The sequence below is a fragment of the Hemitrygon akajei genome, chromosome 16 (assembly GCF_048418815.1).
Source record: "Hemitrygon akajei chromosome 16, sHemAka1.3, whole genome shotgun sequence".
NCBI classification, from domain to species: Eukaryota; Metazoa; Chordata; class Chondrichthyes; order Myliobatiformes; family Dasyatidae; genus Hemitrygon; species Hemitrygon akajei.
Genome location: NC_133139.1, coordinates 46188693 through 46260781, shown reverse-complemented (window position 1 = coordinate 46260781; position 72089 = coordinate 46188693). Strand labels below are relative to the sequence as shown.

Below are 72089 nucleotides of genomic sequence, written 5' to 3'. Positions count from 1 at the left end.
TGGGCAGGTGAAACACTTCAGCTCATTGACATTAGGTGCCAGGAGGGAGATGAGTGAGGAGGAACGATTAGATAAGGGAATCACAGAGCAATCCCCATGAAAAGTAGAGTTGTCGGGGTGGGGGGAGGATGTGGAGGAGGGGGGAGTTAAAGATGTTTTTGATAGTAGAAAGTTGAAGATGGTGGAAGTTGTGGACAATGATGTGCTGAATGTGGACGCTTGTGGGTTGGTAGGTAGAGACAAGGAACACTAATTCCTGTTTAGACGGGAAGATGGGATGAGGAGGAATGTCAGGGAAATGGAAGAGATGCAGGTGAGGGCAGCATCAATGGTGGGGAAAGGGCAACCTTCTGTTTTGACGAAGGAGAACATCTCTGTTCTGGAAAGGAAAGCTTCATTCTTATAACAGGTGTGACAGGAAAAAATGGAACTAAGAAAAGGGAATGGCACTTTTACAGGTGACAGGGTGGGAAGAAGTATAGTTAAGGTAGTTGAGAGAGTCAGTAGGTTTATAAAAGATGTCAGTAGACAGTTTGGCTCCAGAGATGGAGACAGCGAGATTGAGAAAGAGGAGAATGAAGTAGAGAAAGAGATGGTCATTGATTTCATGAAGGGTGCATGCATATTTTCCTATCTGTATCAGCAACGTCTGGAGGGTTGAGAACATTAAGTTCCTGGGAGCGAACATCAGCAAAAACAAGCTCTGGTCCAACCACATAGATGGCACATTGGTGAAGGCACTTTCAATAAGCACTAGAGATTCTGCAGATGCTGGAAATCCAGAGAAACACATACAAGTGATGGAGAAACTCCAGCATCTATCCCACTGCTGAATGGTCCACTTGTACAATGAGACGGTCCTTTGACCTCACAATCTACCCCTTTATGTCTTGCCCATGGTTGCTTGCCTGCATTGCTCTTTCTCTAGAAATGCTGTATAACACTTCATTTTGCATTCAGTTTTTGTCTTTCTGTTGTGCTACCTCAATGTGATGAATTGACCCATACTGACAGCATGCAAAACAAAGATTTTCACTCTAACTTGGTAATGTGACAATAATAAACCAATTTACTAAATTTACCATGCTGTAAGTTGCCCTAACTCTATAGAAATCACAACTGATCCAAAAGAAACCTCTTCAGAAGACCTTGCTGTAGGCAGGAGACCCAGTAATATGAGATACTGACAGTGACTCAGTGAAAAAGTAGATGTAGAGTCAAGCAATGCTAATCGATTTAACATAATCTAGGTATATCAACAAGCATTATAATGACAACTGAAATAATGTTTGCTTTTAACTCAACCATGAGATAAATTATTATGGATGTTATGACTTATGGTGAAACAGTTTAAATTTGCATTCACCAGAACATCTCAGGAAGGCTAAAGAAGCCAAGCTGTTAAGTAAGTGAGGAAAAATGTGTAAAACTAACAGAGTAATGAAACTGATGGAGAGTGTGACGAGTTGCCAGAAAGCCATGCGTGCCATTATTGGCAGAAGCAAGCTGACACACTGAAGCAGCAATCTTCAAAGCAAAGAACAATAACAGGCCTATCCCCATTGCAAATGAGAGCTGAACCCAATGTATTGCAACTGAATGCAGATGACGCGAAGTGAGGAACAAGCTGTAAAATATGAAATCAGATCACCATGACTGATGTGACATTGAACAGCTATACAGAAAGGCTGCTGATTATACTTTAGTCCTTTGTTTACTCTGGAATGTTTCTCAGTCAGAGTCATACAGCAGGAAATAGATTCTTCAGCACAAGTATCTATCTAACTTACTCCCAATAGCCTTGGTTTGGCCCATATCCCTTCAAACTTTTCCTCTTCATGTACTTATCCAAGTTGCTTTTAAATGCTGTTAATGTGCCTGCCTCAACAACGTACACTGGCAGCTCTTTCTATATAGTGACTACCTTCCGGGTGAAAAATTTGCCTTTCACCTTAACCTATGTCCCCTAGTTTTTGAATCCCTGACCCTATTGTGCACTGACACTCTCTATGTTCCTTATGATTGCATACATCTCTGTAAGATCAATCCCTCATTCTCCTACATTCCAATGAAACTATCCCAGCCTGCTCAACCTCCCTCCAGTCCCAGCAACATCCACATGAATTTCTGTATTCTTTCCAGCTTAATGACATCTTTCCTCTAGTAGGATTCAAGAATCAAGTTTCATATTTATTTATCATGTGTACATTGAAACGTACAGTGAAATATGTTGCTTGCATTAACAACTAACCCACCAAAGGGTGTGCTGGGGGCAGCCTACAAGTGTTGCCACACATTCTGACTCCAACATGAACACAGAACACAACAAGCAATAAACTAACACCAGCAAGCCTTCTGGGGTAACTGAAGGCCCAATGTCTGCATGTCCGAGAATGAATCCGAGCCCTCAGGAGGCTGTAGGTCGAAGTAGGCAGCCTGTCTTGAGGTTACAGAACTGTGTATATTTGTAGGTGGAAGGGAAGAATGGAACTTATTTTGCTGTTGCTGATACTGTCATAGCAGCTTTCTTTTAAAATTCCCTAGACTTGGAAAGGTCCCTGCAGACTGTAGTACATTATTCAAGAAAGGAAGAGAGTAAAGGCAGAGAGCTGTAGCCCAAAATAAACCCAAGTAACCATTGGAAGTAAATAATCCTGCACCCAATGTATTGATACAATCATGAAGGCGGCACACCAGTGACTCTGCTCTGTTAGGAGTTTGAAATTTCTACAGGTGCACTGTGGAGCATTTTGACCAGTTGCATCACAGCCCGGTATGCAGCCTCCATTACACAGGATTGTAGGAGGCTGCAGACTGCGAGTTCTTTCACATGCAGAACCCTCCCTACCATTAAGGACATCTCCATGAAGCATTGCCTCAAGAAGTGGGCATTTGCCTTTAATGACCCTCACTTTCCAGGACATGCCATCTTCACTTTACTACCATTGGGGAGTAGGTACAGGAGCCTGAAGACCCACACTCAACATCTTAAGAATTGCACCTTCCCCATTGCCATCAGCTTTCTGAACGACCTATGAACCCATGATACTACTTCATTATTCATCTTTTGCACTATTTATTTTTGTAACAGAACTTACACCATAACTCAGTGATAATAAACCTGATTCTGGTCAGATAGAATTAAATTGTTTTATGAAAGGAAGGTTGTGACAAATTAATGAGTGTTTTAGACCTCTATGGATATAATGAGGTGGAACAAATGGAAGAAAACTTAGAGTACATTTTTAGCAGAGAGGATGATGGAGAAGTAACGGATGTAGTCCGTTTGGACTTCCATAAGATACGTATTAAAAAGCCACATATAAAGTTAATGTGCAAAATAAGGTCTGGCAATAAAGTGATATTGTATCATGGATGGAGATTTGGTTAAATGATAGAAAAGGGATAATTGGGTAAGTTTGAGACTGGAACGCTATAGTTAGTGTTACGTACCCGTGGGTATCTTGTACTTGTCACGTGACAGTGGTGTTGAAGCTATACTGGACTTAAGGTAATGGTCTTGTGATGGTGGAGTGACGTCATTTTCCAGCCAGTAGAGGTCATGTGACAGGTTTTTTTCACAGGGTATAAAAGGAGGACCCCCTCCCTGTGAGGAGGGGCAGTTCGTGGCTGGATTTGCCATTTTGACTCCATGCCACTGCGTGGTCCAATATTATGATGCAGTTTGGTTGAAAGGTGGAGTTTTATCTAATGCCTAAAGTTCAAAAGGTCATTGCCGGCAGTTTCTTTATAATACTGCCAGTTAACAATCGGTGGAGAGTGAAGATCGGAGTTCGGGAGTGAAAAGATCGAGGAAAGTCGATTTCGATGGTGAAACAGGTTTGACCTTGTTTGATCCTCATTCGGTAGGAATTCGTTGGCTGTGCCCATGTTAACCCCTGCGAATAATAGCAGAAAGGGTTGGGTACAGTTTTGTCAAGGAAAGGTTTAAGCCGTTTCATTTTCATCTTCATAAATTTTCCGAGAAAAGTATAGTTTGACTGGGAACTGCAGCATCACGACGTGAAAGAGAATTTAAATAGTCTAAAAAGTCTCTCCTTTAATGGACTGTAAGCATTTTGAACTTTTGCAGTACTACTTTGAAGAGCTGTTTTTGCAAAATCGCCTTAAGAACTGTTTTCGCTTTATTCCTTTAAGAACTGATTAAGCTTTATCGCTTTAAGAACTGTTTAAGCTGCCGCACAGCAGCTGATTTCCAGTTGCGTTAGTGGTTTGTTTACTTTTGGGGGGTTTGTTTTTCAGTGTTTAATAAATGTTTTATTTGTTATAAGAAACCCTGCCTCACTCATATATTTATTGTTGCTGAATCGGTAACATTAGTAAGGAGTTGCCGATCTCACTGTGGGGCCCCCATATATTCACTATTTAAAGTTCAGTAAAATTTATTATCAGAGTACATAGATCTCACCACATACAACCCTGAGATTCTTTTTCTGTGGGCATACTCAGCAAATCTATTAAACAGTAACTGTAAACAGGATTAATGAATAACAAACTGTGCAACTGCAAATATAAATAAATAGCAATAAATAATGATAATGAAATAACAAGATAAATAATTCTTAAAGTGAGATCATTGATTGTCAGAACACCAGCAATAGAATGAGAGTAGCTATCTCCTTTTGTTCAAGAGCCTGATGGCTCAGGGTTAATGACTGTTCTTGAACTTAGTGATGTGAGTCCTGAAGCACTTATACCTTCTAACTGATGACAGCAGCAAGAAAAGAGCATGGCCTGGGTGGTGAGGATCTTGATGATGGATGGTGTTTTTCTATGGCAATGTTTCATGTTGATGTGCTCAATGGTTGGGAGGGCTTTACCTTTTAGGTACTGGGTCGAATCCACTACCTTTTGTAGGATTTTCCATTCAAAGTTATTGGTGTTCCCATACCAGACTATAATGCAGCCAGTCAATACACTTCCCACTACACATCTACAGAAATTCATCAAGGTTTTTGATTACATGCTGAATCTTTGCAGACTACTGAGGAAGCAGAGGTGTTGTGCTTTCTTTGCAATTACATTTGTATTGTTACGATATGCAACAGTGAATATAGAATTGAGACAGGTTTTTTATAACAAATAAAACATTTATTAAACACTGCTGAAGGAATACCCAAAAGTAAACAAACGACTAACTTAACCAGAAGTGGACTGCTATACGGCAGCTCGAACAGTTCTTAAAACGAGAAATGCGAACTCAGTTCTTTAAAACAGTAGATGCAAAAGTCCAAATGATTTACGCAGTTAGGAGAGACTTTCCTTGAAGTAATAAATTCTCTTATGTGGTGTTACTGCTGATCCTAGCTGAAGTATGCCTTGCCCGAAGGATTTACGATGAAGGAAATAAAACGGCTTAAAGGCACTGACCTTTCCTTGGTAAAACCTTGCTCCAGTCCTTTCTGCTCTTTTAACAACGCAGGAGCTATCTTGGATTGCAGGTTACTAATTCCTTCTGAAAGAGGATCAAATAAGGTCGAACCTGTTTCACCGCCGACAACACCAACTTTTCTCAATGTTTCGAGTTTTCCAAACTTCGATAATTCTTCACTCTCCGACTGGACTTTAACTGGCAGTGATTTTCAGAATTGCTGGCACAATGATTCTTACAGTAGAAATTCAAACTCCGCTTTTAAAACGAAACTGTGTCATAATATCAAATATGCAGCAGAACGGAGTCACTGACGATTTAAACCATGAACTGACCTGCGTCACAGGGAGGGGTTCTCCTTTTATACCCTGTTGAAAAAACCATCACATGACCTCTCACTGGCGGGAAAATTACATCACTCCACCATCACAAGACCATTACATCATGCCCAGCAGAGCCTCAATTACATCATGGTCATGTGACAGTGACAAGATAGCCACGGGGTATGTAACCGTATGATGTGTCCACAACAGGTCCTCTGAGATAGTGACACCCAGGAATTTAAAGTTACTGATTCCCCCACTTCTAATCCCCCAGTGAGTACTGGCTCATGCTTTGGTTTCCCTCTCCTGAAGCCTACGATCAGTTCCTTTGTCTTGCTGACATTGAAGAAGAGGTTGTTGTTATGAAACCACTCAGTCAAATTTTCAATCTACCTCCTGTATGCTGATTCATCACCACCTTTGATACGGCCCACTAGTGGTGTCATCAGCAAACTTGTAAATGATGTTGGAGCTGTACAGAGCCACACAGTCATAGGTGTAAAGCGAAGAGAGCAGAGGGCTAAGTACATATCCCTGTGGTGCTCCTGTGCTGATGCAGATTGTGGAGGAGATGTTCTGGCCAATCTGAACTGACTGGGGTCTACAAGTGAGGAAATCCAGGATCCAATTGCACAAGGAGGTATCGAGGCCCTGGTCTTGGAGTTTACTGATTAGTTTAAGTAAATGGTGGGAAATTTGCAAACAGTTTAACTCTGCTGTTTTTCATTTCACTACTTACTCCTTTAACATTGATCAACAGTTTGTGTTATTTTTGTTAAGGAGCTGCATTAAATAAAAGGGTTAACATGGTTGGTAAAGTTGTAACACAAAGACTCTTACTCTGAAGAAAGTCTAGTCCTTGCAGTTACAGAGAAGCTTCCATTTCCTTTGTTGCAATCCTTTGTATCACAAGTGATGTTTCTCTTTGTTTTGGAAAGCCCTTTTCTTAGACAAGGGGTCCAAAACTGCTTACAATACTCCAAGTGCGGTGTGATCGGTGTCTTAAGAAGATTGTAGCTATGTCTCAGCATAGCAGCCTTGCTTTTATATTCTAGTCCCCTTGAAGTGAGTGATAACATTGCATTTGCCTTCCTTATCAGTGACTCAATCTGCAAGTTAACCTTAATGGAATCCTGCACAAGGAATCCCAAGTCCTTTTGCACCTCTGATTTCTGAATTTGCTCCCTATTTAGAAAATAGTCTACGCCTTTATTCCTTTTACCAACGTTTATGACCAGATACTCCTCTACACTGTAATCCATCTGCCACATCTTTGCACATTCTTCTGCAGACTCCCTGCTTCCTTAACGTTACCTGCCCCTCCACTTATCATTGTATCATCCACAAACTTGGCCACAAAGCCATCAATTCCATCATCTAAATCATTGACATACAACATGAAAAGAAGTGGATCCAAAACTGACCCCTGCGGAACACCTCTAGTTATCGGCAGCCAACTAGAAAATGCTCCCTTTAGTCCCAACCTTTGCCTCCTGCCAGTCAACCAATCTTCTGTTCATGTTTCCTGTAATACTACAGGCTACAGTCTTGTTTAGCAGCCTCGTGTGTGGTACATTGTCAAGGTTTTATGAAAATCTACATAAACACCACCCTTTGTCTATCCTGCTTGTTAATTCCTCAAAGAACTCCAACAGATTTGAAAGGCAAGATTTCCCCTTAAGAAAATGGCTATCTTCTGCCTGATTTATCAGGTGTTTCCAAGTACCTGGAAACCTCATCCTCTTCTGCATCTTCCCAATCACTGAAGCCAGGCTAACTGACTTTTAATTTGCTCCTTCTCTTTTTAAAGAGTGGGGTGACATTTGCAATTTTCCAGTCCTCTAGAACCATTCCAGAACCTAGTGACTCTTGAAAGATCATTACTAGTGCCCCCACAATCTCTTCAACTATCCCTTTCATAATTCTATGGTATAGCCCATCTGCACCCGGTGACTTATCAACCCTCAGGCCTTTCGGCTTCCCAAGCATCTTTTCCTTAGTAATAGCATCAACACTCACTTCTGCCCCTTGACACTTTTTAAAAAATCACTCATTTTTAATGCAACACCAACAAATTATATTCAATACAACCAGTTGCCAATTAGATTTTGACTGTTTAACCCAGCTACCCCCAACCCTCATCCCCACCCCCCTCTCCACCCCTCTCCCCCCACCCCTCTCCCCCCCACCCCTCTCCGCTCCACCAACCAACTGAATAGTAGTGCATACACAGACAGAGCATTCCTATTTTAACAGAAGATCTTTTAAGTTAGATATCAAATTCATCCACATTAAGATTGTGTTTGGTCGTGCATCATTTACTCTTGCTGGTGATAATTCTAGGGAAGAAATGTCCAAAAAGCTCTGAAGCCAGTGAGTACTTGAAATATCATGAGGAAGTTTCCAACGCTGGGCTACAATTGTCTTGGCTGCAGTCAGGCCTGCCAGCCAGATTTTGTGTGTTCTTTTCCGTAAGGGAAAGGTGGGAGTCATCATTTAGAAGATGTACAGTGGGGTCCATTGGTAATTGTACCCCTGTTAGTTCTGTAAGAGTACTGATAACCTTCTCCCACAAACTAAAACCCCTGGATATTCCCATACAACATGTATAAAAGGGGCAACGATTCCATGGGGGGCTAAAATGAGCAATATGGGTCAGGAACCAGTCCCATTTGATGTCTAATTCTCAGTGTTAGATATGCTCTATGACAAAATTTCAAGTGTATATACAAATGATCCGGGTTTTTCGAAGCACCGGCAGCATCATCCCAAATCACATCCCAGTCTAAGTCTTGTCCCAATTCAGATATGACCCTGTCCCAGGCTTTCATTCCTGATGTGGGCATATATTTCTGGGAGATTAATTTATCATAGATATATGATACTATCTGTCTTGGAGCACTCTGTATCCAGCTTAAAATGGGATGTTCCTTTAAATCAGATGCCCAGGGAACCCCGTAGGCTTTCCAAGTTGATCTTACTCTAAATTAGGAGAAAGCAGAGTGTCTATCAATATTATATCGAGATACCAGTTCTTGAAAGCTAAGGATAGTATTTGCCCCATTAATATCTTGAAGAGTAGTAATACCTTTATCCTCCCAAGTTCTGATAGTGAATGATTTCCCCCCAGATTGCCCCCTGACACTCTTGAATTTCCAGCAAACCGATGGTGTCTTCCACAGTGAAGAACACCACAGAATACTCATTAAGTTCACCTGCCATTTCTTTGTCCCCCATTACTACATCTCCAGCATCATTTACCAATGGTCCAATATCCACTCTCGACTCTCTTTTACTCTTTATATATCTGAAGAAACCTTTGGTATCCTCTTTTATACTACTTGCAAGCTTACCTTCACATTTCATCTTTTCTCTCCTTATTGCTTTTTCAGTTTCCTTCTGTTATGCCTCCTAATCCGCTGCCTTCCACTAATTATTGCATACTATATGCACAGTCTTCTGCTTTTATGCTGTCTTTGACTTCCCTTTGTAGTCACGATCGCCTCATCCTTGCTTTAGAATACTTCTTCTTTGGGATGTATCTATTTTGTGTCTTCTGAATTGCTTCCAGAAACCCTAGCCATTGCTGTTCTGCCATCATCCCTGTTTGTGTCCCCTTCCAATCAATTTTGGCCAGCTACTCTCTCATGCCTCTGTAATTCCCCTCACTCCACTGTAATACTGATGCATCTTATTTTAACCATATAACCATATAACAATTACAGCACGGAAACAGGCCATCTCAGCCCTTCTAGTCCCTGCTGAACGCTTACTCTCACCTAGTCCCACTGGCCCGCACTCAGCCCATAACCCTCCATTCCTTTCCTGTCCATATACCTATCCAATTTTACTTTAAATGACAATACCGAACTTGCCTCTACCACTTCTACTGGAAGCTCGTTCCACACAGCTACCACTCTCTGAGTAAAGAAGTTCCCCTCGTGTTACCCCTAAACTTTTGCCCCTTAACTCTCAACTCATGTCCTCTTCTTTGAATCTCCCCTACTCTAATGGAAAAGACCTATCCATGTCAACTCTATCTATCCCCTCATAATTTTAAATACCTCTATCAAGTACCCCCTCAACCTTCTACGCTCCAAAGAATAAAGACCTAACTTGTTCAACCTCTCCCTGTAACTTAGGTGCTGAAACCCAGGTAACCTTCTAGTAAATCTTCTCTGTACTCTCTCTGTTTTGTTGACATCTTTCCTATAATTCAGTGACAAGAACTGTACACAATACTCCAAATTCGGCCTTAGCAATGCCTTGTACAATTTTAACATTACATCCCAACTCCTATACTCAATGCTCTGATTTATAAAGGCCAGCATACCAAAAGCTTTCTTCACCACCCTATCTACATGAGATTCCACCTTCAGGGAACTATGCACCATTATTCCTAGATCACTTATCCTTCTCAAACTGCAGGGTGATTTCTATCACATTATGATCACTGTATCCTATTGGTTCCTTTACCTTAAGCTCCCTAATCAAATCTAGGTCATTACATAAAACCCGATCCAGAATTGCCATTCCCCTAATGGGCTCAAGCACAAGCTGCTCTAAAAAACCAATGCATAGGCATTCTATAAATTCCCTCTCTTTTGATAGAGATCAACATGACTTTCCCAATCTTCCTGCATGTTGAAATCCCCAATGACTACTGTAACATTGCCTTTACAGCATGCCTTATCTATCTCTCGTAATTTCTGTACTATAGCTCAAAGATTTCAAAGGTACATTTACGTTTGTAATATCAGAGAAGCGTTTACAATGTACATCCTGAAATGCTTTTTCTTCACAAACATCCACGAAAACAGAGGAGTGCCCCCGAAAAAATTAATGACAATTAAATGTTAGAATCCCAAAGTTCTTCGTACAACCAGGCGAAGATCATTTCATTAACCTAACAACACTGGGACATTGGAACTACAAAGGACAAAGCTGCAGAGTCTTTTAATGATATTTGAGAGCATGTGTAATTAGTATTTAAAAGTCCAATAACAGAAGGATGTATTAATTTTAGGGATTAAACCTTGAAATAGAAAAGCTGTAGAATCTACTTTGGAGGCAGTGAATATCATTTAATTATATTATTATAGAAAAGGCAGTGACACAGTGGGGTAAACGTTTTCAAACTGGGTGTGGCCAACATTACCGGGGTTGAGATTTGACTCACAGAAGTAGGCTGGAAGTAGCTACTTGAAGGAAAATCAACCTCCAAGCGAAGGCAGGCAGGCAAGGAGGAGAAGACACTATGTTCATCCAAATATATTCATATTTAAAGAAGAGAAGGTTTTCCATCTGAACTCCCTCCATTTTTGTGAACTGGTACACTTCCATTGATACCTCCATATTGTTGTCCATTCTTCCTCAGATATAATTATCCCTCCTTCCTTCTCCCATTTTGTTTTAATGTATGAAGTTGAAAGTGTTTTAAGATTTGACAAACCCTTATACTGGCTTGAAATGATTCTACTACCATTATCTGAATTATATGCTTCTCTAAATAGCTCTATCAACCATATACTTGCCTTGGTTACATTTTCAACTGTCCTATTAACATATTGTTGCATCTGTAAATACCAATAAAAGTTTTGTTTTTCTAATGTGTTTCTCTTCAAGCATTTCAAAACTGAACAGTGTTCCTACTTTCATTATATTGCAAAGAACTGTTATTCCTTTAGCTGTCCAGTCCTTAAATCTAGCATCTAGTTTATTTGGTGTAAAATCCACACACACAGACGCTACCTTTATCCTAAATGCATGGATGGAAATGACAATGGACATTTACAAAATGGAGAAGATATCAGCATCTGTTAATCATAAGGGAGCAATTTGATTCATACTGGGAAAACTGGTTTAACTACATAACACCTCATAGGCCTGATTTTCTTCTCACAAATCAATGAATATGTTGTAAAAAGAAGATTACTCCCTACTTGTACATAGATTTCTCCTTTTGCTTGTTCTTTCTTTCCTCTCTTTTCTATAAGTATATACCTCAGATAAATATTATGTGGAGATTTGTGGCATATATGAATATATGATATTTATGTACAATATCTGAAATACATCTTATGGAAATGTTTGTTTGATGATGAACTTCAATAAAAAGTAAATTACAAAAAAAAGAAGAGAAGGATCCTTGATTTTACAATGACATGTTGAAGAATATATCTGACTGGACAAGGAAATAAGGGAAGTTTATGACATGCATTAATCTTATTGCTGCAAAAGGTCTAGCAGAGTATTAAAGGGCAGAAGTAAAAATAAGATCAAAATTAAGAGGCTGCTTAAATGAAAATATCAACTAACTACCTGGGTGTGGAAAACCTACCTCTTATGTCCTTGCTAAATCTTCCCTCTCTCGCCTTAAGCTTATGGCCTCGATGTTGCTTATCCGCAGGCCAAGATCAAAGATGGAGTAGTATCATTAAACGTTTTTACTGAGTCATGTTAATATTGGTACAGACTATGCATCTTACCATTTGGGAGCTAGGAACTGGGCCCGCTGTGATGAAGACATGCACACTTGAAAAGCCCGCTCCTAAAAGAGGATGTAGGAGGCCCAATCGATTCACTGCGTGATCGATCGGTCGCATACACACTCTCCACCTTCTCACAATTAGTCTGATATGGTATACTCGAGTTTTAGACTTCCCTACCTTGCAAAAAGAAAATGTGACCATCCACAATATATGTGCTTTGGTGTCAGATTTCCTCTTTACTGTTATTGCTGCACTCAGAAAGTGAAATGTAGGCTGCTGTTTTCTTGTGCTTTATAAAAGAGAGACAGATTTTGGGATGTCCTGGGGTAAGTTGCTTTCTTACCTAGTCTTGCAGCCAAAGCAGTTGAACCAGTAGAGTTTCTAGAAAATGGTGGTTTCCTAGATGGGGCTGGTGATGTGATTGAAAATCAAGGGGGAGTGGTGGAATTGCTGTTGATGGCCATTTGCTTGCTATTTATCAACCTATGCTTGAATGTAGCCTAGGTTTAGTCACATCTTCATGGGATTGTGAAATAAAATGAATATCTTATAATCATCAGTAAACATCCTCACCTCTGAACTTATGATGGAATGATAGTCATTGCTGAAGAAAATGGTTGAGCCTAGGACTCTGCCTTAGTCCCGGGGTGGGATGAGTGACTCAACTACAGTAAGGTAAGATCACAACCATGGCCTGTATTCTCAGTGATGTTGCTTTTACTAAGGCTCTTTGGTGCCACACTTGGCAAACATTGCCTTGATGTCCTCTCAACTCATCTCTCGAATTCAGCACTTTGATTGATGTTGCCATGCTGGAACTGCTTTAGAACTGCTTGGACAGAGAGGAAAGTAGTTCTGGAACACAGCTCTTCAGCACTAATTTTTTCATGTTGACTGGTCCCTTGGACTTTAGTGTCCTTTGAGACTGGTGCTCTCAGCTGTTCCTTCATATCAGGAGCCAATCTAATCAGCTTTTACGGCAGTGGGGATCATAGGAGGAAGTTGATAAATACCTGGCACTTCTGAATGAACGCTTCCAAATCCTTTAGCTTTTCGTTTAGCATTCACCAGCTACCTTCACCATCGTTGTGGGTGAAGATGTCCTCTTCCTCCCAAATTGTCTACCACCACTGATGGTACAACTGAAGGCTTGCCATTTCAGAGTTAGCCTCATTTGTGGGTCTGGAGGCCAACATAGGCCAGACTGAGTACCTTTTCCTCTGACAGGTATTAGTGGAGCAGATGGCCTCTTACAATATAATCCAATAGCTTTTCAGTCTTAATTACTACTAACGATTTGTTACTATTTAAAGAATTTGCATAAATACGAACTGGTGTATGGATGCATCCCATTGTTCACCAATAATTGAGTTCATTTTTTTGATGTGCTGACTGTTTTAGATACTGAGGAAGTTCACTATAATAGTGTTGGAGGCTGTGTATAACCCCCCCCAATGGCAGTGAGGTACCATGAGAGCTCTACAGAACCATCAGTAACTTTCATATAGCATGCAATTTTCACCATGCAAACCTAAAAACAGTCCTGCCTTACATGCACCAGCATGTTGATTTTGCTACCAGAGGTGAAAATAAACTTGACTTGGTTTATACTAATATACGACTTGCTTACAAAGCAGTCTCTCGACCCACATTGGCCTGTAATATCACTTATCTGTAATGTTAATACCAGCATATAAATCTGTGATCAAGTGGGTCAGACCCGTTGGAAAGGTGGTGAAAACCTGGCCTGAGGGTGCAATCTGTGCACTGTAGGACTGCTTCAATAATACCAACTGGAGAGCGTTCAGGGAACTAAACAGAAAATCTGCAGATTCTGGAAACACGAGCAACACACACAAAATGCTGCAGGAACTCATCAGGCCAGGCAGCATCTATGGAAAAAAGTAGTCGACGTTAACGCCAAAACCCTTCAGCAGGGCTGTCCTTACCTAAGACAACCACGTTAACATCGAGGAGTATGTGGATTCTGAGAAACCTACTGAGGATGTTCCCATCATGAAACACATCCAGGTGACGGCAAATCAGAAGCCATGGTGTACTGCAGAGGTCCGTGCACAGCTGAGGGATTGGGATGTTGCAACAGCTCTCAGGAAAGCAAGAACTGTGCTTTCCTGCTCCATCAGGGAGACGAAACGGGAGGATTCTCAGAATCTTCTGCAATATCAGGGACATGATGTGCATGTGGCAGGGAATTCAGAGGATTACAGACTACAAGTCTACCCTGCACATCAGTGACCAGGATGCCTCACTCCCCGACAAGCTAAATGTCTTCAATGCCTGGTTTGGTGCACAGAACAAAATGCTGGCAAGGAAGGCATCCCTACCCCCAGGGGAGCAGACAGTCCATCTGCCTAAATCTGAAGTGACTTTAGGTAGACTTTAGGTAGAATCACCCACACAAAGCTGCGGGGCCCAATAATATACCAGATTGGGTTTTGAAAAACTTTGCAGCCCAGCTGTCAGAGGTGCTGACGGATATATTCAACATCTCTCTGGAGAAGTCCATTGTCCCCTCGGTTTTCAAAGTGGCAACCATCATTCCAGTGCTAAAGAGGGCGACAGTAACCTGCCTATCTTCTGCTGGCATTAACATCACCCATTATGAAATCATGAGCTGCTGGTCATGGAGCACATTAAAGCCTTTCTCCCGGCTACACCGGACCCTTTCCAGTTCGCTTATTGCTCAAATTGATCCACTGAAGATGCTTTTGTCCTGTACCATCTGGAAAATGGGGTCTCATATGCTAGACAGCTGTTTACAGACTTCAGTTTGGTGGCTAACACCATCATGCCCCAGAAACTACTGGGGAAACTGTCCTCACTGGGTCTCAACACCTCCCTCTGCAACTGGATCCTGGACTTGTTAAGAGAAAGGCCACAGTCAGTCGATGAGGGTAGCAACGTGTCTCGTCCCATTACACTGAGCATTGGTGCACCCCAAGGCTGCTGCACACACTGATGATGCATGACTGTGTCACAGGATCCAGCTCAAACTGTGTCATCAAGTTTGTGGATGACCCGACAGTGGTTGGCCTCATCTGTGACAATGACAAGATGGAGTACAGAGAGGAAGTGAAACAACTGGTGGATTGGTGTGAGAAGAACAACTTAAACCTGAATGTGTAGAAGACCAAGGAAATTATTGTGGACTTCATGAAGATGCTGACAAACCATCTCCTTCTATGAATACATGGCTAAGTAAATGCACAAAAGTTCCTGGGAATTCACATCATGGATGACCTCTCCTGGTCCCTCAATATCACCTCCCTGAACAAGGCACAGCAGCGCCTCCACTTCCTAAGGAGATTGAGACAAGCAAGGCTCCCATTACCACCCCCCCCCCCCCAAATGCATTTTACAAGAGCATCTTCACCTGGTATGGGAGCAGTCAAGCATTGGATCAGAAGTCCCTACAAAGAACTGTGAGAACAGCTGAGAGGATCACAAAGGTCTCCCTACAATCCATCAGGGACATTTAATGGGAGTGCTGTGTATACAAGGCCTTTAGTGTTATTAAGGATCCCACCCATCCATCCAGCATCCTCTTTGACTTTCTACCATCAGGCAGGAGACTCCAATGCATAAAAACAAGAATGGCCGGGATGGGAAACAGTTTCTTCTCCCTGGCCATTAGGCTTCTGAACTACTTGCCAAATTGTATTTGAAGTGTCACTGGTTAAACTGTCTGTACTTTACAATATTTAATTTATGCACTTTAATTTGTTATTCATGCTTAATTCATCTGTAGATTTTATCCTTGTCTTCATAAGCTATCGTGTGTTATGCATACCACTGTGCTTTATACCCCGGTTCACAGAAATGTTGTTTCATTTCTATATACATTATATGATTATACACATGTTATAGTTAAAGGACAAAAAAACTTGACTTAAATTCCAGAATGCTAATGGATTTCAAATTTCACTCATGATATTTGATATTCCACACATGATATCTGTGCCACAAATGGGATTAGCAATGGATATCTCCAACAAGAGAGGGTCTGGTCATCGCCTTTGATAATCAATGGTGCCATTTTACCTGGATTAGTTCTGGCTGCTGACTTGCTTTTCTGGTAAGTACACTGTGACACAAGGTCTGTACTCACCATAACTGGTTATGGTGAGGAGAGTAGCAATATGGATATAAACCCCAAGGAAGAATTTTAAGTATTGAAGGGAAGACAGGATTTTGTATTATCAAACATTTGAATACACTTGAATAGATTGGTACCATCATTTTAAAAAGGTGAAAAAAAGCTCTTGCTTGACCTGCAAGAGCTACAACTCTTTCTCTCCTTGTGAAAGGCATGAAAGTTTGAAGTGTTTTCCCTTGCTGCCCATTGGTGTCAGTTTTCCAGAATTCCTTCATCACTTTGCTGTCCTAATATCAATAGCATTCACTCTCATTTAACCTCTGGAAATCAACACCTTAATCCTATTTGCGATCAAGGCTGCGATGAGGTTTGGATTTGAGAGATCTGACAGAACCTCAATTCATTCATTAAGTTTCAAACAAAAAGTAGTTGAAGTGATTGCCAACAGCTTTTATTAATTACTGAGCATTACAACCTATTCCTTAACAAAACTGGTATAACATTGTCATTCAAAATTGCAATTAGCAACATACAAGTAATTCACCTTTAATGCCACACTGACAAAAATGCAGAAGCTGCAGTTATTTCTCTGACCATCTATTTTCATTTCTTTTAGACTGATTAGCAACAGCAGAAGTTTCTACAATTCTTCAGTACAAATTCTGAAGCCCTGGCTGACTGTTGGAGCGCTCACACGACTGGAAATACAACATAATCGATTATGCCACAATTATTATTTTGGTTCCTTGACATTTTGATGTAACCCTTGTCACCCCATGCTGTTCCCCAGCTGCAAAATAAGAGATGAAAAGGTGTTAATTTCACAATTCTGTTAAAGTATTAACCGGAAGAACTGGGATTCGATACACTGCAGAGAAGGATTTTGATTGGATCTGATTATGTTCTTTCAAATAATGACAATACACATAGGATATTTGAGTTAGATAGCTGAGCAGGATGTTGCAATAATGCTTTTTTAAAACTTACAGTTAGGTTAAGGGTCAAAACGTTCTGCTTGACCTCTGACATAAATTAATAGCCAATGGGATGTGCATGGATTTAACACAAGCTTTTAGATCAAAGTTGGGTGGGAATGTGAAGTGTTGGAAACCAGATGTTACCTAAAGACATTTTTTACCCACATTCATGCAGGAAACAGTTTTAATGAAGAAGAAATAATGCTGAACTTGTTCTGCTTCATTATCAGGATGGGACTAGCCTGATGGATCAATGGCCTATTATCATCAAGAATTTTTCCTCCTATTTGCCCATAATTTAAAGCAGAGGCAAGTTTAAAAAGAGCACCGGAGTACAAGAGTTGGGATGTCATCTCTAAGTACACAAATTGGGACATGATGTTACTTGAGTATAAAGATCGGAGCATCATATTACAATTGTAAAAACACATTGCAGAGACCATCTAGAGTATTTTGTGCAGTTTTGGTTTCATAGCTGTAGGAAATATATTATTAAGTTGGAAAAGATGCAGAAAAGATTCACAAGCATGTTACAAAGACTATAGCTTGAGTTATAAGGAGAGCTGACTGGGGCCTCTGGAGGAGCCTCAGGGATAACCTTATAGATGTTTATATTATCATGAGGAACATAAATATTATGAATGGTCACAGCCCTTTTTTCCCTGGGATGGGGGAAGAATAAAACTACAAGGCGTAAGTTTAAAATGAGGGGGGAGTTAAGCGGAACTTACAGAGCAATCTTTTCACACAGAGAGTGGTGGAAATTTTAAACAAGCTACCAGATGATGAGGTAGAGGTGGGTGCAATTAAAATGTTTAAAATGTATCTGGAATATGTACATGGATAAGAAAGGTTTAGGGAGATGTGGAGCAAACACAGGAAAATCAGACTAGTTTAGGTAGGCACTTCAGCCAGCAAAGGCCTGGCTCAACCATTCCTATCCATGATTGGCAGCACAGTCAGGATAGAGGATCCTGGTCAGGCAGTATCTATGGAGAGGGAAAACGAGCTATCTCTACAGATTGTAACTGATTATCAGAATTGCTGGAAAAGTTAGTGATAAAACAAGTAATAAGGTGCTGACAAAGTTGAAAACAAGGATAGAATTAGAGGGAAGATTCTGATAGTGTGGAAATAAAAAAAACAGTAGATAAGAGGGGTGATTGCCTAAGGAGGTGTAGATTCTGAATAATTATCTGAAATTATCAAAGTACTGCAGAAAGCTGGAAGTAAAAGTCCAGTAAATGCTGTTATCTGAAATTGATGAGTTGGGACACTACAATATACATGGTTAGAAGATAAGATATTGTTCATTGAGTTTACATGGAGCTCCACTGGAACAATGCTGATGGTCAAGGATTGAGAGGTCCCAGTGAGAGTGAAATGACAAAGTGACAAACAAGTGAAGTTCAGGATCACCCTTGTGACCTGATTACAGGTGTTTTCCATTACATTATTCCATCTTCATTTTGTCTTACCAAGTAAACAAAACCATTGTAATAAGCAGTAAATATGGTATGCTAAATTGAAAGAAATACAAGTCATTCACTGCCTCACAAAGTATGCATGTTTGGGAATTTGGAAGGTGAGAGGAGATACAAGTAAATCATAGTATCTTCTGTTGTGGGAAAGAGGCTATAGTGTGGTACAGATGGAAAAGTGAAGCATCCCTTTGGAATGGAGAAACTAAAATAGAGGAGAGATGCTGGTGTTGTTGGAAGTCAAGATAATGATCCAATGAACGTGAAGACCAGTGGGGTAGATGGTGAGGATGAAAGGGAACTGATCCGGTGCTGAGTGCTGGGAGAAGTATAAGAGTACAGGTATGGGAAATGGACATCTAGTCAATCCCATCCAACTTTGTCATTGACTCTCCACATCTATGAGAACATATTCTTTGGAATGGTCACATTTTTACCAACCAATTTGTGTAATGTTGATGTTCTAAAAGAGACTATTCTCTTAAAACGTATCTTTTCAGTACTTTTGTCCTCACATTTATATAATCCTCTCCTTGACTACTCTGGTGAATTCCTAGTGGCCATACACATTGCATTCTTTCCATACTTTAGATTTAAACAGTTCCTTTGAATTCCCCATTGGATGCGTAAGTAAAAATACAATAGTACAATCCTTCAGATTTGGTCATTTCCATTCTGCCCTATTTACATTTTAAAAATTTCTTTCAGGACACCCTAGATTTCTGCTTGCTATGTAGAAGAATCTCATCTTTGGCAGCTTCCCCGATAAACATATTTCTTTCTTCTGATATCAGTCTTTTGAATCTTTTCCCTGATGCCCCTAGGATGGTAGTAGTTTCCCTAATGTATCAACACTCAGATCAAACACAGCTTTTGCCACTGCTCTTCCTGAGGTCATCTTCTGTCATTCAGTTTGTAATGGTACATACCTGTTTTTAACAAGCCAATATTGTCCATTCTCCTCTGTGCCATATCCGATCAACAGCACTGCATGATTTACACCATATTGATTGCAATTTGGTTCATAGTAGACACCTGAAAGGAAACATTTATTTAAACATATAATTGTAAAAGGTGATTGGCCTTGTGTTGCACAGAAATTTATTCTGTTATCTTGTCATTGAATTATCACTTTACAATCTGTTTACTTCTGTTTGTCATATTTTTCTCACATTTGTCTGTATTTTTATTATAGATCTTAATGTTCACTTTTATAATGAGAAATTCCAAAGTAAATTTCTTATCTTGTAACAGTGTCATCCAGTCTTCCCTCAGCATTCTACCTCCATAGTCCTCAGTCTGTCCACAGGGAACCTTTTCCTGTGCAGCCAGTTTCTGTCTAAGGTAAGTGCACATGCGCATCTTTTGCAAAAAAAAGAATTTAAACTGCACACAAAAGGTTGTCACCCTCTACCTCGTTAGTATGTTAAGTATATTTCATGATCGTACACAATCACATTCCCTTTTCCAGTTTCTGATGTGGACAGTGTTGACAACAGGGAGTTTGCGTTGATTTGTTTGCAGATTTTTGAAATGGATAATTTATGCCATTTTTACAGAAGAAATTATTCAGTGTGCACATGTTGTTGTTACTGGGCAAAAAATTGCACAGTGCAAGATTTTTGTGCACACTGGTCATTACAAACTACAAGGAGCATTGTGTGCAGGCAACATCAATTTCCATATGAATGTAAAGTTTGTCAAATTTTCTAAGTCACTTCTGGGGTTTGACAAAAGTAAAGAAAAAGAATGGAAAAGATAGCAGGGTGGTGCAGCCAGTAAGCTGGCTTTAATGAATCCAATTTGATGAAAACATTTTTATGGATTCTTTGCAAAATGATTTCTGTAATGTACTTTATAATTCTGAATATAGAATTACTGAACAATGTATAAACAATGTATTTATTCTTCGCTTTTCTGTTTGGATTCATTTTGGGAAATACACATGTCAATCAAGTATTTTTCCAATTCTAAGTACAATTTTATAAGAACATTTTGTATAACTTGTGAATAATTAAGTCTAATAGAATTGTGATAAATAAAGTCATCTATTGCTTTTTGCTAAATATACTGTACTCACAAAAAGATGAAACATCTGACATTGATCTTATCTCAAAGGACAAGTAATAATTTTAAAAGCCGCAGGAAGACTGAACTTGCTCTCATGCATCAATGTTTCATCACTCACAATGTTCTACTACAGGGTCGCAGGAGGATAGGATGGAATCAAGACATATACCATTTTTTAAATGAACTCTGCTTCCTTATGTAATGGTATTTCACCAATTTGTGTCTGTGACTTCTATCTTGAAGTTTGCTGCAGTAGTGTAGATGGTAATTCTATTCAATGAAGATTCTAATCATTTTAGCTTAAGTTTATGCTTTACAACACAGGAATACAGAAAATTATAGGAAAGCTTTCTAGGTTGTAAGTTTTGAATCGAATGGCAGGATGAATTCAACTGTTTATTGGCGTGTGAGTTCTGTCTTGCAGTGTGATAGCAATGGATAGTTAAGATGAAAAGGGCTGGTTTAATTACCTTTCAGGGAGAGCAAGAGAAGTGCCAACACCAAAAAGAGATGTTGAAAAATGTGAATGCTGTAATGGACAGGCAGTTTTCAACAGCACCAGAATGCATATGCTGTGGGGGGTGGGGTGGGGGGAGGGGGGAATGGTAAAACTTCTTGGAAATGTATGGTTGATGTAATTAACATTGTAAATATTCAATACCAATTACTAATGATATATACATTGAGAGAGGAACTGGGTGCAAATGTAGGATTATTAATATGCATGGTATGGATAATTTCTTACCTTGACTGTAATACTGGAAAGAGTGGCAGGAAGCATCAATGGCAACACAAAGGGGTCCAAGTTTTGCCACCTTTTTTGCTAAACGTACTTCATCGACTTTAAAATTGCGATATTTTCTGATCTTGGCAACAACATTGTTTTCCTGAAATCTGCAGACTCCTTGCTAATGATAAATTAACCATTAAAATTTGAAGTTCATTAGTACTATATCATGCTTTTCAAAGTGCCAGTGATATGGATGCAAAGAATTTTAACCTTCAGTCTGGTGTAGCATTTTAAAAATTGATGCCACAACTATTTCTAGCACATTAAGTTGAAAAGTGAAACTTCAGAACAGGATAAATATTGAAAAAAAACACAAAATGCTGGCAGAACTCAGCAGTACAGACAACATCTATGGGAGGAGGTAGTGACAACGTAAATATTGAAAGTTCTCTTTATATAAAATATATTGGCCAATATGTTGCTCAGGTTCTACCAATGCTGTCATTGGTGTAATTCAGAATCACAGGGTGGATTCAGGGCAAAGAGGAGCACAATCAACAGATGCAGGTTTTACATCAATAGGGACTTATTCAGTTCCTCCTTTGGCAGATCAAAAGACAAATTTGGAGAGAAAGCCATGTCAGGTAACACACTGATCTCAAAGTTTGTCTTTTAGCTGTGATCTCAGTTTGCCTCCATGAAACCACCCACACAATGGAGAGCAAGACAAGTTTCACGACACAGAAAAAGCTGGAAACTCCAAGCAGCTCAGGCAGTTGCTATGGAAACAGTAAACGAGTTCATCTTTGGTCTGAAATGTTAACTCTGTTTTCCTTTCCTCAGATGCTGCCTGACCTGCTAAGTTTTTTAAGCATTTTCAGCTGATATTTCAAATTTCCAGCATCTACATTTTTTAAATTTTCACTACATATCAGATATCAAGGCCATTACAGATATTAAAAGTTAGGGCACCTTAGCAAAGGTGGTGGAGGCGGATACAATAAGGTATTTTAAGAGACTTTTGGATAGGTACATGAGTTTAGAAAAATAGAGGGCTATGGGTAAGCCTAGTAATTTCTAAGGTAAGGACATGTTCGGCACAACCTTGTGGGCCGAAAGGCCTGTATTGTGCTGTAGGTTTTCTATGTTTTTATGTTTATATATTATATTGGATAAAAACATATATAATGTGGGTAAGGAATTCAAAGATGAGTGTGTAGAATTGCTGAAGGAGTAATTTTAATGAAGCTGAAGCTACACGGTATTGGTAAGAGAGTCAGGAGATGTTTGTGGTGTACCAATCAGGATAGCACATAACTCTAATTCTCTGAGTGACTTCAATAGCAGGAGGTGTACTACTGTAGAAACAGCATCAGTGTTAACGATCAATGGTATAAATATTTACCTGAGAACACTCCTAATCATTATTGCTGATTTAAACCTAATATATAAAACATTGAACTTGTCAAGTAATAGCTTATTTTTCATTGCTAAGACATGCATCTCTTTCTTAACAAATAACTATGCTTATAATAAGGTACTCTACAAAATACTGTACAGATTAACTGTAACCCTTTGATTCAAACATTTACGTCTTTTGTATCAGATTCACTGCAAATTTATGTAAACAGTAGCACAGCATTTAGTGCTGCTTCAGCACCCTGGGTTCTGCCCTGACTTCTAGTGTTGTCTGTACGGAGTTTGCACATTCTCTCCGTGACCTCCTGAAATAATCGTGGTTTTTCTAGTTCTCTTCCACATCCTAAAGATGTGGTGGCTGGTACATGTAAATTCATCAGTCATACTCGGCATGTTCAATGTGTTGACTCAAGTGAGTGATGCACCAACAGTCAGTATCACAGAGTAAGGGATGTGGTAGTAAGGTGGTTATATTCTTGAACAAACAGCCAAGGGACTGGACTGTTGATTCAGAGACCTGAGCTGTAATTGTTTGGGAACTTCTCAAATAATTAAATCAATATGCAACTTTAAAAAATATCTACTTTCAGTTCAATAGTCATGAACTTATGGACCTACTGTAAAAATACAGCTGGCTCCAACATTCTTAAGGAAAGGAAATTCCCCATCCGTACCTGGCAAAGGTAGTATGTGACTTCAAATCACCACTGCAATTGATTCACATCTGCCTTGTCAGTTGAGGGGCAATTAGAAAAAGGTAATAAATACCAACATTGGCAGGGACATCTGCATGACCATGATTAAATACATAAAGTCAAAATGTTCTCATCTCCTCCACTAAGTAATGTATCTGAACAGAGAGGACATATCATTTGGACATATGTTTTACCATTTAACACCGTGAATGAACCCGAGTAAAATAAATCCATGTTGAAAAAGACTTACATATCCAGTGTAGGGGTAAGTATTTTCCGACTCTATGCCACCAAGTTTAATTATAGCATTGTAGGCACTATCCATATACCCGCCTCTGCATCCGTAAGAACCAGTGTCACAATCCAGCAAGTTCTGTTCACTCAGGGAGATAAGTTGCTTCTTTTTTTTTGCCCACTGCCCCTCGAGGGCTCCAGTTGCACTGAAGGCCCAGCAGGAGCCACATTGTCCCTGATAATCAGAAACACAGTCACACTGAAAACAATCCAAAATTCACATCACATCAATCATTTTCATCTTTTCTGAGGTGGTGTACAGTTCTACATTGGAGAAACTGAAGTGTATATGAGCATGTAATCCTGAGAGTTTGAGTATCAGAGTTGTGGAAATAGTTCTTCTACCCTTGATCTCTAGGACTGAAATATAATTGATGCAGCAGATGGCAATCACCTCTGTGAACAAGTACCGCAATTGTATAGATGACTGAGAATAATGTAAAAAGTGCACTATCAACATGCTAAATCTGCAATTACATTTAATGCTTGGAGTTTTAGAAAATATTCCATCATGCACAGTACAAAATTGATAGTTATAGAAACATACATAAACAAATCTTTAAGTCTGCACAAACCATCAACCACTCATTTACATTGTTGGTTGGCATCCATCCATCTTGAAAGACAGTGGGCGATGATCATCATCATCAGAAGCCTGGGCTAAAGGTATGAAGACCCTGAGATGCCCAGTCGTTAAGATCCCCCTCTCGGCCTCACCAGTGTAGTCCAAAGGGAAGCTTATGCAGCAATACGTTTGGCACCAGCTTGGCTGCAGGAGCTGCCAGAAGGATGTTCAAATACGTCCAGCTGCCTTAGGGGCTCCACTGGGGACTTGCTCTGGGTTTACTCCCATACCCTTCGTCTCTCCCGAGGCTGCCCTCTCTTAATCCTACATACATCCCAATTTTAATTCTCCCTGATTCTACCATTCACCTCTGCACCAGGGCAAATTAATCTACAAACCTGTGGTCACAGAGTGAAAGTGCAAACTCCACACAGACAGCACCCAAGGTCAGGATTGAACCTGGGCCTCTGTTACAGAGCTGGTATTGTAAAGCATTGCGTTAAATGCTACTCAAGGTGATGGTGGAAGGTTGCTTTTCTGATTGGAAGTCTGTGACCAGAGGTGTACCATATGGATTGGTGCTGAGACCCTACATTAACAACATGGATGTGAATGTACGAGTTTTGATCAGTACATTTGCAGATGATGTAGACAGCAAGGATGGTGATACAGATAGTTAGGAAGTTGGGTGGAGCAAAGGCGAATGGAATTTGTCCTGCAATGATGAGAGGCAGTACACTTTGGAAAGATAATTAAGAGTAGGATATGTACAATAATGGTAGAGCACAAGAGAGTGCTGATAAACAGATGGAGCTCGGAAGTCACTGGAAATGGCAGCACAGGGGATCAGGTGGTGAAGATGACATGAGATGGTTGATTTTATTGGGGCTGTGGCAAAGAGTAAGAGGACAGCTTTATGTTGCTCTGTGGCTCGATGAAATCCAAAAACATTCCCTCGTTTACTACTGTTGCCACCAACTGAAATGTACCCTTATGCAGAGGGAGCTTGGGTAAGTAATACTGAACATTATTTATGTTGGGCGTTTCAGGTAACAATGGAGAAGATACAGGAGATACATGAACAGATCCAGATATTGGACATGTCAAAATTCTACCTCATAGCATTGTTAATGAGTGTTTAGGCAGGCTTCATCTCAAGATCAATTTACTTTGTTTTAATTCTACATGCAATATATATTGCATATTGAAATCTGAAGTGCCCAGTAAAAGAAAAGAGCATATTTAGAATTGAATTGCCAAGGATGTCTCTAAAGCAGTCAACAGCAATGAAATTCATCGCAAGTCACATGCACCAAGTTTATAATGTAACGTTCAAGTTTAAATCTATTGTTGTCATACACAAACACGGCATGAACTCCATGAAAAATTGCTTTTTGAAGCAGCAGCACAGGAGAAGTCATCAAACATATATTAACATAAATTGACATAATCACACATTCAAAATTACGATCAACATAAACAACTTATGTATGTCGTAGTCCACTTCTAACACTCTGCTTCTTTGACTTCAGTAGAACTGTATTTTTCAGAGTAAGGATATTGTGTACAGGATTTTGGAGAGTAAGGGATAGTGTGAAATGTATTTTAGAGAGTAAGGGATAGTATGAATTGTATTTTGGAGAGTAAGGGTTAGTGTGAACTTTATTTTGGAGAGTAATTGGGTAGTGTGATCTGTATTTTGGAGAGTAAGGGGTAGTATGAACTGTATTTTAGAGAGTAAGGGATAGTGTGAACTGTATTTTGGAGAGTAAGGGATAGTGTGAACTGTATTTTGGAGAGTAACGGATAATATGAACTGTATTTTGGAGAGTAAGGGATAGTGTGAACTGTATTTTGGAGAGTAAGGGATAGTGTGAACTGTATTTTGGAGAGTAACGGATAATATGAACTGTATTTTGGAGAGTAAGGGATAGTGTGAACTGTATTTTGGAGAGTAAGGGATAGTGTGAACTGTATTTTGGAGAGTAAGGGATAGTATGAACGGTATTTTGGAGAGTAAGGGATAGTATGAATGGTATTTTGGAGATTGAGGGATAGTATGTACTGCATATAACACTATATTACATATTGAATGTGCAGGATTTGGCATGAATTGTGTGTATGGCTGAACTCCACAGACAGCAGCAGCATAATTGTGCAAATGGGCAGCACTTTCAGTCAAATTTAAGACTTATCTTCAATGGTTATTAAACGATCTCAATCGCACATCACTATTACCACTGGATTTCTTACCTGGTTCTTGACTTCTGTAACCAGACCCTTTTTCCTCCAGTCAACACTGCTTGGATGTTTGGAAAGATCTTCACTATCATCATCATCAAGCTCATGGGATTCTTCAACTTCTTCCTCTGTTGAGTTTTCAGCTTTACTTCTGAGGAAACCATTCATGAGTTTATTGAACTCTTTATTGGTCTAGAAAGACATTTACAGGGACATACATTAATGCAGTGACAGTCCAAGGCAAATCAGAATCAAGTATATTATCACTCTAATATGCTGTGATTTTTTTGTTTTGTGGCAGCAGTATAGTGCAAAAAATAAGAATGACTATAAATTATAAAAATAAGTCAATAATGCAAAAATAGGTATGGGCAATTCAGAAATCTGATGGCAAAGGGTAAGAAGCCATTCCCTAAATGTTGAGTGTAGATCCTTAGGCTCTTGCATGTCCTCCCAGAATGTCAGCAATGAGAAGAGGGCGTGCCCTGAATGATGAGGGTCCTTTTTGAGGAGTGCCCTTTGAAGGTATCATCGACGTGCAGGAAGGAGGTATGAAACCTCCTGTGGTTACAATACACTAGCATTGATTTTACAGTATCAGGAGAGATGATAATATTGAGCACCTTTAGCAGAGAGGATGTTCTTGCTTACTCTGTATCTGAAATCTGGTTTTTCAGACAAGCACAATTGCTAGTGCTTGTTCCATGTGGAACAGAGAATTGTGCCCATTGTTTCTGGCAGGAGGGAAAATAGCGTGGGACCTTCCTCCCCAGGTGTGTACCCCCGTATATACTTGGGTCATTGCCTAGGCCTTAAGGGTAGGTAAGTGGCAGCTTTGCTGATCCTTTTGGTTAATTTATTTTAGTGACCGTGTGCGCCTGTGTGAAGTGTGTTACCTGTGCAGCTCCTTTTCTACATTGCAGGATGGGGTAGGTCTTTGTGTGAGTCACTGCTTTAGCCTTCCATTTAATAGCTTTTGCTTAGCTTGAGTTTATGGTATTTGTATGGCTAGTCTTAAATCTCCATGTGAACCTGAGGCACTGATGCTCTTTATTATACCGGTGTAGTAACTTTACCTAACACACTTTATTGAACTTTATTCAGTCCGATGATAAATCAGGAGCTCTATTTTATGTGAAATCTGACTTGCCTCTCCATGTTTTTAACAAAACTTCTGTTTGTCAATAAAATTTGTTATAACTGTAAACTACCTTGTTGGACTGTCTGCATTAAAGAAATCCAGAACCTGCCTGTACTACTGCCTTAGTAGTTACATGATTACTAATTTTCTGGAATTATGAAGCTGCTATTCTACAGTACAGTTGTACTTAAACCACTGCTGGGGAGTACTGGCAAACCATAAACATGGGCAGAGTTGTCTGGGGGAGGTGGGGTGAGGAACCAACCCATTCTAATGAAGAACTGTTTGTATGGGTTCTTTGTACAAAGAGCACTTGTGGCAAGAAGTCGCCATGGAGGAGACTATAGGATGTGAGCCCTTTGCATATGCCTGCACTTTTAAAAGATTTACACCACAGTCAAATGCCATCCCCATCTGTGAACATTTATCAGAAATATTTCTCAGTAGACTAATCTTAACCCTTATAAGTAGCTGTCAGCACCTTTAAGGCATGATGTAGCTTACCTCAAAAGGATCAGCCTGCAGGGATCCTGAGGCAAAGTTTCTGAGAGGGTGACCCTTATCTAGACATTGACAGCAAAGTAGCTACTTGAGATTTAACAGGTAACTAAGCTGTACCTGTTCTTGCAGTAAAGTCTGGGTTTAGACTCAGAAATCCCGCCTCAGATCCCTCAGGGGCTACCTCTGATGAAACACTGTTGCTCATTGCTGCCACGCGGTTTTCAAGAATAGCCCCAGTAACAAAAGAATGGAATTTTTCATTGTTGGTGTGACCTCAGCATTTGCATCTACAAAGGGCATTGAGCCAGAGTTGGAAGCTTCGCAAGTGCAGCCATTCATAGGGGACACTCCTGCCCTTACTGCCTCCTCTCTGGCACATTCATAGGGGACACTCCTGCCCTTACTGCCCCCTCTCTGGCACATTCATAGGGGACACTCCTGCCCTTACTGCCTCCTCTCTGGCACATTCATAGGGGACACTCCTGCCCTTACTGCCCCCTCTCTGGCACATTCATAGGGGACACTCCTGCCCTTACTGCCTCCTCCCTGGCACATTCATAGGGGACACTCCTGCCCTTACTGCCTCCTCCCTGGCACATTCATAGGGGACACTCCTGCCCTTACTGCCTCCTCCCTGGCACATTCATAGGGGACACTCCTGCCCTTACTGCCTCCTCCCTGGCACATTCATAGGGGACACTCCTGCCCTTACTGCCCCCTCTCTGGCACATTCATAGGGGACACTCCTGCCCTTACTGCCTCCTCCCTGGCACATTCATAGGGAACACTCCTGCCCTTACTGCCCCCTCTCTGGCACATTCATAGGGGACACTCCTGCCCTTACTGCCTCCTCCCTGGCACATTCATAGGGGACACTCCTGCCCTTACTGCCCCCTCTCTGGCACATTCATAGGGGACACTCCTGCCCTTACTGCCTCCTCCCTGGCACATTCATAGGGGACACTCCTGCCCTTACTGCCTCCTCCCTGGCACATTCATAGGGGACACTCCTGCCCTTACTGCCTCCTCCCTGGCACATTCATAGGGGACACTCCTGCCCTTACTGCCTCCTCCCTGGCACATTCATAGGGGACACTCCTGCCCTTACTGCCTCCTCCCTGGCACATTCATAGGGGACACTCCTGCCCTTACTGCCCCCTCCCTGGCACATTCATAGGGGACACTCCTGCCCTTACTGCCTCCTCCCTGGCACATTCATAGGGGACACTCCTGCCCTTACTGCCTCCTCCCTGGCACATTCATAGGGGTCACTCCTGCCCTTACTGCCTCCTCCCTGGCACATTCATAGGGGACACTCCTGCCCTTACTGCCTCCTCTCTGGCACATTCATAGGGGACACTCCTGCCCTTACTGCCTCCTCCCTGGCACATTCATAGGGGTCACTCCTGCCCTTACTGCCTCCTCCCTAGCACATTCATAGGGGACACTCCTGCCCTTACTGCCTCCTCTCTGGCACATTTCTGCAGAGTGCCTCCTCCTGCTTTGTGTTTCTTTCTCCAACCTTTTAGTTGTTTCTGATATGGTGGACCTGGTACAATTTCTGCTTCAGTATAATTTCTTCATTTCTCTCCACTGATTTCAAGGATCACCCTTGAAATTGGGTTAGAAAGTAGTGCTGCTTGGGATGCTGGGTTGGTGAGCCTGTGTGAGATTTGTTATGTGGAGAGCTGTCCAACACTCTGTCTGTGATTGAAAGGATGTATCTAGCCTTTTAAAGAATGCTCATTTTTAGCCTACAGCATTTTTTTTTGTTCTGCGAGGGAACAGAGACCATTGCAGTTTCAACCAAAATAGATGTGGATCCAGCTGGAAATGATTCTTGGGCATGACAATTATTGACCTGAATGAGGCAATCCATGGAAAAAGTGCATATAATTCCCATCAGAAGTCCATCCTTATTAACAATGGCTTTTTTTTCAATTGACAAATGTCTTAATGTAATTTTTTTACATTCTTTGATTTTTCTAAGTCATCTTTTTTCAGAATCTGATATAAAGGGAGGTTGGTTTCAGTTAAAAATGACCAAGGCCATTGCGCAATACTCATTGTACAATTGGAACCATTATTTTTCATGCAACTATGTTAATGGGAAGCCACCTTCTTTTGTGAATGCAGAAGCCATCTTGCATTGTGAATATAACCTCACAGAACACTAACCAGTGGGGGAAACGAGTAAAAGCTGTTACTCCGAGATGCTAAGTTTTCTAGGGCAGAACTGAGCATCTTTGATCAAGTGAGTTTCAGCTTTCATTACCAGCCAGTGTAAATCAATTGCCAGCTGGACTGCAGTTGAGGTGTATATTTCTCTTCACTGTCCCTGGAATGAAAGCAGAATTTCCAGCAGCAGTCCTAGTTCTGATTGTAAATCAGTGCAATAAAGCAAAGGAGTTGCACAAAGATCAGAAACAGAGAAAATATGGGAAAGGACAGATGGCATCTATGGAAAGAGAAACAGAATGAAACTCCAGGGTGCAGTTCAAAATTCTAAGTAAATTAATTATTGAAGTATATATATGTCACCATATCCAAAAGATTCTTTTTCTTGTGGGCATATTCAGTAAATCCAAGAAACAGAACAGAAGCGATGGAATACCAATAGGACAAAGAATCAATGTGCAAAAGGCAAACCGAAAACACAAGAGGAAATTAAAGAACTGAAGGTGTTATATTTCAATGCACGCAGAATACAGAATAAGGAAGGCGATCTCTTAGCGCAGTTAGACTGGCAGGTGTAACGTTGTGGGCATCGCTGAGTTGTGGCTGAAAGAAGATTATAGTTGCAACCCTGATATCCAAGGATAGACATTGTATTGAAAGGAGAGCCAGGTAGGCAGAGAGCGTGGTGTGGGTCTGATTTTAAAAAATGAAATCAAATCCTTCAAAAGAGGTGTCCTAAGATTGGAAGATATAATGAACTGCAAAGGTAAAATGACCCTGATGGAAGTTTTTATACAGGTCTCCAAACAGTAGCCAGGATGTGGGCTACAAATTGCAATGGGAGATAGAAAAGGCATGTCTAAAGGGTAATGTATCAATAGTAATGGGGGATTTGAATATGCAGGTAGGTTGGGAAAATCAGGTTAATGCGGGACCCCAAGAGAGAATTTTTAGAATACCTGCAAGATAGCTTTTTAGAGTAGCTGGTGGTTTAGCCCTCTAGGAAGATCAGCTATTCTGGATTGGGTATTTTGTAATGAACTAGATTTGATTAGAGAACTTAAGGTGAAAGAACCCTTGGGGAGTAGTGGTCATAATATGATAGAATTCACTCTGAAATTTGAGCGGGAGAACTTAAAGTCAAATGTATCAGTATTGCAGTGGAGCCAAGGGAATTCCAAAAGCATGAGAATGAAGCTGGCCAAAGTTGATTGGAAGAGGACATTAGCAGGGATGACAGCAGAGCAGTGATGGCTGGAGTTCCTGGAAGCAATTCGGAAGGCACGGGATAAACATATCCCGAAGTATTCTAAAGGCCGGATTACGCATCTGTGGCTGACAAGAGAAGTCAAAGCTAACCTAATAGAGCAAAGGTTTGTAGGGAGTTAGTTGGGGAAACATTTAAAAAGCAACTAAAAACCATGGGAAAGATGAAATATGAATGTTAACTGGACAACAATATCAGAGGGTACCACATGTTTTTTTTCAGATACTTTTTTTCCAGAAGTTAAGTGTTCCTTTACTTCACAGCAGCAAATACAAAGGTGACACTAGCCTCTCGGCAGCAGCTCATCATGATGGTGGCTGCATTGGTGAGCAGAAATAATGAAATATAATGTTAAAGGGTCAGATGAAAGAATCAGAGATTGGCAAGAGAGATTGGACTTTGTTACATGATATCAGTGAATGTAAAGAGCTCATTCAGTAAAAGCACCTCATAACTAGCATCTGATAGATAAATATTTTAGATATTGTACACACCAGATCTCCAAATTGGTTCATTGCCACAGTAAATGTGTGCTTCCCCATTTCATACTCTCGATTGTGCTGTTCAATGTAGCTCATGGCACTTTCCCAAATCATTCTCCTGTTGATCTCCTCGTCCTGAAAAAGACATCATGACATCAATCTGTAGCACCTTTCTACATTATCATTCTACAAATTTTTCAAAGATTGCACACAAAATCTGAAATATTAATTTACAGTGATTTTTAAATTGCCTCAGTTAGTCTGAGAGGTGGGGCTCATTTCACATTCAGGGTCAACACTACTAGCATTTGTGTAGCACATTTGATCTAGCAGAACCACCCAAGTTACTGCACATGAGCTTCAAACAAAATGCTGAGCAGCACAAAAACATCAGAGCAGATGATCAAGAGTTTTTTTTTTAAAAAGAGATGGTGGTGGATTACCTTCTGAAAACTTTCCAGAGTTTAGTGCATAGTACTGAAAATACATCTTTCAACTGATAAATGAGTAGATTTTGAGATTAAGAGTCATAGTCATAGATTAAGAATCACAGCCTTCAGCCCAACTTCTCCATGCTAGCTGTTTTGCCCAGTGAGCTGCTCCCATCTGCTTGTACTTGGCCCATGGCCCTCTAAGTGTCTCCTATCTATATAATTATGTAATTGGCCTTTAAATTTTGTTAATGTGCCTGCCTCAACCTCTATCATGACAGCTGTTTCCAAATATGCACCATCCTTTGCCATGAAGATGCCCATGATGTCCCTTTCAAATTTCTCGCCTCTGATCTCAATCATATACGCTTTATTTTTCTGCATCCCCTCCCTGTGAAAATAATTATGCGCATTCACTCTATGCCCTTCATGAATTTAATAACTGTACCAGATTCCCACTCAGTCTCCTACCTACCAGAGAATAAGGTCCTAGTCTATGTGATCTTTCGTTTGAACTTGGACTCCCAAGTTCAGGCAACATCCTGATAAACAAGAAAGAGTGCAGTGATGATTTAATAATGTCTTTCCTATAAGGGTGACCAAAACTGTACACAATACTCCAAATGTGACCTCACCAATGTCTTGCATGAACTGCAAAGTGACTTCCTAACTCTGAAATGCAACGTCCAATGAAGGCCAGCATGCCAAATGCTTTCCTCATCACCCTATCTACCCATGAAAACTGTTTTCAGTAAACTGTGCATTTGCACTCCTTGACACTACTCTTCACTGTGTAAATCCCACCCTGGCTTGGTCTCCCAAAGTGCAATCCCTCACATTTATTTGAATGGAAAGCCATTTGTCATTTCGCAGCCATATGTCTAGCTGATCAGAATCTGCACATTTTCAAAGACTTCTACACTGTCTACAATGCCAGGTAGTTTAGTATCAGTCCAAACTTATTGATTATGCTTTCTACATTCCTATCCAAGTTGTTTATATAAATTTCAAACAAACCTCCCAGCACCAACTCTTGTTGCACACCACTAGACACAGGCATCTAGTCCAAGAAATAACCCTTGACCATCACCATCACCAAGCCAATTATGAATCCAATTGGCCATCTCCCCCCAGATCACACACAAGTAAATCTTCCAGACCAACCTGTCATGTCTTGCTGAAGTCCATATAGGCAGCATCTGCTGCCCTACCTCTCCTGTTGGTTACCTCCTTAATTCTGTGCACCTGCAGTTTCTTCTCTAGCTTCCCACAAGGTCCAAGGATGCACCAGGTGAGGTCCTGGGATTTATCCATCTTAATGCACTTTAAGTCCTCCAATACTTCCTGTTAACTCGTATGTGGTCTAAGACATCACCGATCATTCCCCCATTTCCTTTGCTTTTATTGTTTAATCCACAGTAAAACTGGAAAAAAAATTTAACTGAAAATCTCATTTCCTTTTCCATACAAAGACAGCCATGCTGATTGTTATGGGGACCTATTCTCTCCCTTACACATAATATTCCTGTAGAATTTCATGTGTTTGCTTCAGTTTGTATGCCAAATGCCTCTCGTATCCTCTTTTTGTCTTCCTGATTTCTCTCAAGTGTACTCCTCAACTTGTAGTTGCCAAGAGATTCACTAGTTTCTAATTGTGTTTACATGTAATATAATACCCTCTTGTTGTTCTTAACAGAAGCCACAATATCTCTTGTCAACTGGGGTTCCCAAAATATGCCAACTTGCCCTTCATGCTAACAGGAACATGAAGGCTCAGAGCTCTTGTCATCACACTTTTTAAAAGCCTTCCTCTTAGCAGACACTTTTTTCCCCTACACTCAGTCAGCCTCTGCAAAGATCTTGTTAATGGCTCTAAAATTTGCTCTGCCCCCGTTCAGATCCTAACACATGAACTAGATCTCTCCTTTTCTATAACTATTTTAAAACATCACTGGACCCAAAGTGCTTGTTGACAGATTCCTCTGGTACTTCTCATTTTGCAGGAGGCGGTCCAGTGTTAACACCCTCTCTATATCTTTATATTGTGGAAGGACGCTTTCTTGAAAACATTTCACCAATTCCACTCCATCTAGGCCGGTTACTCTATGGTTGGCCAATTAAATATTAGGAAAGTTAGAATCTATCACATACTGACCTATTATGTGTAGAACTTGCTGCAATCTCTACATAAGTGCTCCTCCAATTCCTGATGACTACTGGGGAGCCTATAATGTTACATAATTGACTATAATGTAGTCAATCAGAGTGATAATCCCTTGTTTCTTAGTTTTACCAATATGACATTACTGGAGGATCCTCCCAGAACATCCACTCCAAGGAGCATTGTTAAATTCCTTTAATCAAGAAAGCAACTTTCCTTCCTTTGTTACCTGCAGCTCTGTCATAACTGTACCATCTGTTTCCTGAAACAGTGAGTTGCCAATCCAACATTCCCTCAGCCATGTTTCTGTCTTGGCTGATATCCCATTCCCCAGAGCAAATCTATGCTTCAGACTCATTCACCTTGCCCGTTGTAATGAAATAAATGCCCTTTAAACCAATGATTTCTCCTCTCCCTTTACTGTGCTCCTGTCCACTAAACTAACTCTAATTGCTTACAGCATTATTACCTGATTTCTCATCCACTGCTTTACTGCTCAGGATCCCACGTCACTGTCATTTTAGTTTAAAACATCGCAACATTGTAATTCAGAAGGGTGTAGGGCTGGAGATGATTAGATGTGTGGAAGTTCTGCTTTGAACACGTTAGAAATCATTGCTGAGAAATTCATAACTGATCTTTGCTTCACTAGCAAACATTGGGATGATACCTGAACATAAAGGTGGACTTGGGATACAGGTAGCATAATCATAGATGGTCCAAAGAAGGTAGAACAATGGAAGCTGGCTAAGTGGGTTTTGAAGAATTGTATTCAAAGGTAAGGGGTAAATCTGATAGTTTCAGCTGCCATTGACTTGAGGCAGGGCTAAAATTGGATGCTACCTGTAAAAGTCCCCGACAGGGATGTAGTACATATTCCTACTTTGTCCATTGCAAACAATGCTGTTCATTGGCTTACCACCTCACCACGGAGACTAATTTTGTGAACACTAGTGCCATTTGAAACTGGCCTCAAAGGGGAGGAGCATGGTGGCTGTGACAGATACCAGGAGGCCACCTACAATTGAAGCTGATCCAGGAGATCTTCAACAATGGCAGAACCTGGGAAAAAGGTAGGTTGAATTATGATCTGATATGGAGGCTTGGTGCAGGAGATGCCTGATTCTGCAGATCATGAGGGCAGACACACACTCAAAATGTAATGTGATATTGGCTGTTGCTTTCAGTGCTGTAAACTATTCAATAGATTTTAATGTGCAACCAATGTCATTGAATGCATGTTTGAATGACATGTAGTGGGGACTGAGTAACTCGATAGACCAAATTCTCATGTCTCTTCTCAAAGAACTACCATCATGTCTTGCCTGTCTAATATTATTTGCCCCACTGTTTGTACACTGTCTTGGTGCTAATGCAACCTTCAACAGCAGAACTGTACAGAATGCCAGCCAAACAACTACATTATCCAACAGGCTTTCACTGCACATGCTTATACCTTTCCATTGCTCTTGAGAGACAAGAGGGCAACCAGTCGCCAGAAGCTTCCAGGAGAGCGACAAGTGAGACAGCTTCACATTATTTCAAAGGAGGAGACAGAGGATGTCATTAATGGAATGGCCATTGTGGATGCTGTAGCAGCCGTGGGGTGAAAACTCAAGAATAAATCACAACCTGCCTTACCTTTATCCTACATACTCTTTCGATGGATTCACACTGTCACGATATAACATTTGAAGCCACAGGCTCAGGTACTGATGATGCATGTAACCTGGGAGATAACTACAAAATGGTATTGCTACCAGAAATGATAGATGTCCTGTGCTTCATTTATTTATTTCTCAGGATGTGGGCACAAATGGTGAGGGCAACATTTATTGCCCCAAATGGGGATACCTCTTTTTCCCTTATTAGAGAGAGAGAGCCTGTGGTATGTCAAATACCGGGTGAACGAGTAGTCTTTGGGGTACTGCAAGCCTGTGTCTTTATTGATGCTTTGCTGCACGCTGGAGTACTCGGTGGGGGTTGCCGATGCTCTTTTGCTGGTGGGGTGGGGGGTCCTTGCTTTGCTGCTGCTTGTGTTTGGGAGGGGCAAGTTGGAGGGAGTTTGGGGTTCTAAGATTTAACTGTCATTCCATCTTTGGGGCACTCCTCTGTTTTCATGGATGTTTGCGAAGAAAAAGAATTTCAAGATGTATATTGTATACATTTCTCTGACATTAAATATCCTAATTGATTGGGGGGTAAAAAACCTGGGCTAAGCTGCCTCTCTGAATCATTGCAGTCCATGTGAAGGTGCTTCTACTGCACTGTTTACAGTGTGTTTCATGATTTTGGCCCTGTTGTGTTGTGATGGAGTAGAAACACCATTTGCAAGTAAGCATGGTGTGTGATCTGGAGGGAAACCTGTTGTGCTAGTGTTCCCATGCATTTCCTTTCTTTAATCTTTATGATGGTGGTGGGTGTCAGGGGCTTGCTAAGTGCTTGTCAGAGTAGTTGAAGTAGTAAATGCTGTCCCTGTTTTCAGATGCCACACACTGAAGCCACTGTGTACTGTGTTAGAGAAAACAAATGTGGAGTGTAGTCAGTGTGATCCCCATCAAATAGGCTGCTTTATCCAAGACAATGTCAGCGTGAATGTTGAAGCTGCACTCATCCAGACACATTGTGATTTTTGTGTAGTAGACGGAGAAAAGCCCATGTGTTACTCACTGCAGAGCACCCATCCCCGTGTGATTATGGTATTTATGTGACTGGTACTGTTGAGTTTCTGGCTAATGGTCACTGCTAGGATGTTTACACTGAAACTCACCAATGGCAGCATCAGAGATATACAGTACTGCCCTGGGCCATTTCAGCAGACTTGTTGAGTTGTCTATCTGCATTAATCCAATTTGATTGTATTGGATTATATCCTTCTAACCCTTTCCCAATACCTGTCCAAATACCCTTTAAAAGTTGTAATGGTATCTGCCTTCACAACCTGCTCTAGCACTCAGTGGCTATGTTATTAGGTACACCTGCTCTTTAATGCAAATAATGTAATCCGCCCATCATGTGGCAGCAAGTCAATGCATAAAAGCCTGAAGACATGGTCATGAGGTTCAGTTGTAGTTCAGATCGGACATTAGAATGGGGAGGAAAGTGACATTGACCATGGAATGATTGTTGGTGCCATACAGGGTGCTTTAGTATCTCGGAAACTGGTTTCCTGGGATTTTCGTGCACAACAATCTTGAGTTTACTGAGAAAAGTGCAAACACCAAAAAAAATCTAGTGGGTTGCATTCTGTGGGCAACAACATCTTATTAATGAGAAAGATTAGCATAGAATGGCCAGATTGGTTGAAGCTGACTGAAGGTGGCAGTAGCTCAAATAACCACATGTAACAATGGAAGTGTGCAGAAGAACATCTCTGAATGCACAACTTGTTAAAGCTTTGAAGTGAAGGCATTACAGTTGCAGAAGATCTCAAACATACACTCAATGGCCATTTTATTAGATACAGGATGTGCCTAATGGCGTGGCCACTGGGTGTTTGTCACTCTGTGTTGGGGGGGTGGTGCAGAGAAAACTTACCATATCCTTTGTGGTGTGTCAATCTGAACTGTATACGAAAAACAAATCAATGTTTTGTACAGTTTTAATGTTACATCCCAGATCTTGTCCTCAGTGCCTTGGCAACCACACTAAATGCCCTTTTCCCTCCCTTTTCCACCTATATTGCCACTTACTGGTAACAATGGGCTTGCACACAAAGGTGTCTCTGTATATTAACACTGCCAAGGTCCTGCCATTTATTAGCCTGCTTTTTAACACAGTCATGTGAATTGTTGATGACCAATTGCAGCATAGGCAAGAGTCACCTAAAATCTGAACATTGTAGTACAAGTTCAGACTGCTGTAGTTGTGATTTTGGTTATGCGTTTGAAAGTACTTTGATAGTTCCAGCAATCTATCCTTCATCTGCGGCTCTGCACAGAAGTCATAACGACAGCATTTATGATTAATTCAATGTTGTCAGCTTCTCTTCCACCAAGAATCACTTACTTCCACATCACCACCTGCCCACTAGCATGACCCCTTCCATTCCCTCTCACCACCATACACTTCTCCTCCAACACGCTCCTTTCCCAACACAAATCCTCAAACATTTTGTCACTCCCTCTCATTCTTTTTTCCTTCATTCCAAACCCATCTAATTCCCTTGCTGGCAGCCAGCAGCTCAGTTTATTTATATTTTGAACTGATCCAGTGCAGGCCTGCTTCAGATTAAGCTGCAACACCTTCTGTGAGCCCTCCTTCAACTATCAGGTAGAACTTGCCTTTAATCATGCCACTGGGGTTGCATGGTGTGTAAAGGCATTTAGGAGATGATCATCATGAACAGAACAAGGTTCGTTCATAATGCAGCTTGGATTTTTATGATTCATTAGTGTAGCTGGGAGTGCTTGTTTTGACAGTGTGGCAGGCTGACACTGCAGTAATCAGCAGCAATGGGAAAGCAGGACGTTAGACCAGTGGCGAATGGGGAAATGAGGGCCGTACAATTCAATAAGGTGGTCGTTGATGAACTGTTTAGAAAGAGACTACGTGGGTTGCCCTCCTCCCCCATCCCCCTCCCGACATAGACTGTCAGAGTGTAGTCTGGGAAATTCTGTTTTACCTTTGCATAGTGCTTATTGTACTGTAGTTTCCAGTTCTTCCATTCTTCATCTAGAGTTGATCTGAATGTGTAGTCAGAGGCTACAATCAGAATAGGCCCCACCACAAAGCCCAGAAACAAGGTGAACTTCATTATGCAGAACCTAAAGAAACGAATGAAATGTCATTACACTGAGTTGTCTGTGTTCACTATTTGTGATAAAGGTAGATGTTTTGTAGAGTTACTGTTAATAGAAAGCATTGGTCCTGAGCATTCCGCCCCAGTCACTCTCAATGTTTTCCATTTTTGCCTTAGCAAACTGAAAAATGCCTCAGAAGCATGGTTTCTGGATTAATATCTAGCTGTCCTTCAGCTCAGCTTAAATAATGTTCAAAGCAAGATCAATTGCTTTAAATTAATAAGCTGTAAAGAAAAGAAGACTAATTTCAGCTAACTAGAAATCCCTGCATTGGGGTATCCACAGTAATACTTGGCAGTGACTGGGAACAGAGCGCTTCCCATTCCAAGCATTCCCCATGAGGTCAGAGCACCAAACTTTGCATAAACTAATGTTTTAATAATCATAATATTCTATGTGCTATTTATGCACTGACATTCATGTGCTAAGCTGTAGAAATAATTATAAGCATTATTTGCATGTTGGGGCTAGTAGTTGGACTTGTAGCATTGTGGGCAATCTATCTCTCCTGGCCTTGTCACATCGCATTGTCCCTGCTTTAACTGCAACACCCTGCATACAGATCCTTCTCCCACCATGATGCCTTATGCTAAACCTGTAATCAACCAATAGGGTTCAAGAGTGGCAAATACAGAGAAAGGGACAGCACCTTTAGTTTTCTGTCAAGTTGCACACCATCCTGATTTGGAAATATATTGTCACTGGTCTCCATCTCCGAAAGCACTATAAGTATAGCTTTATCAGAAGGACTGCAGCATTTCTAGGATGCATCTCACTGTGAACTCGAGGATAGATAGAATGAACAATAAATGCTGGTCCCTGTAAACTATGCCAATACTGGAAAAACAATTGAGAGAAGCCTAAAATGATACAATGGAATGCACTCTAACGCCACGAACTTTCCTTTGTTGTTTTATCATTAAGTCTGTCTGTCTCACCATTCAATCTTGGCTGGTCCTTTTTTTTTCCCCTTCTCAGCTTCACTTCCTAGCCTTCTTCCTGTAACTTTTGATGCTGTGTCCTAACAAACTCTGCCGTGAATACACCCAATGACCTGGCCTCCACAGCTGCCCATGGTAATAAGTTCCACAAATTCACCACCCCTTGACTAAAGAAATTTCCCTGTATCTGTTTTAAATGGGCACCCCTCCATCCTGAGGCTGTGCTCTCTTGTCCTAGATACCCCCACCATGGGAAATATTCTTTCCACATCTATTCTGTCTAGGCCTTTCAACATTCAAAAGGTTTCAATGAGATCACCCCCTCCATCCTAAATTCCAGTGTGTACAGACCCAGGCCGTCAAATGTTCCTCATATGATAACCCTTTCATTCCTAGAACTATCCTTGTGAATCTGCTCTGAACCCTTACCAATGCCAACACATCTTTTCTTAGATGAGGAGCCCAAAACTGCTCAAATACTGGTGTGGTCTCACCAGTTCCTTATAGACTCTCAGCATCACATCCCTGCTCTTGTATTCAAGACCCCTTGAAATTAATGCTAACATTGCATTTTCCTTCCTCACCAATGACTCTACCTGCAAATTAACAGTTAGGGTGTTCTGCACAAGGACTCCCAAGTCCATTTGCATCTCAGATTTTTGGATTTTCTCCCTGTCTAGTCTGCACATTTATTTCTACTACCAAAGTGCATTATCATGCATTTTCCAACATTGTATTTCATTTGCCACTCTTGTCCATTCTCCTAATCCAAGTCCTTTGCAGCTTACCTGTTCCCACAACCCTACCTGCCCCTCCACCAATCTTCATATCATCTGCAAACTTGGTAACAAAGCAATCTATTTTATTATCAACATCATTGATATGCAGCATAAAAAGAAGTGTTCTCAATACCGAGCCCTGTGGAACACTGCTACATACTGGCAGCCAACCAATCAGAAAAGGATCCTTTTATTCCCTCCTACCAATCAGACGATGCTCTAACCTTGTTAGTAACTTTCCTGTAATACCATGGGCTTCTTGTCAAAGGCCTTCTGAAAGTCCAAATATACAACATACCCTGCATCCCCTTTAACTATCCAATGAGTAATCTCTACAAAGAATTCCAAAAGATTTGTCAGACAAGGTTTTCCCTTAAGGAAACCATGCTGACTTTGTCATATCTTGTCCTGTGTCACCAAGTACCCCATAAGCTCATCCTTAACAATTAAAAACCTACATCTTTCCAAACACTGAGTTCTGGCTAACTAGTCCATGATATCCTTTCTGCTGCCTTACTCCACTCTTTAAGAAAGGAGGGATATCTGCAATTTTCCAGTCCTCTGGCACCATGACAGAGTCCAATGATTTTAGAAAGATCATTGCTAATGCCTCCAAAATCTCTAACGCTACCTCTTTCAGAACCCTAGTATGCAGTTCATCTGGACCAGGTAACTTGTGTACCCTTGGGTCTTTCAGCTTTTCGAGCACCTTCTTCCTCGTAATAGTAACTGCACTCACTTCACTTCCCTCGCACCCTTCAACACTGGGCACATTGCTAGTAGCTTCCGCAGTGAAGACTGGTGCAAAATACTCATTTGGGTCATCTGTCATCTACTTGTCCCCCATTATTTATTCTTCAGCCTCATTTTCTAGCAGTCCTATATCCACTCTCTTCTCTTGATTTTTACATATTTGAAGAAGCTTTTACTATCCACTTTGATATTGTTTGTTAGCTTGTTTTCATATCTCATCTTTATTATTTTGGAAACTATTTCAAAATTTAACAGTATTACCAAATTGTGTTTACTTTTGAAAAGGAAAGTGGAAAAGTACAGAAAAAAACGAGAACTTTCTGATGGGGTGTGCTACTGGGGTAAGGATTTTCATTTTGATAACTGAGATTATACACACAGTAAGAAAAACAAGGAAGCCACATATTCCTTGAAAATGTGTAATTAACTGATGACTAGATACGGAAACATTATCTATTAGTGAGGCCATGACAAAAGTAAAACAAAGCAATAGGATTTAGTTCTAAAGGCACGCAATGAAGTCCAAAGCATTTGTCAGACTTCAGTGAAATCTGGTACAGTTACACATGGAGTTCTGGACCCCAGGTAAAAATAGATACAGAATTCCCAGATAAAGTGCAAAAACCTTTTACTGATGATGCTGGAACTGAAAGATTATTCTGACAGGAAACAATTAACCAGCTGGATTCTTCCTCCCCAAAAGGTGGAGTCTTGAGGGGATCAGAGGCTAGTTAACACTACAATAGTATCTTACTTTAATTTCTGTTGTAAACAAATTTCCTGTGCAAGCTCACAGTTTCAATGCCTGCCATGGACTAGAGTCTTGAACCAACCATAGTTACGGCTACACATGTTGACCCATCTTATCCTTTCCAAAGTTCACAAGCTTCAAGTGAAATGTAATGGAATAACGACTGGAGCCCCGGATAGTGCAACTGCTTTCAGACAACAGCACCAAGATGAGAAGATTTGCTTGCCACTTCAATTGGTTTCACTCCACTCTCACTGATGGACTTCAACTGCAGGATAATCTATTACAGCAAATTGCAGTAAATAACCAAGGTTGTTGTAATCTCTACCACCAAGAAGGACTGGAGCAGCAACACTTCCAGCCCATATTCTATCCCATTCCACATGACTTGATTAGTGTAGCACTAATTAGTGTATTAGTGTAGTGACCAACCTAGAAAACCTTCATCCTAAGTACATCAGAAATAACCCTCTGCAACATTCTCCAGGTGGCCAGGAAAAGGCAGTAAATTGTCCCATTTCTAAATGCATCAGAAGGGGAAAAAACATGGATTGTTTTTCTGAAGTGTTAAAGACTGAGGGAAACCTGATAAAAATGTATAACATTGAGAGGTATGTAGATATTCAGTGCTGCTGAGCCCTTTGCCCAGGATGCAAAGATCAAACACTAAAGGGCATAGGTTTAACATTAGATGGAAAGTTTAAAGATGTGCAAAGCAATTTTTTTAAATACATAGATTGGTAGGTGCCAGGAATGCTTTGTCCAGGAGATGGTAGAAACAGATGATAGCAACTTCTATGGGGCATTTGGAACAGGTGCAAGCAGATGGAATTAGTTTACACTGTCAGTAGACGTGGTGGGATGCAGGGAGTGTACCTTTGATTAGAATAGACTACACAGTGATGCAGCTAGCGTAATTACTACACCACAGCTCTACTGAGCCAGAGTGACCCTTGAGTTTAGGTGCAGTGTATGAGAAGTTCACACGTTCACCCTACAATTATGTGCGTTTTCCTCAGCCCAAAGACGTGCAAGATGGGAGTTGTAAATTGCCCCCTGTGTACACCAGTGGTAGAATTTGGTGTGAGTCGACGGGAATGTAGGAAGAACAAAATGGGGCAAGAGTAAGTGGGAATCGATGGTTGGTACAGATGTGCTGGGTCAAAAAGCCTTTCCGTGCTGTATGTTCCACAACATAAACATGTGGACGATCAAAAGTTCATTGACTTATTGATAAGTAACTAGTTGTACACTTCCCAAAGCAATGGAACCAAGGAATTTGTTCCCTGTTCCATCTGGACCTTAGTACGAAATATGTCTAAAACCTGTCTCTTCCCCTGCCGTTCTATCACATCCCCTCCAGTCCTCTGCTGCCCAGTCTGTACAAGGAATAAAAAGATGGCTTGCATTAGCAGACTCACCTTGAAATGATGCTGCCCTTGGAGCTTCACTGAACATTTGGTGCATCCCAGTTAAATACTTGGGGAGTATCCCAGGATCCGCCCTCATTTCCCATTGCAACACCATTGATTGGGAAACCTATGGAAGTAACATCATGATTTTCAGAGTGATGCTTAAAAATCAAATTCCTCTTTTTGAGGACACGCAAGGTGCATGATGTAATTCTTCCTATTAGTTTTATTTTTGATTAATTTTATGTTTATTTTGTCTCAGTGCTGCACACTTGCAGATGTGCTTTGGTATCACTAATGATTGCTCAGAGTCTTTCCATTAACATGTTCTGCTCCTGATGTATCCTGCACAAAACAAGGAAATGAGCAAGAATAAGTGTTAAGAGAACTCTGTCCTTTCCAGAATTCTTTGTTCTGTGGGTTCATACAGGATTCAAGATCTGAGAGAAGAATGGTTTAAGATGTTCCTCTTTAAAAAAACTTGTTACAATGCAGCATTAGAAATAGGAGTAGGCTATTCATTCCCTCCAACCTTCTCTGATATTCATAAAGATTTTGGCTGATCTAATCTGTCTGCATTATTTTATCTTCCTGCCTAGTCCCCAGAAGACTTGGTTTCCCATACCCCATTGAGTACAATAATCATGAATCATATGTTATCATGCAAAAGATTGTCAATGCAAAGGAGCGAGTTCTGAGGTAATTTTCACTTAACTGTCTGCACTGAGCTTGTTTCTCATGAACAAATTCACTCTCTCCCTTTAGTCAGGACAGTGTCACCTGGAGTGAACCTGCAGACGGTGATATTGCTGTGAGCTCACTGCCTTTGGTTTTGTGATAGTTTCCTGTTTTGGAGGTGAACTCAGAGTATCCTGGGTGAGTAACTCCAGTTCCACGGTGTAGGTGGAGGGAAGGAATGGTTAGGCGGGTAGATGGACTGCCAGTCAAGTAGGTTGACTTCTTGTGGGAAGACATTTTAGCTGCATCTCTAGTTCTGCATGATGCTAAACTTCTTGAGTATTGCTGGAATTGTGTGCTTCCAGGCATGTGGAGAATATTCCGTCACATTGCTGACTTGTCCTTTGAAGTGGGCAGCACTGAGGGACAGTTAGTTGATTCACTGCACAGCTCCATAGATCTGGGTTCAGTGCTACACCGGTGCTATCAGTGTGGAGTTTTTGTTCTCCCTGTGACCGCACTGGCTTGACAAGAAGCTCCAGTCTGGCGAGCAGTTAGGTAGACTAATGGGTTGCAGAGAATTGCCCCGAGTGTGTAGGTGAGGACAGAATCTGAGGGAATCTGATGGATATGTATGGAAGGAAAATGGGATTAATCTAATTGAATGCTGTGGGCTGAAGAGTCACTTTATGACTGTGTCAGAAGTGATCACTACAGGATACTCTGCCTTTGACTGGCTCTTGTATTTTAGTTTCTGGTCAATGTTGACCTCCAGCATGTTATTGGTAAACCTAACAATGATAAAAGGTAGTGGGGGGCAAGTTGCTAATTGACCTAATCTGCATGTCTTTAGGTGGGAAGGAACAGAGCACCTGGAGGAAAACCACATGGTCACAGGGAGAATGTGCAAACTCCGCATCAATGGCTCTAAGGGTCAGGACTGAACTTGATTGAGGCAGCAACCCAATTAACTACACGTCTCTGCTGCTCCAGCTTTATTGCCACTTGTCAGCCATGCCAGAATATTGTCTGGAACCTGCAGCTTGCACACGAGGCACTGCGTTTGCTGAAGTGATGTGAAAGGAATTCAACATTGGGCAATTATCAGACAGCAACCATCTTCTGGCCTTGTGATGAAAGAATGGTTAACAATGAATCAGCTGAAGGTGGTTGGGCCAAGGCCACTTTCCTGAAAAGCTCCAGCAGTCATGTCCTGGGACTGGCATGTATGAACTTCAATGTGTAGAACCATCTGCCTTTGAGCAAATAAGACTCATGCCACAGAAATATTTTAGCTCTGCCAAATCTCAACAGTTTTATCAGGTCTCCTTAACGTCCCAACACCGTCAAATGCTGCTTTGAGGTTGAAGGAAATCACATTTGCCTCAACTCTGGAATTCAGTCTATGCTGTCTGAGATCTGGAGCTGAATCATCCTGATGATATTCAAACTGAGCACCAGAGTAGGTAATTGAGTGCCTCATGTTGTCACAGATGACAACATATTCCGCCTATTTGTTGATTTCAGCAAGCTGATTGGGCTGTAATTACCCTGATTAGATTTTCCCTGCTTTTAGACTTATCCTGCACATTACAGAGAGTCTGTGTAGATGTATCCGTAGTGGACCACCTTTGTTATAAGTGTAGTTAGTTCTGTGGTGCAAGCACCTGGAATGCTGTCTGCTTCCACAGCTTTGCTGTATCTAATATGCTCGGCAATTTCTTGACATCATGTGTAGTGGGTCTTTCGGACTGAAGATGTGGTTCTGTGTTGTGGGCGTCTCAGGAAATTGAGTTGATCACCCATTCAATCAAATTTCTGGCTAAATATGGTTGGAAATGCAAGAGATTCCACAGATGTTTGAAATTCAGAATAACGCACACAAAACTCTGGAGGAACTTAGTAGATCAGCTGAGGGGAATAAATGGTCGGTTTGTTGTTGAGAACCATCATCAGGACTAGAAAAGAAGGGGGAAGAAGCCAGAATAAGAAGCTGGGGGTGGGGGGGGGGAAGAGGAAGGAGAACAAGCTGGGAGGGGATGGGTGAAGCCAGGTTAGGTGAGTGGGGAAGGGGTTGAAATGAGAAGCTGAAAGACGATGGGCAGGAAAGGTAAAGGGCTGAAGAAGGAATCTGATAGGAGAATGAAGATGGGAGAAAGGGAAAGAGGAAGTGTACCAGAGGGAGGTGATGGGCAGGTGAAAAGAGAAGAGTAAGAAGTGAGCCAGAATTGGGAATGGAAAAGGAGTGGGGGAACGGGGCTTCAAATTACCAGAAGTTAGGAAAGTTCATGTCAATGCTGTCTGGTTGGAGGTTACCCAGACAGAATAAAGTTTTCTCTCCAGTCTCACTGGCAGTGGAGGAGGCCATGGATTGCCATATGGGAATGGGGACCAGGAATAAAAGTTGTTGTCCCCCAGGAAATCTTGCCTGTTGTAGATGGCATGAAGGTGCTTCACAAAGAATGGTTAGAAACTCTTCAGCTTTACCTGCAGCATTCATGTGCTGAGAACAGGAATGGTCTTTGAGCTGCCTCCTCCAGTAAACTTATTCCTCATTTACAATGAGATGTTGCAGGTCTGCTGATCTTGGATCTTATCTGTTTTCAGTGCAACTATCTATTTCAAGCTGCTTTTGTTGGTTAGTGGTATGTAGTCCCGCACTGCAGCTTCTCAAGTCAGCCAGCTTATTTGTAGATATTCCCAGAGCTGCTTCCAACCTGTTCTTCTGCACTCTTCATTGAACAAGGATTTACCTTCTGGTTTGATGGTAAAAGGATCAAGTCAGAGTGGTTACAGATCAGGTGGTGTACATTGTTGATGATACACCAAACCTCTTAAATGTCCAGTTTTGTGCTGCCAGATCTGTTCTGAGTCTCCGATTTAGCACAATTGTAATTGCAGCTGACACAATGGAGGATGCCCTTAGTGTGAAGATGTATTCTGTCTTCACAAGGATTGTTAAGCTGTCACTTCTGCCAATGGACAAGTGTATTTGGCACAGACATTCTGGGACAGGATGAGATTGTAAAGGTTTAAACCTTATGTTGGAAACAAGATGCGCTGAGCTGCAGCTCCTAAGGGACAAGTGTTAGGGAACTGGAGCTGCAGCTCGATGACCTTCGTCTGGTCAGGGAGAGTGAGGAGTTGGTAGAGAGGAGTTACAGGCAGGTGGTCACACCAGGGCCACAGGAGGCAGACAAGTGGGTCACAGTTAGGAGAGGGAAGGGGAAGTGTCAGGTACTAGTGAGTACCCCAGTGGCTTTACCCCTTGACAATAAGTACTGCTGTTTGAGTAGTGTTGGGGGGGTGGACAGCCTACCTGGGGGAAGCAACAGTGGCCGTGCCTCTGGCACAGAGTCCGGCCCTGTGGCTCAGAAGAGTAAGGAAAGGAAGAGGAGGGCAATAACAATAGGGGACTCAATAGTTAGGGGGTCAGATAGGCGATTCTCTGGATGCAGTCAGGAGACCTGGATGGTAGTTTGCCTCCCTGGTGCCAGGGTCCGGGATGTTTCTGATCGTGTCCAATGTATCCTGAAGTGGGAGGGTGAGGAGCTAGAGGTCGTGGTACATATAGGTACCAATGACATAGGTAGGAAAAGGGAAGAGGTCCTGAAAGGAGAATATAGGGAGTTAGGAAGGGAGTTGAGCAGAAGGACCACAAAGGTAGTAATCTCGGGATTACTGCCTGTGTCACGTGACAGTGAGAGTAGGAATGGAATGGGGTGGATGATAAATGCGTGGCTGAGGGATTGGAGCAAGGGGCGGGGATTCAAGTTTTTGGATCACTGGGGCCTCTTTTGGGGCAGGTGTGACCTGTACAAAAAGGACGGGTTGCACTTGAATCCTAGGGGGACCAATATCCTGGCAGGGAGATTTGCTAAGGCTGCTGGGGAGACTTTAAACTAGAATGGTTGGGGGGGGTGGGAATCAAATTGAAGAGACTAGGAGAGAGAGGCTAGTTCACAAATAGAGAAAGCTTGTAGACAGTGTGTGAGGGAGGATAGGCAGGTGATGGAGAAGGGGAGTGCTCAGACCGGAGATGTAGGAGAGAAGGAAGAAAAAGAAGATAGTAAAGTTGTTTGCACTGTTAGGGTAAACAGAGAGTAAGAAGTGGAGAATTTCTTAAATGCATCTATTTTAATGCTAGGAGTATTGTAAGAAAGGTGGATGAGCTTAGAGCATAGATTGATACCTGGAAATATGATGTTGTAGCTATTAGTGAAACATGGATGCAGGAGGGGTGTGATTGGCAACTAATTATTCCTGGATTTCATTGCTTCAGGTGTGATAGAATATGAGGGGCAAGAAGGGGAGTTATTGCATTGCTTGTCAGAGAAAATATTACAGCGGTGTTTTGGTAGGATAGATTAGAAGGCTCGTTTAGGGAGGTTATTTGGGTGGAATTCAGGAACGTGAAAGGTGTAGTAACACTTATAGGAGTGTACTGTAGACCACCTAATGGGGAGCGAGAAGAGGAGGAGCAAATTTGTAAGGAGGTAGCAGATATTTGTAGTAAGCACAAGGTTGTAATTGTGTGAGATTTTAATTTTCCACACATAGACTGGGAAGCCCATTATGTAAAAGAGCTGGATGGTTTGGAGAAGGGGCGGTGTTGGATCTCCTGTTAGGGAATGAGATAGGTTAGGTGACGGAGGTATGTGTTGGGGAGCACTTCGGGTCCAGTGATCACAATGTCATTAGTTTCAATATATTTATGGAGAAGGATAGGACTGGACCCAGGGTTGAGTTTTTTGATTGGAGAAAGGTTAACTTTGAGGAGATGTGAAAGGATTTAGAAGGAGTGGATTGGGACAATTTGTTTTATGGGAAGGATGTAATAGAGAAATGGAGGTCATTTAAAGGTGAAATTTTGAGGGTACAGAATCTTTATGTTCCTGTTAGGTTGAAAGAAAAGGTTAAAAGTTTGAGAGATCCATGGTTTTCAAGGGATATTGGAAACTTAATTAGGAAAAAGAGAGATATCTACAGTAAGTATAGGCAGCGTGGAGTAAATGAGGTGTTCAAGGAATATAAAGAATGTAAGAAGATTCTTAAGGAAGAAATTAGAAAAGCTAAAAGAAGATACGCGGTTGCTTTGACAAGTAAGGTGAAAATAAATCCAAAGGGTTTCTACAGTTATATTAATAGCAAAAGGATAGTAAGGGATAAAATTGGTCCCTTAGAGAATCAGAGTGGACAGCTATGTGTGGAGCCAAAAGAGATGGGGGACATTTTGAACAATTGCATTTCTTCGGTATTCACTAAGGAGAAGGATATTGAATTGTGTAAGGTAAGGGAAACAAGTAGGGAAGTTATAGAAACAATGATGATTAAAGAAGAGGAAGTACTGGTGCTTTTAAAGAATATAAAAGTGGATAAGTCTCCAGGTCCTGACAAGATATTCCCTAGGACCTTGAGGGAAGTTAGTGTAGAAATAGCAGGGGCTCTGACAGAAATAATTCAAATGTTATTAGAAATGGGCATGGTGCTGGAGGATTGGCGTTTTGCTCATGTGGTTCCATTGTTTAAAAAGGGTTCTAAGAGTAAATCGAGCAATTATCGGTCTGTAAGTTTGACGTCAGTGCTGGGTAAATTAATGGAAAGTATTCTTAGAGATGGTATATATAATTACCTGGATAGACAGGGTCTGATTAGGAAGAGTCAACATGGATTTGTGCGTGGAATGTCATGTTTGACAAATCTTATTGAATTTTTTGAAGAGGTTACTAGGAAAGTTGACGAGGGTAAAGCAGTGGATGTTGTTTATATGGACTTCAGTATGACCTTTGACAAGGTTCCACATGGAAGGTTAGTTAGGAAGGTTCAATCGTTAGGTATTAATATTGAATTAGTAAAATGGATTCAACAGTGGCTGGATGGGAGATGCCAGAGAGTATGGGTGGATAACTGTTTGTCAGGTTGGAGGCCGGTGACTAGTGGTGTGCCTCAGGGATCTGTACTGGGTCCAATGTTGTTTGTCATATACATTAATGGTCTGGATGATGGGGTGGTAAATTGGATTAGTAAGTATGCAGATGATACTAAGATAGGTGGCGTTGTGGATAATGAAATGGGTTTTCAAAGCTTGCAGAGAGTTTAGGCCATTTAGAAGAGTGGGCTGAAAGATGGCAGATGGAGTTTAATGCTGATAAGTGTGAGGTGCTACATTTTGGCAGGACTAATCAAAATAGGACATACATGGTAAATGGTAGAGCATTGAGGAATGCAGTAAAACAGAGTGATCTAGGAATAATGGTGCATAGTTCTCTGAAGGTGGAATCTCATGTGGATAGGGTGGTGAAGAATGTTTTTGGTATGCTGGCCTTTATAAATCAGAGCATTGAGTATAGGAGTTGGGATGTAATGTTATAATTGTACAAGGCATTGGAGAGGCCTGGTTTGGACTATTGTGTACAGTTCTGGTCACCGAATCATAGGAACAATGTCAACAAAATAGAGAGAGTACAGAGAAGATTTATTAAAATGTTACCTGGGTTTCAGCACCTAAGTTACAGAGAAAGGTTGAACAAGTTAGGTCTTTACTCTTTGGAGTGTAGAAGGTTGAGGGGGGACTTGATAGAGGTATTTAAAATTATGAGGGGATAGATAGAGTTGACATGGATAGGCTTTTTCCATTGAGAGTAGGGGAGATTCAAACAAGGGTACATGAGTTGAGAGTTAGGGGGCAAACGTTTAGGGGTAACATGAGGGGGAACTTCTTTACTCAGAAAGTGGTAGCTGTGTGGAATGAGCATCCAGTGGAAATGATAGAGGCAGGTACGATATTGTCATTTAAAAAAAATTGGATGGTTATATGGACAGAAAAGAAATGGAGGGTTATGGGTTGAGTGCAGGTCAGTGGGACTAGGTGAGAGTAAGCGTTCATCACGGACTAGAAGGGCCAAGATGGCCTGTTTCCATGCTGTAATTGTTATATGGTTATATATAAGAGACTTCAGATGTTGGAATCTGGAGCAAACAAAAATTGCCAGTAGAATTCAGTGGGTCAAAATGCTGAAGTACCCAGCAGGTCAGGCAGCATTTGTTGTGAGAAACATTTTGGATCATTGCAAGTATACATTGCACCAAGACACTTACTACAGTATTATATTCTATGCAGGAACGCATATTGTATCTGTCACAACCACGGACTCTGCCGTAGCGTTTGGAAGCCTTCACAGGTGGGCAGTTGAAAGAGGTTGGCAATCTCACACATTCCAGTGGATTAGAGTTTATTTGTGGTTGTATTTAACTGCCTTCCTTTGTTTCAGTGTAGATAAGTCTTGACCAAAGCATAGTGACAGCAATGTTCCCTCCTTGCCTTAATTCATTTTCCAGGAAAGAAGATTACAAATTTAGGTTGACACTGCAAAAGAACAGTATTAATTTGGTATTAAGTTGCTGCATCCAAGCTGCAGTGATAGCATTAAATTTTAGATTGAGTGTTTCAGTTAGCAGCCCTTTGGCCTAGCATTTATTATCTCCTGTCCAGTTATTAAAACTCAGTGAACTGTTCGTTATGCTGCTGCGTCTCTTCCTCAGCACTCGGGCCATCACTAAACACTGTCAGCATCTTGACATTTGATGACTCCAATAGCCCAAAAATTAGGCTGCAAGGAACTTGACAGTGTAATTTAAAAATCATTTTGAGAATGGTAAAACATAAGACTGAAAGGGTGGGGACAGACAACTAGACTACATGCATATAGTATCTGAATGAGGACTTCATTCCTGACATCTGTTTCAACGCTGACATCTTTCATTTCATTAATAACGGTCATTAACTTTGTGTGGACAAGTAAAATCACTTGTCCACATAATATTAGTTAACTGCCAAAAAAATGCTTAGAAATTGTGGTTAAGACGTTACAATGAACAAACCAAACTGCTGTTAAGAACATTAAGAAACTGTGTGAATTCTAACAAGTCATTCCCACAGTTCTTCCTGCTGCACTACAATTGTGGTATAGTGCTAACGATTCTATGGTACTTGTACAAGATTGTAGTGCACTCAACAACTAATGTGTTTCCGTAATATTTTCCCAGCAAATAAGTGATTCTTTATCAAACAATTACAAACAACAATATTAAACACTGCATTAAAGTTAAAGCATGTTGGAATCTGTATACAAAGACAGTAAATCAGAAGATAAGTGACAGTTGTACAGGGGTCAAAATCAGAATCGGGTTTATTACATTATGTCTTAATTCTGTGGCAGCAGTACAGTGCAAGATAATAAAAAAATACTATAATTGTCCAAAAACTAAGTGTTCATGGTCCATTCAGAAATGTGATGGCAGAGGGAAGTGAGCTGCTTTTAAAACATTAAGCACTGAGTGTGGGACTCCAGGCTTCTCTATCTCAGTGATGATGACAATGAGAAGATGGCATGTGTGAGGGTGGCGAGTGTCCTTCATGATGGATGCTGCCTTCTTGAGGCAGTGCCTTGTGATATCGAGTCTTGTGCCCGTGATGGAGCTGGCTGAGTCTATACCCTGTGAAGTCTCTTTTGATTCTGTGCATTAGAATCTCCGTACGAGGTGGTGATACAACCAGTCAGAATGCTCTCCATCATACAGTGCATGTGTAGAAATTTGCTGGTCTTTGGTGACATACTATATATTCTCAAGCCTCGAATGAAGTACTGTTGGCCCTCCTTATCCGCGAGTTCCGCATGTGCGAATTCAACCAACTGCGAATTGAGAAATCCTGGAAGTGCTCTTCCAGCACTTGTTGTTCGAGCATGTATAGACTTTTTACTTGTCATTATTCCCTAAGCAATGCAGTATAACAACTATTTTACATATCATCTACATTTTATTAGGTATTATAAGTAATCTAGAGATGATTTAAAGTATACGGGAGGATGTGTGTAGGTTATCGTGGATTGGGATTGAAAGAAAACTGGAAGTTCTCTTACGAAGTAAGTTGGAACAGGTACATCCAGTATTATTTAGTGTCAGTAAGTCAAATGTTTGTCTTAGTATATAGTATATGCTATACCCTTCTATGCATATAAAACACTTAAGAAACATGTTTCAGCACCAGGTGATCCAGTGACAGATCACTACCGAGCGTGCTGTCCATCTATGCCGGGTTGATGTGGAAGATCAAAAACCCAAAACCTCAAAGCCCAATAATTAACTGTGTTGCTCAGTAATAATTGTAACTTTCATCGGGGCAGGGCCCCTCTAACTTTATCCTTTAAAATTATTCCGATCGTTGACTGACTGTAGCCTAACGTTTTTCTAATGACCGATGGCGTTTCGATCGCTTTATTGTTTCCACTTTATTTTCAATCATGATTGTGATTATTTTCGTGAACAGAAACACTACGGATCAGAGCTCCGCTACCAGGTCCTAATGTCCATCGCACTGAGACAGGTTGAATAAGAGACTTGAGCATCCGCGTTTTTTGGTATCTGCGAGGGGTCCTGGAACCAATCCCTCGCGGATAAGGAGGGCTGACTGTATAGCCACCAGCCTTTCTGCCTGACTGCATCAGGGTTTGGCTCATGATAGGTCATCAGATGTTGAAGCTGCTCACTCTTTCCACCACAGATCCCTCCATGAGGACTGATTTGTGTCCTCCCTGTTTTCTGGAAGTTTGAGACAGAGCTAATTAAACGAAAAACACGGAGCCAGGAGTAATGTGTGTGCTTCATTACTTCATTCTTTACTTTTAGCAAGGTGAGCACATGGAGTGGTGGTGTAAAGATGTGTGCCACACATACATTTTACAGTACACAATATAGATAACCAGAGCATAGTCAATTTTAAATTGTCCTGATGGATTTCTTACTCTTGTGGGGTAGTGCCTTTCTAACAATGGAGCAGGGAGTCACTCTGCTTGGCAAATGAGACTTGTGGCTGTGAAATAATCTCCGGTTTCTGGGTCCTCCTTGGTGGTGGTTGTAGGAATTGACTCTGGGATTGCAGGAAGTGGTTCTGACAACCGTGGATGCCTTTCTTTTCTGACAATTGACTCCACTCTCCTCAAGATGATGTGTCCCCCTGGATGATATAAGACACAATCTCCACTGTGTAGGAGAGTGGTCCAGTTCTGTCCTTAAACTTTGAGTACCCACTTTTGATCATCCCTATAGTCCATCAACAGGACTGCTTTTCCAGGAGTGAAACATTGAACCTCCTTGTTTTATTTCACTGTTACAAATATCGTTCCCACAGGAGTTACCTTTTCTCCAGTATAGGTTCTTAGTTGGATATCTGCAGGCTTCAGTTCAGTATCTTGAAATGCCGTTCAGACTTAATTTGTGGAATGACTGAACAGCTAAGCCAGTGTCCAATTCCATTTTCTGGAACTGCTGTTCACTTCTGGTGTAAACATATTGCTTGCCTCCTGGTAGTTTTCACTTTGTAAATCCCAAGGCTACCTATTCCTGTGTCACTCTCACCATTTTTTTTATTAACAGCAAACATAGTGTTATTGTTCTCAATGCAACATGACTTTTTCTCTTTTTCTCATCCCTGTGCAGTCCATTTATTTGTTTCCCGGACACGCTCTTTGTATGTGTCCTACCTTGTTGCATTTTCGGCAGGTAATGCCTTTAAACCTGCCTTGGGCTGGTGGATGTGAGCCCTGCCATGATGATGACACAATCTGTGTGGGCAGGCTGGTTTCTGCAATTCCATTCGCTTTCATTCCTGACTGAAGCTCAATTGTGACTTTGTCTGCTGTTTCCATTGATAGTGATTGCAACTACTCTTTTAAATGTGAGTTGTGCTTCCGGTAAGAGCCATTTTGAATATATTTGAGTATATTTGAGCATTCAACATTTTTGAATGCTTTGAACTGTATGCTCTTCCCCCCCCAATATACTCAGCAAAAATGGCACTCGTTTCTCATCAGTTATTCCATTTACTTTGCAATATTGTCCAATCGGTTCAGTATATCTCCCCAGTTATCTTTTGTCCAACCAATTGTATCTTTCTTTCCAATGTTGCCAGCCATTTCTGCTTTTTATTTATTATTATCACCATGTACTCACTGTTTATGAACCTGTGAATTTTCTCTATTTTGTCTTTTTTTTAAACTCTACTGTCTTGCTGCACTTCCCTAAAAACTCTAACATCTCACTGCTTCTTTTTAAAAAAACTAGAATGTCACTTTCCCTTTTGAAGAAAGGACATGCTGTGCTCTAAAGTTTGAAGTATGTATACATTTTACAACCTTGAGATTCATCTCCTTACAGGACCCAAAATAACTTTTTTTTGAAAAAGAGCATAAAACACGCCGAGCAAACATCAGAGAACAGCGAGGTGAACTGGCCCATCCCTCACCTTGGGGGCCCTGACGTGCTGACCTTTTCGATCTGGCCTGACGCTGAAATCATCATCCAAACGTTGGGTTCTGCTGCTTCGATATGCTCTGGTGCCTGGACCCCACCACCCTGATTGGTCTGTACCCGACCTTTCCAAATTGGCCTATTGTTTGAATCGATCGAACATAGGGTCTTTCTAGCTCTGGGTGATGAGCCTGCTGCCTTGCCTCGCCTTGGTTCTGTCACATCATATCGCCTTCCAAAGGGAAGCTACAGGTTATTTTTTGTGGTGATTGTTTACCAGCACAAGTGTGATTAACAAAGTATTTAGTTTCATTGGCCCACCAGTAAGTAGGCAGTGAGCTTTGCCAGTGCCATTTACACCGGTACTCAGACAAATGCAAAGTTCAACAGGTAGGTAGTCATCACCGATTTGTTTTTTTAAAAAATTAACTTGTTGCTATTGTTATGTTTTGTAACTCCAAAACATTAAATTCATCAAAATCAAGACACAGAGCCGGGAATAGCCAGTGTGCTTTCTTCTTTAAGTTTAGTAAGTTGTGAGAGGTCAGATTTGGAACATAGCCAAAGGTGCCTGGCCTCAAAGAGCTGATGAGTGGTGTAACCACTTGGTGTCAGCAGACATCGCCCATAACACCTTACAGCATTTGCTGCACAGAATGTCACTGTTGGAGTGCCTGTTTGCTTATCCTGCACCTCTTTCCGGAACAGGAGACTGAGGGTGGGGTCCCTTCACGAGAAGATCTCATCCAGTGCTGCAGTCAGAAGTGGACTGATTTTACTGGCCTCTACCTGAAAGGCAGAGACCAAGGCGAATTGAACATAGCACATATAAATCTACAGTACATTACAGGCCTTTTGGCCCACAATGCTGTACTGACCATGTAACTTACTCTAGAAACTGGATAGCCCTCTATTTTTCTAAACTCCATGTACCTACCTAAGAGTCTCTTAAAAGACCCCATTGTATCTGCCTCCACCACCGTTGCCGGCAGTGCATTGCATGCACCCACTACTCTCTGTGTGGGAAAACTTACCTCTGACATCCCCTCTGTACCTACTTCCAAGCACCTTAATACAATGCCCCCTCGCATTAGCCATTTCAGCCTTGGGGAAAAGCCTTTTGCTATTCACACGATCAATGCTTCTCATTATCTTGTACACCTCTATCAGGTCACCTCCCATCCTCCATAGCTCCAAGGAGAAAAGGCCAAGTTCACTCAACCTATTCTTGTAAGGCATGCTCCCCAATCCAGGCAACATCCTTTGTAAATCTCCTCTGCACTCTCTGTAGTACCCACATTCTTCCTGTAGTGAGGGGACCAGAACTGAACACAGTACTCCAGGTGGGGTCTGACTAAGATCTTGTATAGATATAACATTACTTCACAGCTCTTGAACTCAATCTCACGGTTGATGAAATCCAACACACCATTTGCTTTTTTAACAACGCTGTCATCCTGCACAACAGCTTTGAGTGTCCATCAACACGGACCCCAAGATATCTCTGATCCTCCATACTGCCAAGAGTCTTACTAGTAATACTATATTCTGTTTTCAAATATGACCTATCAAAATCAACCACTTCACACTTATCTGGGTTAAAGTCCATCTGCGACCTCTGACAACCCCCCACATTGTCCATAACACTCCCAACCTTTGTGTAATCAGCAAACTTACTAACCCACCCTTCTACTTCCTCATCCAGCTCATTTATAAAAATCAAAGAGGAGGGGTCCCAGAACAGATCCCCGCAGAACACCACTGGTCACCGTCCTCCATGCAGAATGTGAACCACCTATAACCACCCTTTGCCTTTGTGAGCAAGTCAATTCTTTATAACAAAGCAAGGTCTCCTTGGATTCCATGCCTCCTTACTTTCTGAATGGCCCTTGCATGGGGAACCTTATCAAATGCCTTACTGAAATCCATATACACCACATCCACTGCTCTACCTTCATCAATGTGTTTAGTTACATCCTCAAAGGATTCATTCAGCTTGCAAGGCACAGCCTGCTCTTGACAAAGCCATGCTGCCTATCTCTAATCAGATTATGTCTCTCCAAATGCTCCTAAATCCTGCCTCTCAGGATCTTCTCCAACAACTTGCCCTCTACTGAATTAAGACTAACTGGTCTACAATTTCCTGGGTTATCTCTACTCCCCCTCTTGAACAAGGGAACAACCTTCTCGCATCCCTATTGATGATCGCAAGAGGCTCAGCAAACTCCTCCCTCACTTCCCACAGTAGCCTGGGGTATATCTTGTCCAATCCCCATGACTTTATCTAATTTATTACTTTTCAAAAGCTCCAGCACATCCTCTTTCTTAATGTCTATACATATAGTGTTCTCGCTCAGGTGTAAGGGAACGCTGAACTAAACACCAAGGTAAACCGTTGTCAATGAAAACAGGGTCACAGTAAGATTAACCGTTTACTGTTCACTCTTCCACATTAACGTATGGTGAAAACTGTTGATAAAACAATACAAGATTTGTACAGTATTTGTTTCCTTCTTGATATCGCATTTACATCGTGAATGCAAAAGTAAAACTACAACAACTACATTACATTAAAGTGCAGCATATAGTCAGAATCTACTTACGCCATTGACTGCTTTAAATACACTTCAACACAAACTATCTGCAACTCTTTAACTAACGAAAACATAAACCTTATCAACCGTCATTACTTTTAACAGAATCAGCATTAACATTTTAATTCAACATATCGATTATCTCATGAACTTACGGCGTTGCTTCACTGTGTTTCTAATGCGTAGAAGACAACTTTTCTTGCGCTGATCTCGCACATGTGTGCCCCCTCCTTCCCGTTTCTCCAAACCGGTATTTCTCCCACAAGACGCGGCGAAACCGGATGTGACGTCATCGCATGCCGCGATATATCACAGACAACGAATTTACTTTAAATAATTCTAACTTAACTAGAAAATGCTAACAAATGAATTACTAAGCGAAAGTATTAAAAATTAAATGAATGCCATAAAGGCAACACAGTCCCCGCTTGACCTTCGTAAGGTCACAATGAACATAATACAAAACTTCAGTCTCTAAATCAGTCATTAGGTAGAAGTCAAATGACTTCTGCAACTGGCCTTTGGTAAATTTTCACATCACCTTGGTCGGTAGTTTTCAACTCAACCTTCCTGACATGTCCATCCCTACTAGGGAATGTGGCAGTGATTCTGGCCATTGGCCAACAGTTGCGGGCGATTTGCTTGTCCCTGAGCAGGACTAAATCTCTGACTTGAAGATTCCTTCGGGGTTCTGTCCACTTTTGTCTGTGTTGCAACAAAGGTAGATATTCCTGTCTCCAACGAGACCAGAACCGATTTGCCAGAGCCTGGACCTGTCTCCATTGCTTTGTGTACAAATCCTTATCAGAGAAGTCCCCTGGTGGAGGGGGGGCTCCTGCCTTCTGCGTAAGGAGCATTGATGGCGAGAGTATGAAGGGGTTTTCCGGGTCCGAAGACACGGGTAGGAGTGGTCGTGCATTTACAATAGCCGTGACCTCTGCCATTAGTGTGCACAGTACCTCGTGGGTCAATCGGGTGTGTTGCTGCAGAAACATTGAATCAAGAATTCTTCTGGCGATACCAATCATCTGCTCCCTTGCACCTCCCATGTGAGAGGCGTGTGGTGTGTTGAACTCCCAGTTGCATCCCTGCTGACTGAGGTACTTTTGCACCGTTTTGTCCATCCCCAGCTCCTTTGATGCTCCAGCAAAGTTTGTGCCGCAATCAGACCTTAACTGTTTTGCAGGGCCTCTTAGTGCAAAGAAGCGCCTGAGAGCGTTAATGCAGCTGGATGTATCCAAAGATTCGATTACCTCAATGTGTACCGCTCTTGAACTCATGCAGCTAAACATGATGGCCCACCGCTTGCTCTCTGCTTGTCCTCCTCTGGTACGTCTCGTAGTGATAGTCCAGGGACCAAATACGTCGAGCCCCACATATGTAAAAGGAGGGCAGGCTTCAAGGCGTTCTGGTGGGAGGTCCGCCATACGTTGAGCTTCCAACTTGCCTCGCAGTTTCCTGCAGGTTACACATTTGTGAAGTACTGAATTGATCAGTGTTTTACCTCCCAAGATCCACAGTCCCGCTGCCCTTATTGCTCCTTCCGTCAGGTGACGGCCCTGATGCTTTACCAGTTCATGGTGATGGCGAGTGAGCAGTAAGGACACATGGCTGTCTTTGGGCAGGATTACTGGACTCTTTTCTGCAGTTGGAAGTTGGGAGTGGATTAACCGGCCTCCAATGCAGATGATATCGTTCTTCAGGATCAGGCTGAATTTTTTCAAAGGGCTGTCCTTTGGTATTGGTTTATTAACTTGGAGAGCTGAAAACTCCCTTGCAAAAGCCGCTCTTTGAGTTGCTTTAAAGATGACGTCCTTTGCCTGGGCCAATTCGTCCGCAGTGCGAGGTAAGTTACATTTGTGCCATCCCCTACATTTACTGTTTCGGGATGAACGTTTGTGTGATCTGGCCATGTGAATGAGGAACGCAAGTCCTCTCACTAAAGAATGCAAAGTGGAGAACTGTTGAAGGCGTTCGTTAATACGTATCGATTCTTCGAGGTAGGTGGCTCCTGTTTGCATTTGCGGCTGAATTTCCGAGTATCTTTCGGGTTCGATCAGCTCAAATGTCTCGCTCATTTGAGTCTTTTCTGTTGGTGGCTGATACAGGAAGGGGGGGGGGTCCGGTGAACCAGGATGTCTGAGCCAGGCGGGATGCAGGTAAGGATCTCGATGCATGGTCTGCAGGGTTATCCTCGGTACGTACATAATGCCATTGTTCGGGCTTTGATGACAGGCGGATACGTTGAACTCCATTACACGTAGAAGTGTTTTGATTCATTATAAATATAACCAAGCACTACTTTGCTATCCGTTTAGAATGTGGTGTCATCCAGCTCTAGGTCTAGCTTGTCCTGGATAAGATCCACCATTTCCACAGCTAGGACAGCTGCGCACAGTTCAAGCCTTGGAATTGTCGGCTCGGACTGGGGAGTGAGCTTCGCCTTAACAGTTACAAATCCTACTTCAACTTGACCATCCTTCCCGACTACTTTCAAGTAAGCCACAGCACCGATGGCCTTAGTAGACGCGTCCGAAAAAACACACAATTCTGTATGCGCTGCCTCGGTGGGTGAGGTCACAGTGTACCTACGTCGGATATGAAGCTGTTTTAGATCTTGAAGTGAATCTCTCCAAGCCTTCCACTTGATTAGCTTGACTTCTGGTAGGGGAGTATCCCAGTCAGAGAGCTCAGAGGTAAGTTCTCTGAGAAGGTCTCATCCCTGGATCGTAACTGGTGCCAGTAGACCCAAGAGATCGAAAACACTGTTGACAGTGGAGAGAACTCCACGGCGGGTGAATGGCTTGACCACAGTCAGCACGGAGAAGGTGAATGAGTCAGTCGTAATCTCCCAGAGGAGACCCAAGCTCCTTTGTGTGGGTATGGTTTCTCCATCTAAATCTAGGTCTTTGATTGCCGGAGCACAGTCATTGTGTGGAAAGGCCTCCATTACTGCCTGACAGTTTGATGCAAACTTATGCAAGCGGAGGTTTGACTCTGCGAGTGAGGCTTGTGTACATCGGAGCAGATCGATTGCTTCATCTTCTTTCTGTAGTGATATCAAGTCATCATCGACATAGAAGTGCTTTTCTACAAACTTAACGGTGTCATCGCCATGCTCCTGTGCGCCCTCTCTGATGGCTCTTCGCAGCCCATAGATGGCCACGGCAGGTGATGGACTATTACCAAAAACGTGGACTTTCATCCGGTACTCGATGACTTCCTTGTTAATGTCATTGTCCTTGTACCATAAGAAACGGAGGAAATCGCGATAGTCCTCCTGTACTAAGAAGCAATGGAACATCTGCTGGATGTCCGCTAAGATTGCGACCTTCTCCTTCTGGAAGCGCAGCAGGACCCCGAGAAGGGTATTGTTTAGGTCAGGGCCTGTAAGGTGCACGTCATTAAGGGAGACACCAGCGCACTGAGCACTGGAGTCAAAGACCACCCTGATCTGATTGGGCTTTTGTGGGTGGTAAACCCCAAATGTTGGGAGGTACCAGCACTCCCCGCCTTCCCTCAGCGGCGGTGCTACTTCAGCATGTCCATTAGCGAAGATCTTCTCCATAAATGCTACATATTGTTGCTGCATCTCAGGTTTCCTTTTCAGGGTTTTTTTGCAAGGACGTAAACCGCTTGACTGCCTGCTCTTTGTTGTTTGGCAAGCGCTGGCGTGGTTCTCTGAAAGGTAGTGGGGCGACCCAATTATTTGCTTCATCTCTGAAGACCTTGGTGTCCATTATTTCTAAGAAAATGGCGTCTTGAGCTGACGGAGCAAGTTTATTATCATGCTCAGTTTGAGCGAAGACTGACTGACCCAACGTCTCGTCAGTTACTTTACATTTGTTAAAGCCTTGTCGTGCTTCCTTAATACACATGACACTTGTGCGGGGTTGAAAAATTGAATGGCGGCCACTCTCTAGCACATTGGTCTTGAACGTGTTAACCGTCGGTTTGTGTACATTGCCAGGGCACACCTCTCCTATCACCACCCAGCCCAGATCCAGGCATTGGGCAAAGGGGGCGTCGTGCGGTCCATTGACCTGCTGCCTAACCTTGTGCACCCGGAGAACATCTCTCCCTAATAGCAGGAGTATTTCTGCTTTTGGATCCAGTTCTGGGATGTGCTTGGCAATGTGGTGGAGATGTGGCTGGTGTAGCACCGCACTTGGCGTTGGGATCTCAGTGCGGTTATTCAAAATTTCATTGCACTCTAAGAGTGGAGGGAGACAGATGACAACTTTACCATCCAGGGACTCGAGCTGGAAGCCTTCAGCCTTCCTTCCATAAGTTTCCACGCTGCCTGAGCAAGTTCTAAGGTAGTATGGGAACTGATTACTCTCAGTGTGGAACAAGTTAAAGAACTCTGGACTGACTAGTGAGCGATTGCTCTGGTTGTCCAGAATTACATAGGCTTTGATGGCCTTGTCTTTGGCTCCCTTAGGGTACACCTTAGTGAGACAGATCTTTGAACAAGAACGGCTTGACTGAGCTTGACCGCAAACTTCTGTACAGCTTGAGCTGACAATAGTTGTTCTGGAGTGAGCCTCTCCCTCCCCGCCGTCCTGTTGTGAGGGTGAAGGAGCTTTGTCGGTTTGCGGTAATGGGCCGGGATGCATGGCCCCATCGTGATTAGTGCTATTACATTCCGGGCACTTCACGGAGATCGTACACTCTCTAGCAAGGTGAAAGGTAGAGGAACAGCATCTAAAACATATTCTTTTCTCCTTGAGAAGGGCCATCCTCTCTTCAAGGGGTTTTTCCCTAAACGTTCTGCATTTTTTGAGGGGGTGGGGTTTGTTATGTAACGGACAATTCTTGCTAGGGTCGTTGTTAGTTGTAAAGGCTTCAGTCTTAAGCACCGAGATGGGTTTATTAATGTTGAAATTATTCGAAGAGGATTTATCTGGCTTGGTGTAAATTGTACTGCTTCCTGGACCCATGAGGCTAGGGTCGTTTTGCTTCTTCGCCTCCTTGCACACAAATCTAGTGAAATACTCAAAGGGAGGAATTCAACCATTGTGGTCTTCCTTGTACTCTGAGGCAACAGACACCCACCTGTCCTGCAGCCCAAATGGAAGTTTGTCCACGATTTGTCTAATCCCGGATGGAGTGTCTAGGTATACTAGACCGGTTGAGTAGCCATCTTCTTTGGCGCCTTGAATCTCCATGAGTAAATCTCCGAGCTCCCTTAACTTAATGTGGTCCTTGGCTGACACCTTAGGAAAATTTTCCAGACGTTGGTATAGCGCCGCTTCAATAACTTCGGGGGCCGCATAGCCCTCCCGAAGTCTCTCCCATGCTTTGCTTAAGGCTAGCTTGGGGTTGTTGATGTACACTGAACGTATGCGTCTCACCTGTTCGCATGATTCTTTTCCCAGCCATTTTGCCATAAGATCCAACTCTTGGGTTGCTTTGAGCTGGACTCCGTCGATAACGTTGGTGAATGTGGAGTACCATGCACGGTAATTTTCAGGTTTATCGTCAAATTGGTATAGTCCTGAAGTGACGAGATCCCGTTGTGCTAAATACCGTGCCATGGGTTCGACTGCAAGTGGCATGCGGGCTGGGGAAATATGTCGGTGGGTATACGACTGACGGCGTACATTTGTTATGGAATTTGCTGTTCCAAATTCGGTCTTTGCCTCTCTTCTCCCCAAATCTGGTAAGTTTGGTGTCGAGAAGTACTTATCATGAGCCCTTTCATTCTTGAATTCATCGCGGAGTTGCAAGGGTAAATTGTCTTCCTCGGATGGATGTGATGCAATCGGGCCTCTCTGAGACTCCTCATGACATGGAACGTTATCAAATAAGTATGGAGAGGGAGAACAAGTCTTCCAGTCTATTTGAGATTGGACATAGTCGCTTGTGCATTCCAATCTGATCTTTTCTGAAGTAGATTTTACGTCAACCAGATCATGCATTTCTTCAGCATCTTCTATGAACTCTGCTTCCACCCTGGCAGCTTTTGCTTCTCGTTCTAGCTTCAGCACTTCTAACTCTGCTGCTATCCTTGCCCTTTCCAACTGGTTTTTGGCTTCTCTGGCAGCCTTTTCCATTTCTCTGGCAGCCGCTTCCTTCTGGTTTTCGGCTTCTCTGGCAGCCGCTTTCATTTTCAATTTTGCTTCTTGTTTGGCGTAGCGCACTCGCACCTTGGCGGATTCTGCTTTAGCTCTTGCACTGGTGGCCTTACTTGTTGATGCCCTTCTGCCCCTGTCGCTGGATGGCAACGACTTGATGCTGGATCAAGTTGTCATTGTAGCACTTGAAACACCTGATAATGCCGCCTTTTCACTGTAGTGTTCTCGCTCGGGTGTAAGGGAACGCTGAACTAAACACCGAGGTAAACCGTCGTCAATGAAAACAGGGTCACAGTAAGATTAACTGTTACTGTTCACTCTTCCACATTAACATATGGTGAAAACTGTTGATAAAACAATACAAGATTTATACAGTATTTGTTTCCTTCTTGATATCGCATTTACATCGTGAATGCAAAAGTAAAACTACAACTACATTACATTAAAGTGCAGCATACAGTCAGAATCTACTTAGGCCATTGACTGCTTTAAATACACTTCAACACAAACTATCTGCAACTCTTTAACTAACGAAAACATAAACCTTATCAACCGTCGTTACTTTTAACAGAATCAGCATTAACATTTTAATTCAACATATTGATTATCTCATGAACTTACGGCGTTGCTTCACTGTGTTTCTAATGCGTAGAAGACAACTTTTCTTGCGCTGATCTCGCACATGTGTGCCCCCTCCTTCCCGTTTCTCCAAACCGGTATTTCCCCCACAAGACGCGGCGAAACCGGATGTGACGTCATCGCATGCCGCGATATATCACAGACAACGAATTTACTTTAAACAATTATAACTTTAACTAGAAAATGCTAACAAGCGAATTACTAAGCGAAAATATTATAAACTAAACGAATGCCATAAAGGCAACACAATACACTTAAACATTTCAATCCTCTGTAAGTTGTCCCCACAAATGCCAGGGTCCTTTTAGCTGGTGAATACTGAAACTAATTATTCATTAAGTACCTCCACTACCACCTCTGACTCCATGCACGTGTTTCCACTATTATACCTGTTTGGTCCTATTCTCACACAGCTCACCCTCTTGCTCTTCACATACCTGTAGAATGCCTTGGGGTTTTCCTTAATCTTGCTCGCCAAGGCTTTCCCATGGCCCCTTCTAGATCTCCTAATTTCATTCTTAAGCTCCTTTCTGGCAAACTTGTAATTTTCTGGAGCTCTAATGGTACCTAGTTTCTTGAACTTTTTGTAAGCTTTTCTTCTTAACTAGATCTTCCATGTCCTTTGTACACCATAGTTCTTTTACTTCCCTTTCCTTGCCTCAATGGAACATACCTATGCAGAATGCCATACAAATATTCCCTGAACATTTGCCACATTTCTGCTGTGCATTTCCCTGAGAGCATTTCCGAATTTATGCTCCCAAATTCCTACCTAACAGCATCATATTTCCCCTACCCCAATTAAATGTTGCCCGAATTGCCTGTTCCTATCCCTCTCCAGTGCTATAGTAAAGGAGATGTGATCACACCTCCAAAATGCTCTCCCACCGAGAGATCTGACACCTGACCAGGTTAACTTCCCAATACCAGATCAAGTGCAGCCTCTCCTCTAGTTGGCTTATCTAAATATTGGGTCAGGAAACCTTCCTGAACACACCTAGCAAGCTCCACCACACCTAAACCCCTTGCACTAAGGAGAACTCAGGAACCTGCTTTACAGCCTGGGCTATAGCTCTGGCTCTCCACTCATGATCTCCCTCTCCAGGTGGAAGCCAGAAAATTGGCACCTAAGTTCTTTGGACCCTGCAAAATCCTGAGGAAAGCAAACTCGGTGGCTTGCACTTTGCAGCTCCCTAAGACCCTAAAGTTCAATCCCACCTTCCACATCTCTAAATCAAGACCTGTCTGCACCAGCCCCTTGGTACTGCTCAAGATTTTTTGGCAATTCCTCGTGGTCTGGGCAGGATTTGGGTGCAAGGAGAGGTGCTGGATGCCTAAATGAGACATCTTAGATCTGGATCTCATCTGTGATTACCATCACCACCTCTCTGAGTAGCCAGAGCTGTAAGGAGTTGGCTGTAGGGGAAGGTTCAACGTTATGAGACACTCCCAACTGCACCAGTTTCCAGGATTTAGATGCACTAACTCCCCAGGGTACAGATAGCTGACACAGTCCCTTTAATGGTTCAGGATGGTCCCACTAATTGGTAATCATGTTTTGGGTGCCAAGAATTGAGTTTTTAGGGAACACCTGATCTGAGGTTCACTGCTTAATCAAAAGCCCTACTAGTGATTTCATCTAGTTTTTATTTTGTGCTCAGTTCTCAATCCATTTTGGTACCATGTCTCAATCCTTGCTTTGGATATCCTGTACCTGGGTCCAAACCATCCTCATCAAGGCATCTCATCACAGTATAATTATGCCAACATGAACCCTTATTGGAGTCTTTTGTCAGCTGTGGCCAGCCACAGCGAGAAAATCTACCACATTCTTCTTGAGCGCCGGTATGATTTGAAATCTCTTAGAAGCAGTTTGGGCACCGCAGACTGCTGAAGTGAGTGGTTGAAGATGTTTGTAAATACTCCAGCCAATTGATTAGCACAGGTCTTTAATATTCAGCCAGATGCACCACCTGGGCCAGACGTTTCCAGTGAAGCAAAGCTCCTGAAGGATGCTCTCATGTCAGCCTCAGATTGAAATCGCATGGTTTGGGAGTTCATGAAGGTACCTCCATGTTCAGTCAGTCAAAGTAAGTATAAAAGGCGCTGAGCTCATCTGGGAATGAAACCTTGTCATTTATGTAGTTTGGTTTTCCTTTGTAGGAGGAGATGGCATTCAAGCCCTGCCACAGCTGTTGAACATTCTTCTGTGATTAAGGTTTGGTCTGAAATTGCCACTTTGCAGGTGAGATGGTTTCCTAGGGTCATTCCTGGGCCTCTGTACTTTCCTGGACCACCAGTTCTGAACGTCATCTAATCCTCTCTGCTGATTGCAAATCTCTTAGTTCATCCAGGCTTCTGGTTGGGGAAGACTCTGAATGATCTTGGGGCACGCTCGTGCATGAGTATCTTTATAAAATCTGTGACAACCGTGGTGTATTCATTGAGAGCTTGAACGTGGCCTAGTCCGTCACATCGCCACTCCTTTTCTCCTGTGACTGTGACCACACTTTGTTGTCCTAAGCACGAGATTCTGCAGATGCTGGGAATCCAGAGCAACATGCACAAAATGCTGGAGGAACTCTGGTCTGGCAGTATCCATGAACGTGAATAAACAGTCGATGTTCTGGGCCAAGGCCCTTCTTCAAGACTGGAATGGGAAAAGAAGATGGAATAAGAAGGTGGGTGGGGGGGCGGGGAAGAGGGAAGGAATAAAGTTTGGGTGATGTATGAAGCCAGGTGGGTGGGGGAGGAGGGATGAAGTGAGAAGCTAGGAGGTGATGGATGGTATAGGGCTGAAGAAGGAATCAAAATAGAAAAGTAGAGTGAAAGATCGGAGAGAGGCAAGGAGGTGGGTCACCAGAGGGAGGTGATAGTGAGGTGAGAAGAAGTGGGGAATGGAGGAAAAATTTCTGAAAGTTGGAGAAATTGATGTTCATGCCTTCAGGTTGGAGGTTACTCAGACAATATTAAGATTTGCTGTTCCAACCTAAGAGTGACTTAATCACTGCAGAAGAGGAGGCCATGGACTGACATGTCGGAATGGGGACTGGAATTAAAATAGCTGGCTACTGAGAAATCCTGTTTATTGTGGATGGAGCGAATGTGCTTGACAAAGCGGTCCCCCAATCTACATCAGGTCTCACTGATGTAGAAGAGGCTGCATTAGGAGCACCAGATACAATAAATGAGCCCAACAGGTTTGCAGGTGAAGTGCTGCCTCCCCTAGAAGGTTTGGAGTTCTGAATGAGGTGAAGGAGGAAGAGAATGGGCAGGTGAAACACTTCAGCTCATTGGCATTAGGTGCCAGGAGGGAGATGAGTGAGGAGGAACGATTAGATAAGGGAATCACAGAGCAATCCCCATGAAAAGTAGAGTTGTCGGGGTGGGGGGAGGATGTGGAGGAGGGGGGAGTTAAAGATGTGTTTGGTAGTAGAAAGTTGAAGATGGTGGAAGTTGTGGACAATGATGTGCTGAATGTGGAGGCTTGTGGGTTGGTAGGTAGAGACAAGGAACACTAATTCCTGTTTAGACGGGAAGATGGGATGAGGAGGAATGTCAGGGAAATGGAAGAGATGCAGGTGAGGGCAGCATCAATGGTGGAGAAAGGGCAACCTTCTGCTTTGACGAAGGAGGACATCTCTGTTCTGGAAAGGAAAGCCTCATTCTTATAACGGGTGACAGGAAAAAATGGAACTAAGAAAAGGGAATGGCACTTTTACAGGTGACTGGGTGGGAAGAAGTATAGTTAAGGTAGTTGAGAGAGTCAGTAGGTTTATAAAAGATGTCAGTAGACAGTTTGGCTCCAGAGATGGAGACAGTGAGATTGAGAAAGAGGAGAATGAAGTAGAGAAAGAGATGGTCATTGATTTCATGAAGGGTGCATGCACATTTTCCTATCTGTATCAGCAAAGTCTAGAGGGTTGAGAACATTAAGTTCCTGGGAGCGAACATCAGCAAAAACAAGCTCTGGTCCAACCACATAGATGGCACATTGGTGAAGGCACTTTCAATAAGCACTAGAGATTCTGCAGATGCTGGAAATCCAGAGAAACACATACAAGTGATGGAGCAACTCCAGCATCTATCCCACTGCTGAATGGTCCACTTGTACAATGAGACGGTCCTTTGACCTCACAATCTACCCCTTTATGTCTTGCCCATTGTTGCCTGCCTGCATTGCTCTTTCTCTAGAAATGCTGTATAACACTTCATTTTGCATTCAGTTTTTGCCTTTCTGTTGTGCTACCTCAATGTGATGAATTGACCCATATTGACAGCATGCAAAACAAAGATTTTCACTCTACCTTGGTAATGTGACAATAATAAACCAATTTACTAAATTTACCATACTGTAAGTTGCCCTAACTCTATAGAAATCACAACTGTTCCAAAGGAAACCTCTTCAGAAGTCCTTGCTGTAGGCAGGAGACCCAGTAATATGAGATACTGACAGTGACTCAGTGAAAAAGTAGATGTAGAGTCAAGCAATGCTAATCGATTTAACATAATCTAGGTATATCAACAAGCATTATAATGACAACTGAAATAATGTTTGCTTTTAACTCAACCATGAGATAAATTATTATGGATGTTATGACATTTCTGGTGAAGCAGTTTAAATTTGCATTCACCAGAACATCTCAGGAAGGCTAAAGAAGCCAAGCTGTTAAGTAAGTGAGGGAAAATGTGTAAAACTAACAGAGTTATGAAACTGATGGAGAGTGTGACGAGTTGCCAGAAAGCCATGCGTGCCATTATTGGCAGAAGCAAGCTGACACACTGAAGCAGCAATCTTCAAAGCAAAGAACAATAACAGGCCTATCCCCATTGCAAATGAGAGCTGAACCCAATGTGATGCAACTGAATGCAGATGACGCGAAGTGAGGAACAAACTGTAAAATATGAAATCAGATCACCATGACTGATGTGACATTGAACAGCTATACAGAAAGGCTGCTGATTATACTTTAGTCCTTTGTCTACTCTGGAATGTTTCTCAGTCATAGAGTACAGAAATGGGTTCTTCAGCACAGATGGTCTACCTAACCAGGATTCCCAACTAAGAGAAACCCGTTTAACTCCATTTGGCCCATTTTCTTTCCCAAGCACTTTTTAAATGCTCTTAATGTACCTGAGAGCTCATTCCACGTACTGACCACCCTCTGGAGGAAAACGGAGAAACTGCAAACTCCACACAGATGGCATGAATGCTCAGTATTGAATTTGGAGCCCTGGTGCTGTGAGAAAGCAGTTTTACTGCTGTACCACTATGTCACCCCATGCTCCCTCTAACCAAAATGTTATTTTCCAAACGCTCTATAGATCCCAGCCTTGAACATTCTCAGAGACTGAACATGTACAGCACTCTCGTTTAGAAAATTTCACCGACTCACAACATTTACATTGATCAAATTTCTTCCTATCTTAATCTAAATGGACAATCATTTTCCATATGCATGTGTCCACTTGTTCTAGATTCTAAACGCTGGAGTCTGGTATGAGATGCCCTCTGAGTCTTCCAGCGACAGAAAATTTTACTGAATGCTCTCTTACAGGATTATCTCCTCATCCCAAAAGTCAATAGAAAGACCTGCACCCATTTCAAGGTAAATGCAATCTTTCTTATAAATCTTTGGCTCACAGTGTCATGCTGAACCAGCTAAAAAACAAATCAAAAACACCCAAGACCAAGGAGATGGTGGTGGACTTTAGGAGATCTAGGCCTCATATGGAGCCAGTGATCATTAATGGAGAATGTGTGGGGCAGGTTAAGACCTACAAGTATCTGGGAGTACAGTTAGACGAGAAGCTAGACTGGACTGCCAACACAGATGCCTTGTGTAGGAAGGCACAGAGTCGACTGTACTTCCTAAGAAGGTTGGCGTCATTCAATGTCTGTAGTGAGATGCTGAAGATGTTCTATAGGTCAGTTGTGGAGAGCGCCCTCTTCTTTGTGGTGGCGTGTTGGGGAGGAAGCATTAAGAAGAGGGACGCCTCACGTCTTAATAAGCTGGTAAGGAAGGCGGGCTCTGTCGTGGGCAAAGTACTGGAGAGTTTAACATCGGTAGCTGAGCGAAGGGCACTGAGTAGACTACGGTCAATTATGGATAACTCTGAACATCCTCTACATAGCACCATCCAGAGACAGAGAAGCAGTTTCAGCGACAGGTTACTATCGATGCAATGCTCCTCAGACAGGATGAAGAGGTCAATACTCCCCAATGCCATTAGGCTTTACAATTCTACCTCCAGGACTTAAGCACTTTTTAAAAGCTATTATTACTGCTTTTTGAGATAGTGATTTAGATGCATATCATATTTTTTTTACTGAGTTAAGTATTGTATGTAATTAGTTTTGCTACAACAAGTGTATGGGACATTGGAAAAAAGTTGA

At 42.0% G+C, this 72089-nt stretch overlaps 1 protein-coding gene across 1 annotated transcript; it reads right to left on the bottom strand.

Annotated features, from left to right (window-relative positions):
• Positions 1 to 16752: 16752 nt before the first annotated feature.
• LOC140740010 (cathepsin K-like) lies at positions 16753 to 44446 on the bottom strand. The gene is made up of 8 exons (XM_073068788.1): positions 44404 to 44446; positions 39581 to 39722; positions 32377 to 32499; positions 26808 to 26987; positions 23946 to 24164; positions 21597 to 21759; positions 19711 to 19816; positions 16753 to 17113 (listed from the first exon to the last, which is right to left on the bottom strand). Exons 2-8 carry the CDS (start codon positions 39710 to 39712, stop codon positions 17014 to 17016), a joined length of 1023 nt encoding a protein of 340 aa, XP_072924889.1. The 5' UTR covers positions 39713 to 39722; positions 44404 to 44446; the 3' UTR covers positions 16753 to 17013.
• Between the last annotated feature and the right edge of the window lie 27643 nt (positions 44447 to 72089).

Bases quoted from the DNA above. Each gene is read 5' to 3' on its own strand.
- LOC140740010 (XM_073068788.1), bottom strand. From the start codon at position 39,712: ATGAAGTTCACCTTGTTTCTGGGCTTTGTGGTGGGGCCTATTCTGATT. The intron at 32,500-39,580 runs GTAAAACAGAAT...TGTCTTTTTCAG, and splicing joins ACAATAAGCACTATGCAAAG to GACGAGGAGATCAACAGGAG. The intron at 19,817-21,596 runs GTAAGAAATTAT...GTTTCCTTTCAG, and splicing joins TTTCCAGTATTACAGTCAAG to GTGTCTACTATGAACCAAAT.